Source organism: Notechis scutatus, chromosome 1 (assembly GCF_049901735.1).
Source record: "Notechis scutatus isolate UNSWTSFEM ecotype Mainland chromosome 1, rNotScu1.2, whole genome shotgun sequence".
NCBI classification, from domain to species: Eukaryota; Metazoa; Chordata; class Lepidosauria; order Squamata; family Elapidae; genus Notechis; species Notechis scutatus.
In genome coordinates, this window is record NC_142009.1 from 266,959,648 (window position 1) to 267,012,223 (window position 52,576).

The 52,576-nt window shown below is 36.6% G+C and overlaps 1 protein-coding gene across 1 annotated transcript; it reads right to left on the reverse strand.

Annotated features, from left to right (window-relative positions):
* Positions 1-774: 774 nt before the first annotated feature.
* SYT13 (synaptotagmin 13) lies at positions 775-28,096 on the reverse strand. The gene is made up of 6 exons (XM_026671029.2): positions 27,590-28,096; positions 19,231-19,453; positions 12,653-12,787; positions 10,708-11,021; positions 4,419-4,548; positions 775-1,890 (listed from the first exon to the last, which is right to left on the reverse strand). The coding sequence occupies exons 1-6, from the start codon at positions 27,770-27,772 to the stop codon at positions 1,586-1,588; spliced, it is 1,290 nt and encodes a 429-aa protein (XP_026526814.1). The 5' UTR covers positions 27,773-28,096; the 3' UTR covers positions 775-1,585.
* Positions 28,097-52,576: the final 24,480 nt, after the last annotated feature.

Genomic DNA, 52,576 nt, shown 5'->3' on the forward strand with positions numbered 1-52,576 from the left:
AAAACAACCCCAGGGTCTTCCATATTGATTTTTAAATTCTATCACATCTTACCTGTAACTTTTGCTTTTCAAGTTTTATCACTCTCAGCTATTGTTTACTAATGCTATTCTTTCTTATTGGGACCTGCACTTTGAAACACTTCTATGAATCCATCCAGAGGTGGTATTCAGTAGGTTCTGACCAGTTCTGGAGAATCTGTAGCGGAAATTTTGAGTAATTTGGAGAATCGGTAAATACCACCTCTGACTGGAGATTTTACAGTATCCTTCCCCTGCCATGCCCACCAAGCCACGCCCACAGAACCGGTAGTAAAAAATTTTGAATCCTACCACTGAATCCATCTCTCTTCAAATTTCTCCCCAAACTCCTCTTTCCTGTGAAACACTTAGATACTTTCTGTGATACTTTCTAAATCAATTTAGCTTAATGGTAGTTCTGACCTTGGCTTCATTTGTTAAGCACAACATCGGTAGAGAACTTGAATTTAGCATTGTAAAAATGCAGCAAACCATTCATTTACTATTAAAGATCCAATAAATTTAGTGTGGCATAAATTCATTAAATTACTCAAAAGCATGACTTAAATCTGGGTCCATCCAACTGCTTTTAAATATTGGGAAAGAAGTGGGGAGGGGATCTGCTGAAGATGGGAAAATAATGGGTTTATTATTGGGAATGATACTGCACACTAATTAGGACAAGAAGACACTATTTGCTACTTACCTCAGGCAGACAGAATGCCCTGATGAGAGATTCTATTGAAATGCAAATTCAGCTTTTGAAGTATTTTTTATTGGACTTCTTCAGGAAGAGGAATAATCAAATTCTAGCCACCATTTCACTTATTTCCAAGGCTACTCTAGTTATGTCAACAGCAACCAAGGAAAGCCTGAAGCATTGTTACCCATGCTTGCATTTGCATACCAGAAATGTCCCTATTCTTGATTTTTTTGGGATGTGTGTGTGTGTCTGCTGTTTATCTTGTCTCTGCCTGTAGACTGTAAATAGATTTGGAGGGGGAAAAGTCCTCTTTTTCTTTGCCACATATATAAATGACATGGTACATATCCCTGTATACATTAACAAAACATTTAAAAACAGAGGTAGCCATCTGCTGATTGTACAGGATACAAATTAATAGGTAAATAATATCATAGTTTTTCATAGCTTTCCAAGGTTATCCGATAGCCACAATTGAATGGACAATATTGGGTCCAACACAACTGAGGCTTGTATTCTTAAAGTCTTTAAAGAAATTACACATTGTATCTGATAAATTTGGTCAGATATTAAGTAGTGAAAAATAAAATTAATCCTTTGTGCATGGCCAGAAATAGAAGCTGAAAAAATGATCTGACAAGCCAATCATTATCATGGCTCAATGACTATTTGCCATTTTGACTAGCCTATTTCAACAATATTCATTTAGTAAAACAGTATCAATAAACAAGACTTGTGCTTAATCACATGAATGGATTCAATTCATGATGTGTGCGTGTTTGGGATGTTAAAACAGAATATTTTTTTTCTAGGTCTGAGACCAGGTTACTGAACATGACAGGATCACCATTTCCACCTTGTTATCTACATGTGAAGTTGGTGCCACATAGCAATCTGCCTCCTGGGGTTCCTCAGCATCTCCTCCCAGTGGTTCCTCTCAGTTCCCACAGCATGCAGACCAAGGCTACACTTGCCCAGTAAGCGGTTCTGCCCATCAGCATCCTGGCTTAGCATCTCCAGCTCCACACTTGAAGCACAGAGCAGATCATGGGGCACCTCAAACATGATCATCTCATTCCATACTGGGTTGATCTTGTGTTTTGCATGCTTTGTCTGCTTCTTTTTCAGTTTCAAGTCCTGGTGCTTCAGTGTCACTTTGACAGATATATCTGCAGGGACAGGGATAAGATTTGGTAATATGAAAGCAGTCTTCAGATGTCAGCATTTTTATCTTCCCCCTGACTACAAATACCTTGAAAATTTGTTGAAAATGTCAACCATCACCAAGGACCATGGGAAGAAGACTAAGAAGTTAATGAGAGACCTGAATTTAGCTTCTTCCCACGTCTAATCTCCTCACAGGTGGTGAACTCACAGACCACAGATAGCTACCACAGAGTCACAGGTGTTCAGCTGCATATTGTGAAAATTGATAGCATAGTTTCCTGTTAAAATTTGACAGTGCCATTATATAGCCTGAAGTGCTTTCTTTTTGAGACACTACTTATATAAAATGCCTTTTCATTGTTATTTGTTTATTATTTATCATATTTACTCACCCACCCACCCCAAAAAACAGGCCAACCTAAATTCTCCAAAACTCAAGCTGAGGCAGAAAAAAAGAAAATGCATTTTTGCTTTTTAACCACTTAGCAATCCATAAAAGGATCAGTCCCCTTATTGCACATCTATTAAATATACTCTAGAGCTTCTGATATAGAATTTAGTCAAATGCTTGTTGTAAATTTACATATATAGTATCAATAGGATCATATCTGCTGATACTCTCAAAATCCAGAATGTTGGTAAAGCAGATTTATCTTTGTTGAATGCTAGTTCATATTCCTTCCTCAAAGCTGCTCTTTTTCAATTATTGATTCTACTAATTCTACATTTGTCACCTTTAAGAATTCTTGAATGGACCCCATCAGAGACTTTACACATAATTTCTATGTAAGCTTTGAATTATTTACATAACACCATGAAAAAATACATTAAGTGTATACATGCAATCCACATATAACCACACATCCAAACATAATATTTTATTATATACTACAGTATTTATTTCTGATCCATTCAATTTTGTGGCTCATGTTAATCATGTCACCCAAATCTGTACAGACCAACAGTGATTAAGTGCACTAATCTGTTGGATACTTTTAAAGGCATTAATTATTCTTAACATTTAGCTGAAAGAAGAATAGGCAGCCATATTTGCCCTGAAGGCTGAATATGGCAATTGATAAGCGGTCTAGGATGATTATCTCATGGGCCAACAGTAAGAGTGGATTGATTCTGAGCCAGCAGCACCATGTTTCCTATAAACATACACAAATACTTAAACATAATCACTTGTGCTATTTACACATATATTCTATCCTCTTCAGTTATGTAAGCTTCAAAACACATAGGCAATAGGGGTCCTTTATCCAATCCTTCCTCATGGTAGTCTCATGTTTATTTGAATGTGAGTATATCTTTCTACCTGATGTGGGAAGTTAATATTGTAAATCAGACTGTTCAACTGAAGGTAGTTTATTTATTTATTTATTGGATTTATATTGCCTCCTATTCGCCCACGGCGACTCAAGGAGGCTTACAAGGTATAAAACCACATTTAAAACAGTAAAACAAGTAAGAAGAATAAAAAAAAATATAATAAATTAATATAATATACTATATACGATAGTATATAATTCAATTCTCCTTCAGAAAATAGTTTAAAATATGGCCCTGAGACACACTCTCACTGTCTCTCCCCCTCCCCCCATCTCCCTCCCCCCTTTCTCTCCATGCACACCCATACATACATATAGTTTTTAAAATACTAAAAGGAAAAATTATTCAATATCAGTGAACAAATCATACTGAGAATAACTTAAAAACTTTAATTTAAATCTGTATAAGTTTGCTCATAGATCAACCAGGTGAGATGGCTCTCAAATTTAGTTGAGAGACAGATAGGCCCAAAATTACACTGTGAGTATTGGGGTCAAGTGGGGGCTTCAGTCTGGGTTTCCTTGGTTTTATTCCAACATCTAAACATTGTAATTCATGGTTCTTTATTTCTCAAGTGTGACAGAAAGAAACCAACAGCTGTTTGGCTGAAGAAATGCCTGGATAGGTGACATGAAGAGATTATCCCTCTCCTCTTTCAATCACCTTCCTCATCTCATTTAGTCTTCCTCCATCTGTCATTCATCTTCCATAAGCAAGGCCAGCTTCAGAAACATCCAAGACCTGAAAAACTGGTTTCACAGAGGGAGTGCATTTTCATTCAAAACAGGCTGTGTTGCCAGCATTGGATGAGTTTGTTCACAATCATATCACCTCTACTCTGGACTGAATCACAAATTCTAGGTCCAATCCTTTACTGCAATGTCCAGGCAATGATTCAGGACAGCATCTGCACAATCTTGGGAAACTTGGCTAGTTAAAACAATATTATTGCTTCAAAGTGACAGATGGAAACTGAAGCTCAAATACAGTTCAACTATTGAATCTTAGCAGAAGTATCATTCATACACAATATATATGTGATTATACACACACACACATACACACACACACACACACACTGTAAACAGGTGCCCAGCTGCCCATCTCACATATGTGACTAAATTGGCATGAAAAAACCCTAAAAGAAATATTTCAGTTCATAGCATTTGTCAGCAGGCTTTTATTTTTCCCATACCTTTTCCAATGAGTTCTTTCAGCTGTTTGGAATGGAGGTTCTTGGCTTTTATAAGTACCACAAGCAGGCGATTTGCTGCAGGCAAATAGCTGATAGAAAGCAGAACTTCTCCATAGCCCGAGTCTGGTTCCTGCAGTTCAAGGAGGGGAAAAAAGGAATGCCCAATATATATTTTTTATCATCAAGAAGATGACTGACAGACACAGAATGAGATATGTGGAAAAGATAAAGATCTGTACAGTAGAATATAAAAGGTGAACACACCTCACAAAACACAGCTTTGTTTTGTATCAAGATATAAAGATTAATGCACATTTCATCTTTCTTCCAGTGTTGGCTTCTGTTTTTTGTTTACATTAGCCTGTGGTGAGATTTAAACAAGGTATTTGCAGAACTAAAATAAATGCAGAGATAATAGTGGTTGGAAAGCATGCTACAAAGCTACAAACTCTGGGTTATCTTTCAGTGGCATCTTCAACTTGGTATTTTAAAGATATGAAAGCCATGAATGTGCAGCTACCTAGTAACTCTGGATGCGGGTTTCCTAGCAACCAGGTGGAACAGGGAGCTTTCCTTCAGAAATTCATAGAGCATAAAAAAGGGGACATTTCTGATGTACTTATTGGCGGTATTTCTCTGGTCTGCTTTTTTATTAGGCAAAGTCATGAAGTGTCATCCTACAATTGTATTCAATCTACTGATTAAAGTTTTGATATGAAATTTTGTGAGAATATCAGAGTAGTCCAGAGAGAAATATTGTCCTTTGCTGTCTTGCTTATTATGTTACATTGGTATATTGTATAATAATTTTGATGCCAGCATGAAAGAAAAAGAGTGCCTACAGAGTCTGTTTATCCTAGCACAAACGGCGATTGAAAGGCTTTCTGACGGTGAAAAGTTCTCTATCTGACGGTGAATTCTAGTGTCCAGTCCAAACTTATTTTAATGAGAAATACCAGGAAGAGATGAAACACAAACAGCTGGTCTTGAGTAGTAGATTGAACAGGCATTGAATGATCTACTGTTCATGCTCTTCAGCACGGTAATTTTTAAATCCAAACTATGTTATTTCTAAATTTCAATCTACATGTCTTCTACTATTCATTGTTTTTAGAGATCATTGTCTTCTATTGATGATACGTTTCATCATTTTTGGAAATGTATGAGTTTCACTCCTTGGTTACAGTGATAGCAATTTGCAGCTGTAATGGAGGGTAATATTTTCCAGTACTGAGAAGAAGAAACAGCATTTCTCACATAAAGCATCTTGATTATGTCATGTTTGTGTGATAAACATCTACACTGATTTAAAGCAAGGGGAGAGAATTTCAAGCCCAGTCTGGCCAGAAGAGTCTCATATAAACCTCTTTCCCTGCCTCATCTTCCTCAGCAGCAAAAATCAAGCTTTCAATCTTTCACATAGATGACTCACAAGTACCCTCTGATTCATTTGTTCCATCTCTTATTTCTTCAGGAGAGGCAAGGTGGATGGTCAAAGTACACTCCTGTCATTCTACACTTCAGAGGAAATGTTGAGCTGACAATGCATGGGGGGAGAGGCTCCATACAGAATATAATAGGGAGTGATGACTGTCAACCTCATTTATGGTAGAGTCCTTTGGGGTGGGGATTTGGCTGCCAAGGCTTCAAAATTTGACATCATCTCAAAACCTGAAATCAAGTGAAATGAAGTACTGGATCCAGTTTCCCAGATTAGATTGAGTTCCTCCAATTCATAGTTAGTTGTACAAATAAAATCATCTAAATTAAGTTTCATTGATTGGGAATCAAATTTTGTAAGCAAATATGAATGTATATGTTTGTGTGTATGGAGGGGCTTTTTACTTGTACATCTCTTTGGCCCTCTTCAGAGAAGCCCTTGCAAAAAATGGGAACCATGGGTGAAAGCACTAAATTTACTCTCAGAATATTGCAATAGACTGTGCCACCTGCAACCATCACACATAGCTGAAGACAAACATAATCCATCCAAACAGGTGAATTAGTGTAACAAATAAGTATAATGCCAATACATGAATAATGTTATGATTATAATTTTAACACAATATATTAGGGGTAACAAATATGAATAAAATAATAACATTAGAACATACATTAACATTGCATACTTCTAACTTTTGGCTTATATATTAACGAGTGAAGCGAATCCAGATTGAAATATTGGCAAACTTAGTAAAGAATAAAGGGATATCTGGGAAAAAGTATGATGTTGGAGTGAATTATCATATTTAGTACATAATTCATCAAATCTTTTAGATTTAGCAATTCTTATAAATGTAATCTTACTCAAGTTCTTTGCTATAGGTAATTCTTGGCAATCTCTGATACGTTTTTTCTTGAACTTTCTGGATGGCTACAGAATACAAGTGATTATTCTAAATTTCTCTTTTGTTTCCTAATGATTGACATGGCAGCCTTTTTACTACCTGCATGTTATTTTGTTCATTCATTTGTTCGTTCATTCATTCATCCATTCATGCATTCATTCATCTTTCTTTTTGCACAAACCCTTGAAGGAAAATCAATCCCACTAACAATAAAAAAACATTTTCCTACAATCCATCCAAAATTTGTATTCAGCAGGTTAAAATTTATTTATTGGTTGGTCTCAAAGTCACAAATTAATTTAATAAAGACTCATGTAGTGGAAGGCAAGGGGTGGATAGAAGAATAAATCTATAAGAGAGAAAAGGAAAAGAAAAGAAAAAGGAAACTGGAAATAAATATTCACTGTATTAATTCTATATTAAAAATGGGGACAGGTTACAAAAAATACGTTCCAAGCATCATACACAATTAGCCTTGGGACTCCCACTCCCCTATGTACTAGCAGCAAAGTTATTTTCAGAGTACCAATTATGATGTAATCAAAATGCACAAGAGAAAATTTTACTTCATACTTTCAGAAATCCCCAAAATATATGTAAGTGTATAAATTATTTAAGAGTAAATCTGATGTCCTATAAGAGAAGACTGTCACAGTACATAAAATATCTTGCATAAAAAATAAAAACCGGCAAGTCAACAAGAAAAGGCTATTTAGGGAGATATAAAATTTTTTTTTTTTTTCTGGCCAGATGACCCAGATTATTATAGACATGGTTTCCCCTCTCTGAGGGTAGATGCATTTTTGAAAGTCTTTTTTGCCTGGAAGAGCTTCTATGACATTTTTTAAAACTCATTTTTTTCCGGAGAATTTAGATTGAAGGATAAAGAACAATATATTCAGCTCAAGCTATGTATACCACTGAAACATCCTTCTCTTGACTTGTATAAATCTCCTCAAAATACAGAAAATCAGACTATAAACAATGTATTCTATTGCTTTAATCCAAAAAGGATCATTTTTAAATTTTTGAAATCTATTATTTTAATTTAGTTTTATTTTGGGAATATGGTAAAATTCTTTCAAGACAGTTCTCATGCAGAAATATATTATTTTGGGGGTTTTTTCCCCTAAAAAAGGCCTGTTTGGCTGAGTTATTTTAATGCTGAAAAATGAAAAGTGGCTGCCATTGTAAAACAAAATGTTTTATTTGCCATTCACTGAAGTTTGATACTACAATGGGCAGTAATAGAATATTAACTGAAGATATACTACATCAGTAGCCTGTGGCCTGTTAGAAATTGGGTTGCACAGCTGGAGGTGAGCAGCAGGCAATGGAGTGAAATGGAAACCACCAACCCCTATCCGTGGAAAAATTGACTTCCATGAAAACGGTTCCTGCTGCACTACATAGAATGGCTCGATTATTGTTCCAACAACTCATTTTATTTATAGATAATAGTGAAAATAACCTGTAGTCCAATTAATGGAAATATGAGAAATGGTACACTTAAATCCTATTAAAACATACAAAACATAAAGTGCATGCAGAAAGGATTCACATAGTAATGGTGAATTCATGTCATGATATTGTCAATGATAGGACCTTGATAGAGTGACTGAATAACTCATATGACCTAATTAGGCTTTAGGGTTATACTCAGTTGAACAAGTTGCAGCATGATCAGATAAGAATTGCTATTGTATACTAGGAAAAGCAATAAAAGTTGATTGCCCTTTGCCTACATGAAATTTCAATGCTACCTGTAGTTTAAGTTGAGTGGTTATTTATCTCACACCTCCTATTCTTTAATAGACATTTTGCTCTGCTGTTCTTGGCCTTGGGAACTTGAGACCTTGAGAAACTTTGGCTCTTGAGTTAAATCCCACATTCTAATATTCATTTGAATATTTTGTCCAATTGACAAAATATTTCCAACTGATTTGTCCAATGATCATATAATGTATGAGCAGGGGAGGGGAAAAATATACGACTCACTATAATACAGACTTTAGCTTCAATTCATCAGTGTTAACCTAAGGAATGCACTGAATGTTTGTAAAGCTAAGCTAAGCTATTTTAAGATAAATTAAGATATTAATTTAGCTAAGTTAAATGATCAGTTTGACTCAATTTGACTAGTTAAATTGATTGAATATTAAGCATTTATCTGATTGGGAAATGTATGTTTCTGAATATAGAAAAGTCAAATCAGTTCAAAGGCACCCAATTTGTATGCATCAATTTGATTCAGCAATTAGAAGGGGATTTGGCTGAATCATTTTCCGATCAAAGCTTGAAACTGACATTATCATACAACCTTAGTTTTCAACAAACCTAATAAGCTCATCTTGGAAATACAGTACCAAAAATATTGCTTTGTTTCCTCAGTGCTCCTTTTTTAAAAATCTCTTTTCTGCCTCGCATCTGATTAATGATTCAACACTCCTGTCTGGGTTCACAATGTAATAGCTGCCTCTCTGAGGTCCCCTGTGAGATCCCCTTTCTTTCCATATGTTAAATTGCAAAATGAGGACACAATTCCGAGCATGTTCGTCTGCTCTTTTCAGGTTGGGGTACAGCATTTCTACCTTATTACAACCTCAGAGGATGTTTGAAGAAGGCCAATCAATGAGAAATATGACTGTCAGTTGCTAAATATAACTGGATAGTATATCTTGCACTTATTATGAACAAACAGTTGATTGGCATTCTTGGCATTGTATGTTCCTGGAGACCATCTGTAAACTGAGGCCATCTGTTTGAGAGATATAATTAGCCACCTGCTAGGATTCTAGCAATTTTTCTAGAATAGTAAGACTAGTAGCGACATCTCAACTTTAGTATCTCCATGCCTCTGCTGAAAAGCCATAGTGCTTGCTCTCTGGAATGAAAACCAGAAGGTCCCCACCCTGTTGGTTTTCTGGATAGCTATAAAGATCTAGTTGTTCTCCTTGGGCTAAGGTGGTTGATTTTGTTTTCTTGGATATCAGTTGGTAGTGGCAAGTTTTGGAGTTTGGCGAGTTCATTATATTTGCGTGAGTAACCAGTTCAAAGGACAATGTAACTCTGTGTGTGTGTGTGTGTGTGTGTGTGTGTGTGAGAGAGAGAGAGAGAGAGAGAGAGAGAGAGAGATCCGTTAATGCATTCCAAGACTCTATTATAGTTAACCTAATTGTTTTTCTCCAAATGATGGCCTTCTAGGATTTTTAGAAACTTCTTCCACAATGCTCACACACCAAGATAGATTCCCCCAGTATTTCTACAATTTATTTTTCTTGCTTAGTTGCTGAACATTACATATCTCTTCACTGAACATTATTCTTTTGAACTTGGCTTAATCCTAGCAGCGTAACTTTAAATCTTGATGCTAATAATATGGTTCTCAACTAATGTGTCATAGGTTTTTTTTCCTTATGTTATTTTTTTTTTTGTATTAGGTATATTCTATATAATATGTATATTCAATACAGTGCAGAGATCTTAAATATTTAATAGCTTCCCCTCAAACCATGACTTACACATTTAAAAATAAGTATGTAACATTAATAATTTTTAGTGTGCTACAGAATTGCCACTATATTCAATATTGTGCATCTAATTAAAAAGGTTGAGAGCTACCACTTTGATTATTAGCTGATTTACTTAGTATCAGGAATTAGTATCACAATATCAGCCTTTCTATCCCTTCCATTTCATCTATATATCATTCATAAAGATATTGAGTATTGGGCCCAGAATGGAACCCATCGGGATCACATTCAATATTTCTCTATACGCTCATGGTGAAACATTCAAAGTATCTAACAATGTTGTCATTGTGACCATGGGATAAAGTGAATTAAGACTCAGAAGTTTAGGAACACTCACTTGCAGCATTCTGTACCCCAACAGGAGAATATAATATACCATAATACAATAAAAATGAATCGATAGAATACCTTGTCAAGGACTTTCACTTTCTCAGACTGTACTGGTCCATATTGCTCCCGTACAGAAGCCAGATTTGGTTTAATTTCACCAACAATGCTGTGTCTAGAGAACTTGTCACAGTTCCTCAAGGTGAGGGTTAATGTCCCCTCCGGCAGCATTTTCTCCTTAACCGGAAACAGTAGAGCTTCTTCCCAGACAACATGGACTTGCTTCTTCTTCATCACTGTCTGGGCTTCTATAGTTCCAGAGTTGCTCACCAAAGTGCCTAAGATGTAGCAATCACTTCCATTGTTTTGGTCTCCTGATGTGGTTCCATATAAAACTGGTAGGGGCAGAATGAAGGGGGAAATGCAATTATCACTAAAATCATTGCATCATTGTATTAAAATCCTGTGTTAAAATATTTTCAAGAGACCACTACCATTTGATTTGTTTTGATTTAGAGCAAAGTCAAGGTTTTGATGTAATGCAAAAAAGCAAACTTCTATTTCTGAAAGCTTAATGGGACATGGCTCAAACCACAGATTTCCATCACCTGTCATCCTGCTTATATATAGATTATGTATTTGCTGTTGTGATAAAAGAGTTGAATTCTGACACAAATAAATGGCAGAAGAAAACATATCTGTTTTCCTTTAATTGGATTTAATGCCATTCAGATCTTGGTTTTATGGTGATTTAGAAATATTTCAAGAGAAAGGAAATGAGAAAATAACAATGGAGTCTGGTGAACTCTGTAATGTTTGACTTTTGAATTAAAATCATATATGCCCACATTAGGTGTCTTGAACCTGTTAATTGTCACAGAGGGGAGGAGTGTTGGTATTGAGGGGGACATCCAGAGGTCTCTAAATGATAATTCTTATGCTCCTAGCCAGCATGGCCAAGAGTAAAGTATGTTAGAGTGTATAATAGTTTAGCAATACCTAGAGGCCCACAGAAATACCATTTTTTTAAAAAGATCGAGTGACAAACATTCTTCTGCATTACCCTCCATTATATCTTAATTCAACCAGCTTAGTAAAGCTTTTCAAAAGTTAGCTGTATGAAAAGAGAGAGGAAAGGCAAGGAACTAATAAATGGAGATTGGGTTATTACTAGGATAAATTAAACTATCATTTATTGGATAAAGATAATTATTCCTTTATTGGACCTTTATGTGACCTAGTCAATTACTTATTCTTTTCTGTTTTCTTTTCCATATGCAAAAATAGTTTAATTTTGTGTTTAGAATAAAGCAAACTGATGAGAAATGTGAGACATTAAAGTTTAGTAAGAATTTGATTGGCTACTCCTAGCTATGAGGATGCAAATCATTGCTTGGAAAGTAAATTATGTGATTTTTAAATAGCCTTTAATATGCTTTTTCCTTGTTTTTTTATATTTATACCTTTAAATCCATCCCTGAATCCTGATGATTGTATGGATAAGTCCCTGGCATTTTCTAAGCAACATTTTTCAGAACATTTTTGCCCCACCCTTCTTCCTGAGGATGAGAGAGAAGACTAGCCCAAGGTCACCCAACTGGATTTGTACCTGAGGCAGGACTTGAAATCACAGTCACCCAGTTTCTAGCCTGATGCCTTTATCTACTATACCAAATTGATTCTCTATATAAATGTCTTCTCTTAAAGTCTTATTTGTCTGGAATAATCCTATGTCAGCCTTTTTTTTTTCTCAATTTGGATGGCCACCATTCTGATGTTGTTAAGAAGAGCCATGAAGACCTAGCTCTTCACCCAGGATGTTGATGAGAGAAAATGATGCTTCTTGTTTTATTGCATTAGCCATCATTTATTTTTATTTTAACATTTTATTGAATGCATTGTAATTTCTTTGATTGTTTTGAGTTGTCTAGAGACATTAAGAATCAGGTGACATATAAGTTTAATAAATTATAATGATCAGTACTATCATTCTCAACCACCAACTAGCAAAACTAGAGGTCTTTACCTTCAAGAAAAGCAACGGAGAGAGCTTCTTTCTGTCGGTTGTAGCCCAGACAATAATGAAGTTCTGGGACTTGGTTGCAGCCTGCAGCATTTTCAGGACTGAGGCGCTCAGTGACACAAACATCCTTCACACCACCTAAAAGTTAAAAGAATGTTAATTAGAAATTGTGTTCTATTCCAGCTAAGATTATTATTGGTGAATGTTGTTGTATTTTCCCATCTGAAAAATACAAAAAAAAATGTAGTCTGGTCTGATATAAAATGAATGGATGCCCTTTTGGAAGGAGACTTCTGGTAATATCTAGAAGCTACAAGTCATGGAAATAGAGTCCAGACAAAGAAATAGGTATAATTAAGGTCAGATCTAAATTTAATTTGATCAAAATTAAACTTAAATTAGAATTAATATGAAAAAATATCCCTGGGTGTAGTCATTTTCCTCCTTTATCATATCAAAATAAATTTTTGGCTACTTTTGGAGCCATATCAAAGTTTTTGTTGAAGAAAGCTGCAAATGTCTGATGGACTCACTTATCCCTCTTCAATATAAAATTACCTATCCTATTTGTAGGATAGGCGCAGTGGTGGCACAGTGGTTACAATGCAGTACTGCAGGCAACTTCGGTCGACTGCCAGCTGACTGCAGGACTCAGATTGTTTGGGCCAATATGCTGACTCTGTAAACTGCTTAGAGAGGGCTGTAAAGCACTGTGAAGTGATATATAAGTCTAAGTGCTCTTGCTATTGTAATTCAAAGTTTTATAATGTTTTGAAATTTTGGGTGTTTGTTATGGCATAAATGTTGATGAACTACTTAACAATTGCTCTGTAAATGACCACTTTCAAGAAAGTAATTGTTTTTGTAAATGAGTGCTACAATTGATTTTCTTCTGACTTCATTCTTTATACCCTACAACCTCAAATTTGGATTTCTATGAATACACAGTCACACATGAATCACAGGAATTCATGATGGTGTACTAGGGAGCCAAAAATATAGGTATTGGTTGCAAGAATGCTGTGGGCTTCCTGTACATATCTTTGGCCTGATGGCAAATAGGGTAGCTGGACAGTAGACCTTGGTCTTGATACATGGCCACCAGAAATCCCATGTCACCAGCTTTAGTCCCCTACTCATGGACATTTTTTAAGCTAGGCATAATATTTACTTTTGAAATTCAATCATTTGCACTTAAAACTGGCCTCACCATTATAGATGTATGTCTTGGACATTAAACTGGGAGGTTATGGACTGGCCTATGCTTGCCCAGAATTTCTGGGGTTGGCCCTACATAAATTGGCCATTTCACTATAAGTTTTGAAAGCATGCCATCAAAGAGTCGGTGGAGAGAGCCATGGAGATGAACTTGAGGAAACTAAGCAGAAGCAGTTGCTATATATAAGAAAGCATTATTTAAGTCAAAGAATATCAAAAATAGGAGAAGAAACTCAGATTGACTCCTCCCTAATTCAGAATACGATAAGAGGGAGGGAAGAACTCATGCAGCCTTTACCAGGCTTTGTTACTATAATCTATATCAATAAAACATAGTTCCCTAAAGACTTCCATCTCTATCTTGATGTTATTTATACTTGCAGGGTGAAAGGCTCAGTAATTTTATTTACCTATCAAGTATGGTTGAGTGCTCCAAGGGTGAAAAAGGATATTTTTGATGTTGTATTTGAATCACAGTAAACATTTGGAACAAGCCAAGTTAAAATAATGCAGTTGGATTCAGAATTGCAGAGGAAGGAGTAGGATGCCAAAATTGCTTCAAATAGCTGGGGGACAGAGATACCAGAGTTTAATTACTTTTTAAGCTGGGTGTGCTCATCTGCTATGCCATTTCACCAGCTGTTGATAGTAATAAAGCTGTAAGCTATAACAGTTCCTTTTTCAGGGCATGGGCCAGTCTGCTGGGCCACTTAGCAAGCCCATCTTTTAGAAAGACACCCATATTAACTGAGCCCAGCAGTCCTAGAACCAGAAAAAGAAAGTCCTTTCAGCATCCTCCATATCAGTCAATCTCTTCCCACATGAAGGGGCCAAATCTACCTCATGAGAATGACAATATCTAGGAGGCATCATTTATTTCTCTTTCTGCCCATAATGTTAGAGTAATCTTTCTGTTATTGGCACAAAGTTTGTTTCTTGATTCCACCCAAGATTGTTTTACTCATAAAATCACTTATCTCTTATATTTATACTCATAAAATTTACTTATCACAAGACAGCCTGTCATATCTTCTTACAAAATAGCTGCAATAAGGAGATTGCCTATCTGCAACATGGTTGCCATGGTAGACCTAAGAAACCACAAAACATAGAAGGAGAGTGGGTGATACTGTTCCTCATAACCTTCCTCATTTCCCAGTTCTTTGTGGTTACCCTTGATATTAAAAGGGGAGACAGACATTCCAAGCAAACATTGGATTAAAGCCATTGGCTTTTGATATTTTTTAGGAAGATGTTTTGGGCAAGTGTTGATTTCAGAAGTATTCCTAAAAGAATATACAGTATGTCTATCTGTCTGTCTATTAAAAGGAATAGAGTTTCTGATAGGAGCCATAACATCGCCCATTGAACGGCTCATTGCTGGAGATACAATCTGAGAAGCCAGAGAAAATGACCCATTTGAAACTATAAAGTTAAAACTGTACAAACCCTTTGAAACTGAACAAATCCTAAAGTTAAAACTGGACAAACCCTCAGAATCCTCTTCCACTTTGCTCCTAGGAACATTTTCAATTTGCCACCTGACATGAATCTTCTTGCCTTTCTTTATTCACAACTATCCTAGTGCATGCATTCGCAAGCAAGCATCACTGTTCTTTAAAAGTAGTAATTGTAATAGCAAGTTAAATTGTTTAAAGAAAATAAATGCATCAGTTTAGAACTGGATTTGTATTGTCATTAAAACCTGCTTAATAATATATATTCACAATGCCATACTGATCTGTCAAAGAGCTCCTAAAATATTTCCAGCATGTTAAATTGTCCCACCAGAGGCAAAAATACTTTAGACCACTGCTACATAACAGTAAAAGGTGCTTATAGATCTTTACCACGAGCAGCTGTGGGACACTCTGACCACTGCATGATTCACCTTGTACAGACAAAGACTTAAAACCATTAAACCAACAATTAAATCAGTGAAGACTTGGTTGGATGAGGCAAAGCTGAAACTCCAGGCCTGCCTTGATTGCACTGATTGGAATGTTTTTGAAGATGCCTCTGCAGACCTAGATGAGCTCACAGATACTGTAACATCATATGTTAGCTTCTACGAAGACTTATGTGTACCAACAAGGAACCTGCAAATATATAGTAACAATACACCTTGGTTCACAGATAAACTTAAGCAGCTACGTAATTCCAAAGAGGAAGCCTACAGAAAAGATGACAGAATGCTATACAACCAGGCCAGAAACATTAACAAGAGAGATCAGAGCAGCAAAAAGAAGCTACTCTGAAAAGTTAAAGAATCAGTTCTCAATAAATGAAGCAGCAAACATGTGGAAAACTCTTAAAAACATCACTGGTTTCAGCAAACCTCCTTCCCAGGCAGAAGGAAATCAGCAACTAGCAGATGACCTGAATGTGTTTTACTGCAGGTTTGAAAAGAAACTGCAGCCACCTATCTCCACAACAACAACAGCCAAGCCTTCAACAACTGGCCCCAAGCCATTGGGCTCACAACCTCTGGAGATCACAGAAAAAGAAGTGCAAGATCTATTACACAGACAAAAGCCAGGAAAAGTACCAGGGCCAGACAAAATAACTCCTTCTTGCTTAAAAGTCTGTGCTGACCAATTGGCCCCCATCTTCACCCGAATCTTCCTTCCTGCTTCAAACGTTCTACCATCATCCCAGTGCCAAAGAAGCCCTCCATCAAGGAACTGAATGACTACAGACCAGATGCTCTAATGTCTGTAGTTATGAAAATCTTTGAAAGGCTAGTGCTGTTGCACCTGAAAACCATCATGGATCCGCTGTTAGATCCCATGCAGTTTGCATACCAAGCAAATAGATCGACAGATGATGCTGTTAATATGGCTCTGCATTACACTCTACAACACCTTGAATCTCCAAATACCTACACAAGGGTCCTCTTTGTAGACTTCAGTTAAGCATTCAATACCATCATTCCGGACACTCTTCTAAGTAAATTAAACCAACTAGAGGTACCTGAACACACATGTAAGTGGATCATAAGCTCCCTAACAGACAGGAAGCAGCAGGTGAAGCTAGGCAGAATCACATCTGATACCTGTACAATCAGCACAGGGGCCCCCAAGGCTGTGTGCTTTCTCCACTTCTCTTCTCCCTATATACCAATGACTGCATCTCAAATGATCCATCTGTTAAAATACTGAAGTTTGCTGATGACACAATAGTGATTGGTCTCATTCGAGACAACGAGGAATCTGCATACAGACAGGAGGTTATACAACTTGCCTCGTAGTGTAACTGGAACAATCTGGAACTGAACACACTCAAAACCATAGAAATGGTGGTAGACTTTAGAAGAAACCCTCCCATACTACCACCTCTTACAATACTAGACAACACAGTATCAACAGTAGAGACCTTCAAATTTCTAGGTTCTACTATATCACATGACCTAAAATGGACACCTAACATCAAAAACGTCATCAAAAAAGCACAACAAAGAATGTTCTTTCTGCGCCAACTCAGAAAGCTCAAACTGCCCAAGGAGCTGCTGATACAGTTCTACAGAGGAATTATTGAGTCTATCATCTGCACCTCTATAACTGTCTGGTTTGGTTCTACAACCCAACAAGACAGACACAGACTTCAGAGGATAATTAGGACTGCAGAAAAAACAATTACTACCCACCTGCCTTCAACCGAGGACCTGTATACTGCATGAGTCAAAAAGAGGGCTGTGAAAATATTTACAGACCTCTCACATCCCGGACATAAACTTTCAACTCCTTCCCTCAAAACGACGCTATGGAGCACTGCACACCAGAACAACTAGACACAAGAACAGTTTTTTCCTGAAAGCCATCACTCTGCTAAACAAATAATTCCCTCAACATTGTTCAACTATTTACAAAGTGTACACTACTATTACTGTTAATCTTCTCATCACTCCTTATCACCCATCCCCTCCCACTAGTGATTGTAGGACTGTAACTTTGTTGCTTGTATCCTTATGATTTATATTGACTGTTCCCTAGTATGATTTGATTGTTGATTTTACCCTATGACTATCATTAAGTGTTGTACATTATGATTCTTGACTCTTAACAAATGTATATTTTCTTTATGTATACTGAGAGTATTTACATCAAGACAAATTCCTTGTGTGTCCAATCACACTTGGCCAATAAAGTATTCTATTCTATTCTAACATCTGTTGTGTATTCAAGGGTTTTTTCTACATGAGCTTTTCCCATGGTGCTCTCTGATTGGATTAAATGATAAGTTAAGTGCATCTGCTCTCTGGAATAACCTGCATCCTAATATCTGTAAGGTGTCCATAATGCTAGAGCATTCAGGTGCTTGTTGAATCTCTTCACTCAAGGCTACCTTTTGGCCAAATGGTTCAGTTTCATTGTTCTTCTCCTACAACATTTGGAATTATTTTTAAAAAGACTTTATTATAACAATTCTTTTAATGTGTGGTTGTTAGTACAATTTAATTTAAATCACTTTGAAATGCAGTTGCATAGAAAATCATTTAAAAATAATATAAGCAAATTAAATTATCTTCAGCCACTATCCGGGGCCCCCCCCCCCCCCCGCCCCCCCCCCCGCCCCCGGGCCCCCCCCCCCCCCCCCCCCCCCCGCCCCCCCCCCCCCCCCCCCCCCCCCCCCCCCCCCCCCCCGGCCTTGATCGTGCCATCCAGCTGCTGAGGTAGTGGGGGACGAGCGCCACCCAGGCCCTGGAGGCAAAGCGACCGAACGAGAGCAGACCCCCCACGACAGGCCCAGCACAGGCCGGTGGGCTCAAATGCATAACAGGAACCCTAGAACACACTACAAAATGGGAATCTGATCTATTAATATCCAAATTAAATCTCCCAGCTTACCCAAAATAATTACTATTTTTTAATTCTTTCATTAGTATAATAGGCAGAGCTCTCTGTCTTCAAAAATTGAAAATAATTAAGTACAAATTATTTTTCTATTCAAAATACAATTCTTCATATGCTTCTAGAAATTTTGTCATGCCTGCTAGCAAATCCCCTAGAAAATTGAATAGCCGCTACCATCCTAAGAATAAAATGAGTTTTTAAAAAATGATGCTATGAAAAGGAGAAAATCATAAGGGTGTTGAACAATAGGATGGAATTTGCCAGATGTGAACAATTACACAGATAATTTGCTCAAAGTAGAGATAATATAGATTAACATTGTTAAAAGCCTTGGTGCATTTCACCTTTTATATGGTATATTTTTGCGCAGTATAAGTCTGACTTTTAATTGTATATTTTTAGAATGTTGATTGTGTGCTCTGGGATAATAGTCTATAATTAGAAAGAACATCCATTATGATTCCTCATTTAAAGAAGAAGCAATCATAAGCAATTTAACAAAGGACCCACCATTTTGAGGGAGAAGAAATAGCTCTTCATTGACTTGTATGGTCATCCTTTTCTTATCCAGAGCTTCAGGTTTTCCGTTGCTTGGTTCTTCTACTGTCTTCAAGTTGTAATCTACATAGTTAACTATTTCTGAGGTGGTCACGACAGGCTTTGGGCCATAGATGTGAAGAAAGCCAAGGATTGTCCGGGGTTGTACTGGCTCTGCTGTCTTCTCAACATTAAACTGAAACAAAAAAAGACCTCAGATTTTATTTTTATCACATTCATTTAGAATTTATTATGGCAAAATGTGCTCCTTCGACTGTGAACATACATGAGAGGAATGGCACATTGCTGCTACTATTCGTCATATTTTGGAAATCAAGGAATTTTCCTCTTAAAGAAACACACTAGGGTCTATTTTTAATTAGTCATTCCAGTCCCTACTCCTAATTCTCTTGTAATTCTTTCCTTCTCCTTTTCTCTATACCATGTGGATTAAAAATCATTTAAGCAGAAAATGCAATTGCTTCTATATTTTGTGGTACATACATGCAGGTCCCTAGAGTAAACAACAGGAAAGAGTCACAATCAACTCCCCCACCCCGCACAGCCCTAACAATCATGCTTTATATATAAACCTTGAATTTCTGATATGTAAAGCTTTCCTGAAATGAATGCAGATTCATTCACATTGCATATATTTATGTTCTGAAAATATTTTTGTATGTGTGTGTGTACATAACTAGGAATGGACGAATGGGAAAAATAGGAAGTCTAGATAAATTTAAGTGGTATTTTCTTCCCTCACAAATGTTTCTAGATAAATTCCAAAATGCTGACAATTGCTCTTCTCTTGTGAAAAAGCTAAGCCTACTGACTTCACTACAGCAGCTCTCTTTCAAGCCAATGTAGAGAGAATGAAAGCTTATGCTGAAGTGTAATTAATGTTTTTCATTCTTTTTTTAATTCTTGTCCTGTTAATAATGCATGTAGACCGCATCCCAGAGGAAGCATTCAGTGCAGCCAAGTCCTTTCCTTGCCAATCAGCTTGTCTGAAGGGAACCTCTCTAAATCATAATGCACTGTATTGTAGCATCTTTCGTAGCCACAATCCGCTCCAGATCCTACAGTTCTAAACATAGCCAAGCACAGCCAAGAATAAAGATGATGGAAGATGTAGCCAAATAGCTGTGAAAGGCTGGATAACATTGTGTTCAAAGCAGTATTTTAGTTTATTCCTTGTATGCCATCTGCAAGATCCACAAATTAAGCTCTTGCCCAAATTTAAGTTAAATAATTAAATAATTATTTAAGGAATAATAATTGGCTATTTAGTCCACTAGAAAACTAAGATTATATGGATCCTTCTGTTCTATTTTTCTTTTCATTCTATGCTTCCATCCTATAAGGCCCTACACTGAACTTAAAACACATATAATTTGCTTAAACTGGCTCTTTTAATTGAACTTTATAGTATGTTTATATTTTTTATTGTTAAGACACCCATTGATAGATGTTGAATAAATAAATGGTAATAGTCCTAGTATTATTGCCCATGTTTTAAAACATAGCACAAGGTTGACAGATATTTTAAAAGTAGCATGTTCTTCAAGTCTTAGGATAAAAAAGCCAAAGAGAAGAACATCTTATAATAAATATGAGAGGTCATAATACAGTTAATCACATGAACAAACTGTCTGTCTGTCTGTCTGTCTGTCTGTCTGTCTGTCTGTCTGTCTGTCTATGAAATTATTTAATTTCTCCTTTCTCTATCCTCTCTGGAGGATAGAGTTTGGACTTCATCCTTGGAGGGAGAAATCAGAAATTTTGATTCCTCACCGGTCTGTCTTCCAGCCTCTGCAAGCCAGGATTTTTTTTTCAGAATCTTCCAGAATGTCCAAAGAGGATGAGAGACTATTATTAGGAGGTGGGTAGAGAAGAAGCAGTGAATACTGTATGGATCGAAAAGATTGTAATCATTGTCATTTTTACTGCCCATAATGGCCCTGATTTGATATTAAGGAATCAAGTCTCCCATTATAGGTAATAAAATGAGAAACCCTTTTTTTCGGGGGGGTTTGGCCTGCTTTCTTTCCTTCTACTACAAGTAGCATGAAATTTATTTATTTATTTATTTATTTATTTATTTGCCAATTGTTTACAAGATAATAAGTATAAGTGTATACAAGAAGCAGTGAATACTGTATGGATCGAAAAGATTGTAATCATTGTCACTTCTTACTGCCCATAATGGGCCCTGATTTGATATTAAGCAATCAAGTCTCCCATTATAGGTAATAAAATAAATGAGAAACCCTTTTCTTTCGGGGTTGGCCGTTTCTTTCCTTCTACTACAAGTAGCATGAAATTGATTGGACCAGAGCATGTTACCTCAGAAAACAGTATTCTGACAACTGCTCAGAATTTCTCCATCTATAAAACACCATTCGAACAAGATTTTGTACATGAACAAAACTTCACTGCTATGTGTTTCTACTCTAACTTGACTAATGCCCAAATGGATATTTTAGGACATCACAAAGCTTATGTATCTATGTATATTATGGAATATTTTGTCTTACTTAAGTAACAGTGGATTTATAAACATGAGGCACTTTATGGAAGCCATCATGCCAAAGCCAGACACTCTAGTAGCACTCTGTCATCCTGTAACAAGAGTCCATCCCTTTGCGAGCCATATACAACTACAGTGGAGAATGATTGACTGCATTGCATCTGTTCCTGTTTATTGTGCATATGACCTACTCTGTCAGTCATAAAAAAAGTGATCCCCACTCCCTTTGACAGATAGGTTTTGTGTTAAATAAAATTATCTGAAACAAAAATTTGAATAAAAACAATCTGTAAAATACCAAGGCTTTAAATAACACTTTGGACTTTTCTTTCTCCTCTGGCATGAGTAAAATTGGCAATAAATCACTGCTAGGCTGAACAAGCACCAGCTGCTGGCTTAGAGTACAAGATGAAATCCTGCTGTAAGGCAGACCCATCACAAATTAAAAATATGCAGATAAAATATACTTAGGTTTTAGATCTAGTCAGACTGCACTTATTAACTATATGTTAATTAACTGCTAGTTTGTTAACTGCATCCCAAACTTGATTGCTTCCACTTGGGTTTAGGATAATACAAGTTTAAGACCAATACATTTGGAAACCATCAGTTTAAGAAAAATTTGTCTCAATTTGTGGCATTTCAAATGCAGGCAGGCAATAATAATGCATGGAAATATTTGTGCCTCCTACTAAACCATGATTACAATTGGCCAAACACACTTAACTGTGGTTTACAAAATACAAACATGCAAGCCCAATTCAAGCAAACCAAACCAAACCATGGAATGGTATTTTCCTCAAAAATATCAGTTATTAATTTAAACATGAGCCTATGTGCTCAACATAATTATAATTTTATAATGGATTAAAACCTATTGCAATCATTATATTGTATGTGCAAAGCAACTGTTATAAATGGATACAAGAGACATGAAAATGCACCTCCCACACAAACAAACTAAATTAAGCTCAGAATTGAAAGGAAGAGGCTTTTCTTCTAAAACATACATTTGGGAAGGAATCATTTTCTTGGCATTTTTTAAAAGTAGAAACAATAATCAGGATTAGGTAGGCAGGCAGGCTGCTCCTTTAATCCTGTAATTATGACACCAATTCACACTAGATATGATCCTTGCTCATTGACTGCATTGGCAGATAGTGAATATGTCTAGAGAAACAGACACTACAGATTAGCATCCAGGGGATAGATTTCCTATCATTTCAATAGAAATCTAACAGTTAGTAGATCGATTCTGGATAGACAGAGTAGTTGTGACTATAACACAGTTTTTAACTTCTCTTGTCCCACGTTTCAATAATGTAATCAGTCCTTTCTCCTGATTTATTGGGCATTAAGCATCTCAAAAGCTATATCATTTAAAGCTAAAATCACAAGGCTTTTATGGAATCTCTGGAGCACAGGAAAAACAGAAAAGAAGGCCTAAAAGAGCTTGTACATAACATGTTCTCTATATTACAGGTAAAATCTGGCATCAGGCTAAATTGCTGAAACCTCATTATATGGAAGGGATAGTTTTTTCCAGTGCTCCTTTTAATAGAAAATCCCCTCCCCCCCCAATACTCCCTGCAAAAAAAGCAGTCTAATGTGTGCTATATATCTTTGGGGGGATTATTGTTTTTCTGCTTGTGCTCTTGTTTTACAATAATGCAAGTCCCATAGAGTAACTTTGGCGATTGAGGTGGCTTATAAATGGAGAAACTAAGCTGTGAATAAATAAATAACCTACCAACCCTAGGCTTAACTTTTCCAAGCAGAGAAGATCTCTTATCTTACAGCAGATGAGATCAAAGCTGTATTATGTCTAGAATGCAATAGGTCTTTTTTTTTAAACATGCAAGAAGTATAGTACAAATTTATTTGGATCCCTTAGTTGCTAGGCAACATGAATCAGATCTACTAATTAGGGCTGCACCCCAAATGATCCCACTTAGTACTTTTTATAGTATTAAACAAATAATTATTTCATGTAAACCACCCCCATCTCCTGCCTCATTACCATTCCAACCCATCAATCCAGTACTATCTATTGTGAGTGATAGTAACTATCCAATTATCCAGACAGTTTTGCTGTTGGAGATCCCTTTTCAATTTATGTTATTGGGAACTAAGCTTGAGTCTCCTATGTCATCAAACTATGCACTTTCCTTTTCAAGACCTCTTTTCCACTTCTTCCCCCAATTTCTCTGTCCATCCTGTCCCCCACTTGAAGCTATTTCAGAAGGGCGAACTAACACATACAGAAACAATAGACTATGGGATCTAATGCAATAGCTAGACTCTTTAAATCTGTGGGATTCTTGTTGGTCTCTGAACTTGGTGGTTTTGTTGCAGACATTTCATTAGCAAACTAGATAACATCATCACTGCACTGATGTTACCTAGTTTGCTAATGAAATATCTGCAAGAAAACCACCAAGCTCACGCAGCACAAGGACCCTATGGTTCAACCTTGAGTTACAAATATTCTCTTTTATCTGTATCTTTCAATCTAGATGTTCTATTGGTACATTATATTTCTTAATATATTGTTATTATATGCATAGATATACATATTGAACCACGAGGATCACAAAATGGCCCTGGTCCCATCACTTTCTTGCAGGCTAACCTAAGCTGCAGAGATGTTTAGGGCTAAAATATTATTGCAAATTTGATTTAGTCAAGTGAGAAATCAGGGGATATAATCTATGGGCCCTTGGTATAGCTCCTTTGAAGTGTGAAGGATGGAAACAAATTGCATTTGGATTAATGTTCTACAGTTGTATAACTTAAATATTATTGGTATGTACCATAATCTTATCCTATGGGGTAAAGATATATGATGAAAAGGACCATTAGATAAGGAAAAGACATGTGAAATGCAGTATGGTTAAGGAGGAATATTACTCCCTTCTAAGAAATGCAATTGATTACTTCAACTACATGCTATACATACAGTATATAGCAAAAAGAGATCATAGCTAAACTACAGATGAGTTCAGAGATGCTGCTGTTCATTAACCTTTTTTTACCTTTGGTAGAAAAGTAAACATTTCCAATTCAGTTTGGAACCAGAGTGACTTAGAGAAGGGATTGATAATCTCCCAGCGCTCTGTATGTATGTGTGGTATGGTATGTGTTGTGTGGTATGTGTATGTGCATGCATGTATTTCATTATGGGTTTCATTTTTGCCTCCAAGAACTCTCTCTGTTTGATATTCTTTTTTCTTCATTCTTTCATGATTTGGATAGGTAAGCATAGTCTTGGAGGAAGGAGTTCTTATGGCCCTTGAAAAAGATTGAATCCTGGACTATGAGCTTCCCATATAGGCTATAAAGCCAGGGGTGATGAAAAATGGCCCCTTTCCCAAAAGACTTCGAAAGCAGAAACACATGGTTGGCTTTTCTGTATCTTTTGTTTTTGCCTTTGAAAATGAATTCACAATGACTAGGAAACAGTCTTAGTCCCTTTTGTCATTTCATGGTTTTTAATATATGACTTACATTTTTAAAAAGCAGAAGAAGCAGAATATTTGTCACATTAATATCAAACATCTATTTCAAGCAAATGGATATATGTATCTATCTATCTGTTATTTCTATTATCTATAGCTATAATTCTAATGTGAATGAGCATGGTGGCTCACATGGTTAGAATATTGGGCTGACAATATTCCTTGTTCCAATATTCCAAGCAAGCCCTTGTTTGAGACCTGAGTGCTGCTGTGTGATGGGATGAGCTCTTGGCATTTGCTCCAGCTCCTGCCCACTTACCAGTTTGTAAGTATGCAAATGCAAGTAGACAAATAGGTACCACTTTGGTGGGCACATTAATAGGGATATGAAAAGAATCTCCAACCAGGTGTTTCCAGGTGTTTCCAGGATATCACTGGCTAATCCTTTCTACCGGAAGTGTCTTGGTGCTTCCAACATAAATGGGATGGGATTCTAATATGTATGCTCTATGTGTGTGGGGTGTGTGTGTGTGTGTGTGTTAAAGCTCCACATACAACAAATACACATGTAGGTTGCTCATTGATTTAGGTTCAGTTTGGGAAAAATGATAAGGAACAGGAGTGTGAATGCAGCATTTGACTGCAAATCATTAAAGCAGCTGCACCATGCAAATCCTAACATAATTGTACGTGTGCAATTTTTTAAAGAGAAAAAACAGGAACAAATTGTTACATTTGTAAGCAATATTTTAAATTTAGATACTTGAGTTGAGTAGAGTGATCAATTAGTAAATTACTTTTTCTCTCTGCTGCAATAAGATCTGATTTTATTAGTTAAATTATTGATTCTTGATAGCAAGGATCAACATATTCCATTGGTTGAAAAAGAGAAGAAGTGTAGCAGGAGGCTTTCTGGAGTTTTATGGAGTGAAATGGATATCTTAAGCATCTAAAAGGATTAAAATCTGTTCTCAATTTCTCTCCAATGTGAAAAAAATGGTTCAAATTCAGGAGTCCATCAATCTAAGAAGCACTGGGATCCACAAAATAAAAACAAATTAGCCTTCACACACTTTTTGCACATGCAGTAAAGCAGGCACACCCAGCACAATCCCAGAATCAATACTTTTATTTATTTATTCATGTCTTTTAATATAACAAAGAATGGTTTTGAACTTTACTCTTTTTAATATCTAATTTGAATTTTGCATACATTCTATTTATCTCTTAAAAAAAAAAACACCAATGAATAGAGTGATTCACCATTTTCGAGATAAATAGCTAAACTCAGAAATGAATGGATGCATTCATACATAATCCTAACCGAGAATATTTTTAACCATAGTTTATTGAACTAGCTATAATGGGCGGATTTGCAGATCATGTAAAAGCAAAAACAAATAATACACATTATGCTTTATCAGAATATATGGGCTCAGAAAACTATTTGACCATATCCATGAATTTGAACCCTCATCCTATACAATTAAAATCTTTGTCTAATTAGTCTTTATCATTCTCACCTATTATTGATATGGTAACATAAATATTCACATCAAGCCAGCATCAAAATGATGATGCTACATGGTGATGTCACAGTGCAAACTCCACTTTTACTTGTGTAAACTGCGGGATTGTATCATGACACACATCGTCATTTTCCCTCTCCCTCCCTTGTGGACCCTATGTATGATAATTTTCTATATACGCTCTATTGTTCAAATCCTGAAATGATTCAAGAAGATTAACATACTGCATTTCAATATATATTTTGCCATAACATTATATTCTTCACAGCTGTCTTAATATCTATCATTAGTCCCTCTTTATTGCAAACTAGATGTTATTGTCTGTCTTAAATTTTAACCAACATATATTATTATGCTTGACACTTGCCCAGAATTTAGCACACTAGTTACACACAAGACTTTCTTGCGTTGCAAAAACATATAGACATAGGTGTTTATAGATAAAATCAATGAGAATTATGCAATATTCAGACATTATTACCATTTACCATCCAAGCTTCAGTTTTCTACCAATTATACCCTGTCCAGCTATCAAACCGACAGTGAAGTCACTGTATTTTTGTTATGCCATCTTTCTCTTTCATAAAACAAAAGCTGTCTGGCTGTTGCTTTTGTAATCCCATATGCCACCTGAGCCCCCTTCCCCCCTCCTTTGTATAGAAGTCACGCTACACCCTGAAATTCTGCAAACACAGACAATTGCTATAAATCTTAAATTATCCCATACATTAGGTGTGACCTTGCTCAAAATCTACACTTGTTACGTGACAGCATCTCTAAAAGAAGAGGAGAACAAAATCAATACACTGCTTTACCTGATGGAGTGCCTGAAGCACGCTAGGTTTGGCATTTTCCGTCTCCAGATCCTGTTCCTTATCTGAGGATCCTTTCCCAGGTCGCTTATATTTGCAGAAGCAGGTAAGACCACATAAGGCAAGGAGGCTAGTAGCAGTCCCCAATGTAGCTCCCAGAGCAATTACTGGGACAGACAAAACCATTATATCAGACTAGGAAGCCACAACTTTTATTCAGCCAGGATGATCTTCATTCCTTGCTTTGCAGAACTGAGCTGATCATAGCTTCTTTCAAAGTGTGCAGTAGATCCTCTCAAGCTGTTGATAGAAAAGAAACTAATGGATCACTCCTGCTCTGTGAGATGATCCCATGCACTCACCATCCCTCCTGATAGTGTTGCTGGCTTCAAGCTTCAAGGGAGCCAAGCAGAAGCAGAGGAAATAGTAATTTAAATGCCTGCAGCCCTTTAAGACTGCAAGCAGACAGCTTTCATTGAACTCATTCTCCAGCTCCACTGGGAAAAGTCTGATGTGCAATAGAATCAGACGTCAGCAAGAAAGGGGATGGGCCATGCTGGCCAACTCACAAAAAAAGTGTTTCCAAATCTATGAATGACCCCTTAAAAGAACAAGCAACAAGCCTGCTTTTAAAAACTGTCAAGGCTACTGTTGCTATCTTCATGTAAAATTACACCACAATGTAAAACCAAAATAACAAAGTTGTTGGATTGACACCTCTATACAGATGGCATTTTTTTTTTTTAGGCTTGACAAACGAGGCCAATATGCATATAAAAATTAGCAATAATGGGATCTCTGCACATTAGGGGCATTAAAATGACATATGTCATTCAACATGACAAATGTAAAATGACACATATTATGTCAAAATTTCTAACTACTCACACAACTTAAGGGGGTCAGTGACTAATGAGGAAAGGCATTTTGGAATAATGATAAACAGTCAATGAAGATGTTCGCACAGTACACATCCACTGTAAAAAAAAACGGCCAGCAACATGTTAGGGATAATAAAAAAAACAGTACTGGAAATAGAGATGCCAACATTATAATGATTAATATAAATCAATGGTGCAACCACTTTTAATTCAATTTCAATGTACTTATTTTTATTCCACCTTTATTATTTGTATTAATAATCCAAGGTGGCAAACATATCTAATACTCCCTCCTCTTATTTTCCCCACAATAACAACTCTGCAAGATGAATTGACCTGGCCCCAAATCATCCAGCTGGCTTTCATTGTTAAGGCAGGACTACAACTTCAGTGTCGAACAGCAGCTCCTCGTCGCGTGCACGTGTGAAGGCCGGAAACTGAAAGAGCAGCTCTCCAGCACACATGTGCATGCTGGGAAGCTGAGCTTCTGGTTTCCGGCAGGGGCATGTGAGCTGGCCAGCTGGTCTTTGCGTGTGCATGCGCACCAGAAACCGGAAGACCAGCTGGCCAGCACACATGCATGTACTGGAAACTGGAAGCTCAGCTTCCCAGAGTGTGCATGCACATCAGGGAGCTGCTCTTCCAATTTCCAGCATTCCCACACACCCAAAGACCAGCTGGCCAGTGCACATCTGCAAACCAGAAATGGAAGAGCAACGAGTGGCATGCCCAGAGAGATGGCTCTGTGTGCCACTTCTGGCATGCGTGCCATAGGTTTGCCATCATGGATGTAGAGGAACTAGAGAAGATTCTAAAGAGGGAAATTAAGAAAATCAAGGAAAGTTTGTGATGTTTGGAACTTTTTAGTCTAGGAAAGAGATGAATGAAAGGGGTGCGATTGACATGTACAAAATTATGGGTGATGTGGATAAAATGACAAGGAGAAGCTATATTCCCATTTCCCCAAATACTAAATCTAAAGGTTGCCCCCTGGAATTGAATTATGGAAGACACAATGCATTATCAAATTTTGGAATATTCTACCACGAGTTGTGTGCTGGCTACCAGCTGGGTTGATTTCAAAAAGAGATGGTCCAATTCATCGAAATCATGGGGATTAGTGGCTATTAGCCTTAAAAACAATATGGTTGCTTATAAAGTCCACCCATTGGGAGTGGGTTTCCTTGTGCAATTGGCTACTGTGACTGCTGGACTGGATAGGGTAGTCATTCAATCCAGCAGGACACTGCTTTTTTCTTAACAGAGGGGAGGGAAAGGGTATGGAATCACAGTTCTTAAACATAAGAGCAAAATACTGATTTAGTGAATGAGATCAGTCTGAACTGAAGCTGTTGTGAACTGTTGTCAAACTGCAACTAGTTTTCCTTCAGGATTCTGCATGTGGGATTGTGGTAGAATTGTCAATAGTAAAGGAGCTGTACTTTTTCCTGGGCTTATTGAGTAATCATGAAGAAGAAATGATGAGTTAAACTTTATCTGTTACTTCACCATTTCTCCAGGATTTCTCAAAGATAATATATGAATATTTTTTTTCTTATATCATCAGCAAACTCTGTCCTTGCTTTAAAGCAGGGGTGTCAAACTCAAGGCCCAGGATACAGTTCCGGCCTGCAGGGTGCTTAGATCTGGCCCGTGGAACTGCCCTGGAAACAGTGAAGGACTGTGGTGCTTCTGCCAGCAAAAATGGAGCCTGGGAGGACCACATGTGGTCCCCCCAAGCCCCGTTTTTGCTGGCAGAGGGTTGCAGGAGGCCATTGCAGCTGAAAATCGAGCTCAGGAGCCATTTTTGCTGGCAGAGTGCTCGGGCCACCATAGGCAGCCCTGACATAAGTGACGTCAAGCTGGCCATGCCCACCCTTACCACACCATCTCGGCCCCCTGAGGTCAAACACTTGATGTGGCCCTCAATGAAATTGAGTTTGACACCCCTGCTTTAAAGGATGAGGTTCAAATTCCTATTTGTCAGCAGCCGCTCAACACTGTTTAAACTGTCCTAGCTTAACCCCATCTCGTGTCAGAAATCCATCAGCCTGATAATGCAGACCAACATTCCAGAAACCAAATATCTCTGTTGATACCATATCTAAAGTCAATCATTCTCCTACTCACATATATTTTTTTCTTATGGTTGTGAATCATCAACTACCATTTCAGTTAATATTCTCTTCTTGCAAATCTCAGCTATATTCTCTCTAACCTTCAGATACCCGGCCTCTGTTCCTGTTCCATAGGACCATTCAACTTCTTCCCAAAGATTTGTAACTTCTTCCAAGGTCTCTCCACAGCTCCTGAATTTTACATTCACTTCTTTTATTCACTAGACTTGGTCCTTTGTTCTGTCAGCTTCTGTTGTAATTCATCCTTTGCTTGCTCTGATGAGTTGTTGGAAGAAATGTCCCTCTGGATTCAGTTCCAAGTGGGGAGAAAGACACTGGAAACCTGGAGGGTGTTTGGAAACATGGTTTAATGTTGGACAGGACCATATGGTTTGAGGTCCTGGGCGATTGAGCACATGGATGATAGAGAGAGAGAGATTTATACCCTCTCTTGGGCTTTGAACTTGCTTCCTGTTCCTGTAGAAAGGGCATGTATTCTGATTGGTTGTCAGACTCCCATGGGGCCATGCAGGGGTAACTTTGTAGGGTGTCTTGAGCCCCAGACTTGGTTGAACCTTGCTGGGTGATGTCATCTTCCCAGGTGCCATGTGGTGAAATGGGTAGAGGGCTAATCCTATTATGTGCTAAGAGTGAAGGTCTTTTGTGTTGTAGATAAGCTGACCCAGCCTTTTGTCTTGTAGATAGGATGGCCCAGTCTTTCTGGGGCTATTAACAAATGTGGGGGCTCTCTCCCAAGAGCATGTTTCTCCTTTTCCCATCCAGGGAGGTATAATATTCTGCCTTTTTAATATTTCTTAGACTATTTCATTCCTCTGGGAGACGGATGGGTGCTAACTTTCTACAGTGTTTAAGTGTGGCTCCTGTTTCAGTTTCTCATTCTTTTCTTCAGGTACTGTTGCAAGGTAATATACTGGAACTGTATTTCAAATACATTTCAAGGAGAAATATAAACTTACCAAACTGAAGTACTTGTCTTCATTTCTGATTCTTAAGGCTTACTACATAGGTTTTTTATTTCTTCTGTCATCCTTTCTTAGGTTAGTCGGTCTCCACTTAGAGAGACAATTTGATAGAAACCTATACTTAAACTTTTCTGCCAAATTCCTCTTCTTTCTATTTAATCAATAGTGTCCTCATTAAAAAATAATTAGAAATAAAGATGAACCAGCTACTTGTACTTTCACTATGTCTCTACAAATAATTTTATCAAGAGTGTCATGGCCTACTTCTCAAACAGAAGAGGAGTTGGTAAGTCTTTTGCCTGGATTTATCATTTCATACTGAAGGTAGAGCATATGTGGTGTCATGCTCCCTCTAATACACGTGTGTCATTCATACAACTAGCAAATAAGCTTGTCACATTTTCCTCTGACAATAGTTTTCATTTGTAAAGAGATGGATGGATGGATGGATGGATAGATGGATTGGGAAACCATTGGTTTTATATGAAACCCCACTTGCATTCTGAAGTGGGATTTCATCATTATCATCTTCTTTATAATCATCATCTTTATAATGTACTATTCAATAAGATGCCCAATGAGCAATAATTCAAAATACAGTTATGATATTGGAATAGTAAAGACAACAGGCATTTATAAATATTCACATAATGTAATAACATTACAAAACCAGGACAATGTAGTAAAAAAAACCTAATTTATAGCAATTAAAATAGGAAAACCATTTAAGACAGATGCAGCAGCAAATTGCCAAAAATTGTCAGTAAAACAATTCACTTTAACTTCTAAAATTTACATGTTGTCTGATAATTAATGATCAGATTTACAGTACAGCTCAAAATGCATTCAGCTTTTTCTGCACTCTCAGCTGAAATATATATCTTTTTAAACAATTCTTACATATCCCTTCCTGGATATACTGATCATCTGAAGGAGTGACAGTCCATTAAAAGAACGGTGTCAACATGGTCTGACCAGCATTTGAATTTTTCAAGCTTCACACCAATCAAGCATAAACATGCACTGGTACAGACGCTGTTCACCACAAGCACATCACACATGCACTGAGGACTGTTTAAAAGAAGAACTGGAATTTTTAAACCAAGCTCTTCATTCAAAAGGTTACCCAAGCTGCTTCATGGACAGAATAAGAGGGAAAAGGCTGAAGTGGGAAGACCTGACACAGGTTCACCACTGCAAGTACTGCTTCTGGGAAATAAAACATTTAAAGCATAATTTTCTGGCCTTTCCCCCCTCATCTTATAGACCAAATATCCAAGTATCCTCTATGAATTTGAGGGTCTTCCCAAATAGGACATTGGCATTTGCATTGCCATCGGCACTGCATTTTCATGAAATATTCATCTATGATCATTGTTAGTCATCTTTCTGAGGCTGAAGTCAGATATTAGGAGTACAAGGATGGAGTGGTACATTGAAGAACAGGGAGACAGAATAAAGATTTCAGGCAGCAACCATAAAACTGCAATTGGAATAGAGGAATAAATCTACAGGTTGACAGCCGAGGGGAGAGGGAAGTAATTAGGGTTGAAGCGGCTTGCTATGCCAGCAGAGAAGTTCTGCTTTTGTGTCTTTGGAGGATAACACAGTCAATCAGTGCCAGAGTGCTTCAGATCAAGCAGTTCTGCCTATTCAAACATTTTGCTGACTGGCGTGGAACCAAATATATAGCTTGCTGTATTTGTAGAAACATTTATCTATTATTTTCCAAATGATTTACCAAATGAATTTACAGCGACAGCAAGAGCATTTATAGGGACAAAAAGATAAAATACCAACAAAATATCATCATTCAAAGTTTGGTGACAAAGAGTTCTAATTGCTATCCCCCTAAGACCATAATAAAGGACCAGCTTAACTACTCCTGGGAATTTGCTAATAGAATCTGCCCTTTAGAAAATCTTGTCTCGCAATACTGCCAACTCTCTTTGCGGAGCGATGTTCAGGAAGGTCTTTGATGATGATGGAGAGATCCATGCAGAAGGAGATGCTCTTAAGATATACTAGTCCCAGACTATTTGAATTGGCATTGGAAATAAACTGGAACCACTGTGCTGCTGATACAAAATCAGTGTAATTTGATTAGCAAGAGCAACAGCAGCAGACTGATATACCTTCTCTAAGTGGTTTACAGAATCAGCAGATTGCTTCCAACAATCTGGGTTCCTATTTTACCAACCTTGGAAGGATGGCGGGATAAGTCAACTGTGAGCCATTCAGAATCGAACTCCTGGAGTAAGCAGTGAGTTAGTCTGCAGTACTGCATTCTAACCACCGCACCACCATGGCTCTGTAGATTAGAAAAGTAATTGGCTGAGAGCATTATCATTGCCGAATATTGTATCAGTTTTAGTTTCTGAAAAATATTGAAGGCAGATACATGAAAAAGCCAATTGCAAACCAGAGAGAGAGAGAGAGAGAGAGAGAGAGAGAAGGGGTGGACCCTCACACCACACCCATACCCAGGAACAGAAAAAGGAGAAGTAAAGAGAAAAGTAAAGGGAAAGTAAAGGGAAAGGGGAAAAAGGAAAGAGAAAGAGAAAAAAATAGTAAAAGTGAATGTGGAACAGAAAAAGAAAAAGGGAAAGGAAGATACATAAAGATTTGTAACAGTCTACCTTCGTCCTCTGTTTTCATCAGTATATCCCAGAAAGATATCCATCTATCAGTATTACCCTTTTCCACAGAGCATGCTTAAAATAATTGGAGAGCTTATCTTTTCTTTTCAATTCAATTCCATCTTATGTTCCTATTTGCCATTCATTGAGCTTTAGTGGTGCAGTGGTTAGAGTGCAGTACTGTAGGCCATTTCTGCTGACTACAGGCTGCCTGCAATTTGGCAGTTCAAATCTCACCAAGCTTAAGGTTGACTTAGCCTTCCATCCTTCCGAGGTGGGTAAAATGAGGACCCAGATTGTTGAGGGCAATATGCTGACTGTAAAAACTGTTTAGAGAGGGCTGTAAAGCAGTATATAAGTCTAAGGGCTATTGCTGCTAAGTGCTAATTGCATTTTTTTCTTAAATGTCCACATTCTACAAACAAGATACCCAGAATTCAGGATGGTGTCCAACAAGGTACTTTAGGTGCATTAGAATCTCTTGGGATCATTCCTTTCCTCACTCTTTAAGAAGAGTCATGAATCAGGAAACAATGCAAAATCTTAATGCCAAAAATGTTTTTTGCTAAAAAAAAAAAAAAAAGTAGAAAAATCTCTTCTGAGCTTCCCAAGGTCAATAGAGAGAAGTCTGACTTCATCACATTTCATTGTTTTCTGCCTGCATATACCGATTATTGCCATCTGCCTGCTATTCGTATACGTAATGCTTGAAACCATGACAGGTATCACATCCCTCCCATCACATCATGGTTCATGAAAGGCTGAATTGCAGCCTGTAATACAAAGAAAGAAATTTCAATAGGGAAGCATAGGTATCTGAAGCTATTTGGCTTTTGCCCATGAACTCAGCAGGGGGTCTCACATTGCATTAAATCCAAATGTGGTTTGAGTGGTTTGCTTCTTGCTGTGAACCTAATGTTAGTTTAGTCACTAAATTGTGAATAAGCCAGTCTGTGAAGCCAATGATAGCAGCATAGAGGAACTGGGAAGGAAACAAAGAGTATCTATGTGGATGATTTAGCTGGGTTGTGAAGCCATTGAAATTATTTATGAAACTAAGAGCCATGATGGCCCAGTGGTTACAATGCAATACTGCAGGCTACATCTGCTGACTGTTAGCTGCCAGCAGTTCAGCAGTTGGAGTCATACCAGCTCCAGGTTGACTCAGCCTTCTATCCTTCCCAGGTGGGTAAAATGAGGACCCATAGTTGGGGGCAATATGCTGACTCTGTAAACCACTTAGAGAGGGCTGTAAAGCACTGTAAAGCAGTATATAAGTCTAAGTGCTATTGCTATTTAAGCATATAGAGTGGCTGCAGCTCAATGATTCTCAAGTGGTGGTGTACAAAAATCTTCTATGAACTGTTAATCTAGACACAGTGCTAGACTAGATTTCCCACCACCACCACATACCCTCTGTTAGGGTTTGAGGATTAACCCTAGAAGAGTATTGCAGCAGTAGTCAAGCCAGGCAGCCAAAGGAGAGCGGAAGGGCCCAGAGTATACACACACTGAACACAAACACTGTTTGTAGTTTAAATAGTTTTTAATCCAGTTAGAGTTTAAGCATTGTCATTCAGTCCATTAAGTCATTCACAGTATTTCCATCCAGTAAGACTCACTAGTATAGTCCAAGTTAAGAGTCCTTGCAATATCTTTATCAGCCGATAAAGATATCTTCTCCTCTCTCGGTTTCACTCTCCAGAGAAACAAACGCTGGATATTCAGTAGAATTACGCAGTAAATCAGCAAACAGTAGCAAACAATAACAGTTCAGTCTCAGGCACTCACAGTCAGTAATCACAGTTAGTCACAGCAAGACACAGTTAGTCGCAGCAGCACACAGTAACAGTCAGAAACAGTTACAGCCAGTAAGCTTTCCAGCTTCTAATGCTTCCTTATATTGTAACTTCTAACCGCACCCTTAATCGGCTAATTGCCTGCTGCATTGTGCTTAAAGTGATAAGCACTTAAACCATGATATCTAAGTTTTATATATTTATTCACCCAAACCATATTTGGTATCAATGTTATACCTAACATACTCCCCTTTGGGTGAAATAAATATATAATACCTTTACAATCTTATCCCATATTTTTCACAACTCTCCTGGTGCTTATTGGCACCTTGGGCTTTAGTAAAATTATCAGCTAAATTGTCCTCCGACATACAGTACTCTAGCTGAATCATCTTACTTCTTACAGATTGTCTCACGTTTAGGTATCTTAGATCTGTATGCTTGCTCCTTGTTTTTACTCCAATATTTGTGGCCATTTGAATTGCTGCCTGATTATCTTCATGAATAATTATAGGATAATCTACAGTTATACCTATATCAATTAACATTTGTTTATACATTATTAACTCTGTACATAACAATGATAAACAGGAGAATTCTGCCTCCATAGTAGACAAACTTATATGCTGTTGTCTTATTGACTTCCAGCCTATTAATGTCTTACCCAGCATTATGGCTGCTCCTGAAGTCGACTTTCTAGTGTCTCTTTCTGATGCAAAGCTAGCATCTGCATATGCACACAGAATTAAATCACCCTTTGGTTCTAAATACAATGAATAATTCATTGTCTTTTTAAGATATCTTAATATCCTCTTAGCTGCATTCCAGTGTCTTTCACATGGTGCAGAATTGAATCTAGCCAACTGATTCACGAGTACGATATATCTGGTCTAGACCAATTACTAATATAACTCAAACTACCAATTAAAGATTGATAAATCACCTTATCAAACTCAGGGCTTTGTACATCAGTGTTGCTAAACTCCTGACTCATTGGAGTCTTAGCTGGCTTACAAAGCTCCATCTTGTAATCTTTTAGCAATTTGCTTATCTTATCTTCCTGAGATATCTTAAAACCTTTCCGTGTTTTCTTTATATTCAAACCGAGATACTTCTTTATCTCCCCTAATTGCTTGATCTTAATTCTCTTTCCTAATGATGTTATTATTTTATTTGCTTCATCATTAGTTTCAGTTATCAATGCAATATCATCTGTGAATAGTAATAATAATGATACTTTCCCATTTGTCTCCCTCTTAAACAGACATGGATCGGCTAAACCAGCTTTAAATCCTATATTGTCTAATTCCTTTACAATATACTGGTTCCATTCATAGCCTGATTGTTTTAGACCATAGAGGCTTTTCTTTAACAACCAACAATCATTATTATCCTTATTTTCACTTTTAATACCAACAGGTTTTTTCATATAAATAATATGTTTTAATGGGGCGTGCAAGTAAGCAGTTTCCACATCTAAATGGTTAACTATATAGTTTTTACTAGCTGCCCACACTAAAGCTGCTCTCAAGGTTGCTGCCTTAAGACTAGGTGCAAACACCTCATCGTAGTCATTAGCATTCTGCCTAAAACCTTGGGCTACTAACCTTGCCTTATGGATTAAATTACCATCCTTATCTATTTTTACCTTAAATATCCATTTGCAGCCAATGGATTTCTTTCCTACAGGTAATTTGGCATTTTCATACACCTTCATATCACTTAATGAATTCAGTTCCTTATTCATTGCTGCATACCATCTTTCTTTTTCCTTATTAGGATACTTTTTAATTTCTTCAACAGAATTAGGAACTTGATTAATCTGACACACTGTGTTAGCCTGGTACCTATCAGGCGGTCTAGATATACGTGTAGTTCTTCTGGGAATTACAGGGCTTACAGGAGGACTTTGTTGAACTACTACCTGTTCATTTTCCTCATCCTGTTCAGCTATTGAATCTGTTTCTTCCTTTATGGGCACTATTTCATCCTGTATTTGTCTCTTTACTTTATTTTTAAAGTTACAGGGATGACTAATGGGATTTCTATAGGATTCAATAATTACATCTTTATTGGCATCCTGTTCTAATTTCTCCCATCCTTCATGTTCTAGAAATTGGGCACTAGCACTACATAACACTTTAGATGTGCCTTTCTCCCAAAATCTATATGCCCTATGGTTTGCCTGATAACCAACGAAGAAAAATCTTTTAGCTCTATGTTGCCCTTTTTTCCTGAGTTGTGCAGGAATATGCACCCATGCTGGTGCACCAAATGTGTGCAGGTAACTTAGATCAGGTTTCCTGCCATGCCATCTGGTAAATGGTATTTCACCTGTTGTTGTATTAACAACGTTGTTCAATATGTTATTAGCACACATTGTAGCTCACAGACCTAACATTGGTAAATGGTATTTCAGCCTCCCCACAAAGAATCAGGTAACCCAGAATCATTTAACATTGTTCTAACCATTGCCTGTAGTGTTTGGCCTCTTCTTTCAATAAAAGCGTTATGTTCTGGCCTGTATGGAGCAGACTTCTTATGCTCTATTCCAGCTACTTTAAGTCTGTTCTGGAATTTGTTATTAATAAATTCCGTACCATTATCTGTCACCAGGTTATCAGTTGTCGTTTAGACTTTCTTTCAGCAAACCTAAGCCAATTGATAAAATGTTGATATGTTTCAGTTTTGCTTTTCATTAAATAGCAAAACCCATATCTAGAATAATGGTCCATAATGCTCAGTATATATCTAGCACCCCCATACTGGGTTTCTTTGGACCTATTATGTCTGCAAATACCACTTCTAAAGGCTCTTTTGTATTTGAAACCATTTAGCCTATTTGCAGGCAATACCTTGCTCTTATCTTCACAGCAAACATTACAACGCAAATATTTATCACAAGATTTTAACCTTATTCCTTCAGATAACTCAACTGTACGTTTTAGCATTTTAAAATTTACATGCCCCAAATGCCTATGCAATAAATGGATACATTCTTCATGAGGCTTTATATTATTAAATACAGTTTGTGCCTCCCCTTTCTTACTATTATCTAATACATATAATGTTCCATTTAAAGCTGCAGTTACCCTTTTGTTATCTTTTTCAATTATGCAATTATTATTTTAAAAGTAATTACATAACCTAATTTATCTAATACCCTTACTGAAAACAAATTAAACTTTAGTTGCGGTACATACAACATTTTTATATCCTGGTTTATGTACGGACAACGTGCAAAACCTTGACCTTTCGCTTTCAGGTTCCAGCCATTTGCAAGAGATATATGTTGAGAACTTGTAGACATTTTTATAAATTTTGTCTTATCTCTTGTGATGCAGTGGGATGCGCCACTGTCAACCACCCATAAATTATTCTTCACATCAGAGTTGTTAAACGTGGCTAGTTCAAATGCTTTCTTTGGCTTTTTTACATTCTGGCTTTTTCTCTTTTTGCAGAATCTTGCCAAATGTCCTCTGCCTCCACAATTAAAACACTTTTTAATTGTGTATGCTGTTGAAGATAAATTCTCTTCTTCCAGGTGCTTTACTTTGCTTTGCTGGTTTCTTTCAAGCTTTGAAGATAATTTCTCTTCTTTCTTATCTTCTCTCAGCTCGTCACGCTCACGCCTTCTTCTGGCTTCTTCTAGTAGCCTGCCTGTAATCTCGGTTAATGAGAGGCTTTCTTTTGGCAATACTTCCAACGAAGTCACATAGTCATCATAGCTTTGATCTAATGAAGATAATATTATGTAGACTTGTTGCAGTTCATTAAATATAAGCTCTTTTTCTTGCAAATCTTGAAAAATGCTCTTCATACAGTTTAAATGAACTAACATATCTCCATTCCTCTGAAGATGCGTTGAAAAAGCTTACGTGTAAGATTTATATGTGCTCCTACACTGTCCCGAACATAAATCTTCCTGAGGTTCTCCCAGCAGTTTGCAGCATTTTCTTCTCCACGAATATGGACAAGCTGCTGATCACAGAGAGTCAGTCCTATGATGCATAAAGCCTGCTCATTCTTCAGTTTAAAGTCTTGTAACTTTTCTTTATCATCATCATTAGCAGGATCCCAGCTACTCACATCTGGTGGGTTTGCTATAATGTCCCACAAACCTTCTCTGCGTAGAAGTAAACTACATTTCATTGACCATGAAACATAGTTTGTTCCATCCAGCCTGGATATCATGGACAGTTGTGACAAATTTACTTGTGCCATTACTCTTCAGATATTTTGACTATTTTAAACTAATTAAAACAGTTTGTTTTTACAGTAATGTGCAACTCACACCAACTCTCTCTGCTATATCCTGGTTAGTGTGTGTATACTCTGGGCCCATAACCAATGTTAGGGTTTGAGGATTAACCCCTAGAAGAGTATTGCAGCAGTAGTCAAGCCAGGCAGCCAAAGGAGAGCGGAAGGGCCCCAGAGTATACACACACTGAACACAAACACTGTTTGTAGTTTAAATAGTTTTTAATCCAGTTAGAGTTTAAGCATTGTCATTCAGTCCATTAAGTCATTCACAGTATTTCCATCCAGTAAGACTCACTAGTATAGTCCAAGTTAAGAGTCCTTGCAATATCTTTATCAGCCGATAAAGATATCTTCTCCTCCTCCGGTTTCACTCTCCAGAGAAACAAACGCTGGATATTCAGTAGAATTACGCAGTAAATCAGCAAACAGTAGCAAACAATAACAGTTCAGTCTCAGGCACTCACAGTCAGTAATCACAGTTAGTCACAGCAAGACACAGTTAGTCGCAGCAGCACACAGTAACAGTCAGAAACAGTTACAGCCAGTAAGCTTTCCAGCTTCTAATGCTTCCTTATATTGTAACTTCTAACCGCACCCTTAATCGGCTAATTGCCTGCTGCTTGTGCTTAAAGTGATAAGCACTTAAACCATGATATCTAAGTTTTATATATTTATTCACCCAAACCATATTTGGTATCAATGTTATACCTAACACCCTCTATGGGTCAGATTACAGCTTCCATCATTCACAGCCAGCATAGCTCTGGGGTGAGGGGGAATTGCAACCTGAAACATTTGGAAGATATATGGTTGAGGAAAGGCTGGACCAAGACACAGAGTGAGACATGGTAAGGGATTCAAGTCAGCTGGTGTCAACGTTATATCTTCCCTATAAACGTACAAGTAATTTTTGACTTATGATCACAATTGAGGTCAGAATTTCAGTTGCTGACCAAAGCAGTTATTAAGTGAATTGTGCCTGATTCTACAACCTTTTTTTTTGCCACAATTGTTAAGCAAATCCTTGCAGTTGTTAAGTAAACAATGTAGTCATTAAGCAAATTCAGCTTCTGCATTGACCTTGCTTATTAGAAATTGATTGGAAAGATCACAAGTGACATTCACATGATGCCAGGACACTGCAAATGTCGTAAATACATCCCAGTTACCAGGTGCCCAAATTTTGATCATGGATGCTACTACAATGGTTATAAGTCTTTTTTTTTTTTCAATGCTTCAAACAGCCCCAAAACAAATGGTTGTACATAGAGGAATATTTGTACATGCCATTCCTGTAGTTACTATTCAGTATACTATTTAGCCAAATGATTCACACTCTTTCTCAGCTGCAGCCTCTGTTTTTTCCTCAACCACACATTTCTCCCTGACAAGGTTCACAATTTACATTTAATGAATGCCTTGAGTTCAATATTTGAATTAAGTAAAATATATCCCAATTCCTCATTTTCTGTTAAATGGGCGCTGTGAAAAATTGGTGAAAAGAGAATATATCTGAAGAATATTCAGGAGAGTATGATTAAATAGTTAGTTTAAAGGCTGTTGCTGCTGTGAGAATATTAACAAGTTATTGTGATGCCTCTAAAAATGTTAGAATTGCTTTGCCCCGAAAAGGACTTATTTCAATTTCAATCACAAGTCTGAGCAAAATGGCTCATGCATATATATAAAGCCCTAGGTGGGACTGGAATTTAAAATAGATGGGATAAACACAATAGATCCTTTAGAATCACAACACTACATCAAAACCACCATGAAGTTTTCTTCCATAAACATGAAATTCTAAAGATTATGGTGAATGAACACAATAGCTATAAATTCCATGAACTGAATTCTGGCATTCAAAATAATAATTTTGAAAAGTTCTAAATATAGAGAGGGGGAGCGGAGCTGGCATTGTGGCGGTATGATGTGCATCTTGATCCTCCAAGATCGCCGTCGATATCTTCACTGCTGGACAGTCCCAAAGGAACTAAACCATCCCATAGAGACGGTGATTGACTAGGGCATGTCCTGTCAATCTCAGGGACACCAAAAAGTCCCTGGTTGATCCAGGAAAAGCCCTTTTGCTGATGGTGGAGAGGCAGCTATTCAAGCTGCTGAAGCTGGGACAGCTCCGGAATGGAAGAGATTGAAGGAAAATGTGTCAGTTTGGTGAGATGAACTTTTACTTTTTATTGCTTGAAGAAAACATCCTGAAAGATTTAAAGTGAAATTAAAAGTGAAGAGAAAAGAGTTTAACTGGCGAAATTAAACTAGTTAAAGTGAAAGTTTTTTCCTTTTCCCTTTTTATTGGAACTTTGAATTTGGTAAAGTTACTTAATTTTAAACTCGACTGGTTTCTTTTAAATTTTCCATCTTTGTTTTTATTTTTATTTTTTTAACAATTTTTTGAAAGTCTATTTTGATTAAGACTCTTCCTTTGGATTTGAGTTTTATTTTTTTATTTTTTCCCAAATAAAGGAAGGATTCCATTTTCTTTTTTTTGTTTTTGGTATTGGATACATGAGGGGGAAGTGAAAGTGAAGGGGGAAAAAGTAGCACCTTCATCTATAGGCTTGGACATATTGTTTCTTTCTTTCCTCGGTTTATGTACTTGTGCTATACTCAAGGACTCTGAGCTTTGCACTGGAAAAGATAGTGGGATGAGCAAGGCAGATTGTTTATACAGGTGCCCATCTGTGCAACTAAATAATTAGAGCTTTGAGCTGAAGTTGAAAGAAAGAAGATTGAAGTGACCTTGAAAATACTGGAGCTAGAAACATTGAGTTGATTTATTAAAGAGCCTTGGATACTCAGTGGCAGTGGCTGGCTTAACTTTAGGGTTTTTTTTCATATCCCTTTTTACTCTCCCCCCCACCCAGTTGGATTTTTTTATTTGGATTTTAACCTTCTATTCCAGAAACCAGAACGTAAATCTTTTACTTCTTTTTTTTACCTCTTCCTTTTCTCTCTTTTCTTAAGAGAAACAATTGGATTAAGGTACATAAGTGCCTGAAGATTTTTCTTTCCCCCACTTTTTTTTTTTTTTTTTGGAGTGGCAATTGTCTGCCTGTACTCCTTTTTTCCCCTTTTCCCCTTTTTTCTTTTCTCTTTTTTCTTTCTCCCTCTCTACAGGTAAGCACTACCAGATGAGCAGAAAGACAACAGCACCAGCTTCCTCAATACCAATAGCCTCTTCACCATCTGGAAGACAACAGTCAATACAGACAATTTTACAACAGGAGAAAGAGAAGAAAGTGACATTACAGATGATTATGCAAGGAATTCAGAAGATTGAAAAGAGAATGGAGAATATTGAGCAAAGAACTGAAAAGACAGATGAGAAAGTAGAAAATATTCAATAGATGATGATGAAATATGAGGGTAGATTTTAAAAAATTGAAGAAGATACACAAAGGGACAAGAAAATTGGAGATATTGATACTCAATTGAGCGATGTCATAAAGGGCAGATGCAAACCATTAGGATGGGAAATTGACAGATCAGAATTTTACTTAAGATTTCAAAATGTAGAAGAAGGAAAAGGTGAAAATCTTGCTGAAATAATGACAGAAATACTGGCAGAAGCATTAGAGATAACGAAAGAGAAGTTGATGAATGGGATGGATGAAGTGTTCCGTGTCTGTACAAGATATGCAATGAGAAATAGACTACCAAGAGAAGTTCATATCAGATTCATTAAAAAGGTTATCAAGACACAGATACTGCAGGTGGTAAGAGAGAAAACTTTAAAGTACAAAGATAAAGAAATTGTGGTGTTGAAACAGATACCAACAAGAGTAAGAGAGATTAGAAGAGAATACTTATTTTTGACCAAAGAGTTACTTAAAAGAGGAGTAAATTACAGATGGTTGATGCCAGAGGCCTCTTGTTCACCTGGCAGGAAGAAAGACGCAGAATTGACACAGTTGAAAAAGCTGAGCTATTCTACTTAGAATATTTCAGAGGAAAGGAGGAAGAAGCTAGAAAAGAAGAGTCACTAATTGAATTCCAAGAGGGGTGTATAGCAGTAATTGAAAAAGAGAAAGAAGAAGGTGCAGTAGGTGGTGTACCCAGAGAGCAATGAGAATTAAGACCCACTAGAGCAATAAAAACCCCTCACAAAGCTTAACATGGATGAAAGAAAATTGATTACGGTTAACATAAATGGACTCAATTTGGCTACTAAACGAAGGAAAGTATTTCATAAATTAGAGAAATTAAAATTTGATATAATTTGCTTACAAGAAGTACACATCAAAAACCAACATGAATATATATTAAAACAAAAAAAATAGGGAAATTTTTTACATCGCTGGCACAATAAAAAAAGAGGTGTGGTTTTATATATTAAAGATACAATTTTGGCAGAATTAATTTACACAGATAACAATAGAAGGATTTTGATGGTGGAAATAATGGACAATAATGTTAAAACACTTTTAATTGGAATTTATGCTCCGAATGATAACCAAGAAGAGTTTTACAGGAAATTACATATGAAAATAATTGAATTGGACTATGTTAATATTTGTATGATGGGAGATCTTAATGGAATAGTTAATGATCAGTTGGATTACAAAACGCAGAAATCAACAAAGAAAGCTAGAAAGATATTACCAATATCTTTCTTTCAAATAACAGAAGAATTCAACTTAAAAGATTCATGGAGAGAGAGAAATGTGGAGAGTAAGCAATAAACTTTTTATTCAAACAGACAGGCTTCATGGTCCAGAATAGACAAGATATGGATGTCAGCAGAATTGCTGGCGAACATACGAGAGACTGAAATAAAAACAAGCACCTGGGCAGACTGTAATCCAGTGACAGTTACTTGGGAAGGATATAAGAGGAGATCTAGATAGACCTTAAATAATATGATATTAAAAGAAAAAGACTTCAAACAGAAAATAGAGAAAGAACTTGCTTTCTTTTTTAAAGAAAATAGAAAAGAGGATACTACAGAACCTCTGGGATACAATGAAGGCCTACACAAGAGGCTTGATAATAGACTATACAAGGAAAAGAAATATAAAACAGAAAAAGACTTTCAAAATATTGGAGGATGATTATAAAAAATTGGAAAAAGATTTACAGAAGTCCCCACAAAAAAAAAGACATTAAAAACAAAATGGATATAATTAAACATAAAATGGGACAAATGGAAAAAGAGGAACTAGTACAAAAAATTAAAAATGCTAAACAGAATTACTTTGAAGGTGCAAATAAACCAGGCAGATGGCTAGCTTATAAATTGAGAAAGGAGAGAGAGTCAAGAAGGATTAGCCAACTAATAAATGAAGAAGGACATTTTTACTATGGAAATGAGGAAAAGAAAAAAATTATACAAGATTACTATGGAAAATTGTATTTTCAAGAGAATATTCAAGAAGAAAAAGTTAAGCAATATTTACAGAAAGCGAATTTACCTCAGATACCTAAAGATACTGAAATAATGCTAGAATATAACAATGATGGAATTAACAGAAGCCTTTAAAAAACAGAATATTGGAAAAGCACCAGGTCCAGATGGCTTACGAGCGGAATTTTACAAGACTTTCCAGGAAATATTGAATCCTCACTTATTAGAAGTTATGAATGAAGTTATGTTAAAGAATACCCCAAAATATGGACAGAAGCATATATTACACTTATACCGAAGGAGGATACAGGCCTGCAGCAAGTTAAAAATTACAGACCTATATCCCTATTAAATTCAGACTATAGTTTTTTTGCTTCAATTTTGGCAGAAAGACTAAAAAGATATTTAAATAATTTTATCCATATTGACCAAAATGGATTTCTGCCAAAGAGACAAATCAAAGACAATGTGAGAATTATTTTGGATACTCTGGAATACTAGGAGGCACATCCTGAGAAGCAAATGACTTTGATGTTTTTAGATGCACAAAAAGCCTTTGACAATGTGAGTTGGCGATTTATGTTATTGCAATTGGAACAAATGGGCTTTGGTAAAAAAATTCATTGAAGCCATTGAAATGATATACTATGAACAAACTGTAAATGGAGAACTAACAGAATCTATAGATATAAGAAAAGGGACAAGGCAAGGTTGTCCACTGTCGCCCCTGCTGTTTGTGTTAACATTGAAAGTCATTTTTTTTTAAAAACAAGTTTTATTGATTTTCAAAACACACAAGTCATCATTATCCATTACATGTTTAAACCTTTTTCCATTATAAATTTAACAAGTCAGATAAACTATAATTCTGTTTTAAACCATTTCCATATAAACATACAAAAACCTCTTATCCAATTTCCCTTTATTTCTCTTCACTCTTATTCAATTTTATTATTATTATTTCATCTACTTCTTTCTGACTTAGTTACCATTATTCTCATTCTATATTTCTACAAGGTTTTATTAATTTCCCCCCCCAAAAAAACAACATAATCACACAACACACAAAACATAAAAAGGATCTTTTTGGAAAGTAACTTGGACCCAGGTATCTCTCTTTTCATGGACTTCAATTATATTCAGGCTCATCTTACATATCATTACTTATTTTATTTACCATTCTAAGTCTTCTATATTAACTTCTCCACATATTTCACTCTTCTTGATTCTATCTTAATTAATCATCTTAATTTGAGTCATTATATTTATATCTTTTGTCCATTCTCTATTATACCTTTGTCTCATTCCTTTTAAAAAGAAAGAAATTTCTCCTGAAATCACTAATCAGAGTATGATGCCTTTCTATCTCCCCACTAAATTGATCAAATTAATCTTTAAACTACCCAATCCGATTTTGCTTGGTACATTCTAACTGAATAATACATCTAAAACAATTAAATACATAGTTAAGCAATAGATTTAAATATTAAAAACAAAATACTATAATGAAAGTTTTATAATAACATCAATACCATAATCTTAATAAACTCTTTAATTAAAGTTTAATATTCTAAATCTCCCCTCATATTATATTTTCAAACCAATCATTATTAACATTCCAACATTTTAATCTCTTATCAACTCTCAAGCCATTTAAATTTTCTATTTCTGATACAATACTACAATATCATCTTATGTACCTTGCAAAATCTCTTTGAAGAAGTTATACTTATCCTTTATCCCTAAAAAAAATTCTTTTTTCTCATTTAATTTCAAATTAAATGAGCTTTTCTCCACCTTTTCCCTTTCTTTCTTCCCCCAACAAACCTTTCTAGCCCCCCTTCTTCTAGCCTCTGCCTTACTGGCTTCTCTTCTCTGTCGTATTCCTCTTCCCTTTTGTTTACCATCCTTATATTGATTTTGCACCTTGTTTTTCCCTTTCTTAAATGTTTTTTTAAATCTTAAGTCCTTTATTTCTCTTCTTTTTCCTCTTCCTTCCCTCTTGGTCGAGTTCTGAGATTTATTAAAGATGGCTTCCTCTCTTTGTTCTTCTTCTGCTATCTTCATCTGTTGCAATGTTTGTTGATAATTAATAAGCGCCATTTCTAAAAAAAGGAAGGCTTCTTTCAAACCAGCTTTATCATTTTGTTTTGCTTGCTCATAATCTTTTCTCAGTTCCTCGATAGAAGAAGCCATTATAAATCTTTTCTTTTCTTTTCTCTTACAACAGCCAGAATATTCCAAAGGAAAAATAAGACAATCCCAAAGTTCTCAGTCAGTCCAAACCAAGACAGAGTTCCCACTCTCTCCTCCTGGGGTAGTATCAATTAAAGAAAAAGAAAGTCCAAATCTGTTTCTTAAAATCTTATTGCAATATATTTTAGTCTTTTAATCCTTAAGGCATCTCCTCCAACAAGGTCTTAACATACAAATATATATATTTTTTTAGTCCTCTCTTTTCCCATTCACCACTTAGAGCCAGTTTTCACCTAAAAAAAATAGGTTTCTTAATGTTCACTTTTTATTCCGTAAAAAAAGAGGGTAAGCTATCCTTTCAGCACCATTAAACTGCCGCTTTTTTCCTCTTCTCGAAGGTATCATTCAGAAAGTCATACTTTTCAGGAATTTTGTTAAATATGTCTTAGAGTCCTAGGAACCAAGAAAGACTTTCTCCTCTCAAGCACTTTCTCCACTTCCTCCTGCGCATTCTTACCCGGCTGCCAGCTTCTTTGTGGCGGCCATTACGGACCGCCGCTGCACCGTCCTGGGAAAAGGGGGTTCTGCCGGCCGGGGCCCCCTATCTTCAGCTGCCCCTGCAGGGCAGCCTAGCTCCGTACCCGTCTGGGTCGGAGCCCCAAAAACGGCTAGCGCGGCAGGGATCGCGCAGCTTCGCAAATCCCTGCCGCTCGCGAAGCCGACAAACCAGAAACCAACATTGAAAGTCTTGAATAGGAATATCAGAGAAGAAAAAGAAATAAAAGGAATGAAAATTAAAAAGGAGGAGTATAAATTGCAAGCTTTTGCAGATGACCTGGTATTTATATTAGAAGACCCATTGGAAACAGCACCTAAACTAATAGAAAAAATAGAATGGAAAAGTAGCAGGTTTGAAAATAAACAAAGATAAAACAAAGATATTAACAAAGAATATGTTAGTAAGATGAAAGAAAGAGTTGGAAGAAGTTTTAGAAATACAGGTCACAAACAAGGTTAAGTATTTAGGGATATATATTACACCAAGATGTAGCACGCTGAAGGAAGATAATTATCTTAAACTCAAGCAGCAGATTGTGACAGATTTGACAAAATGGGGAAACTTACAATTATCATTGATTGGGAGAATATCTACAATTAAGATGAATGTATTGCCTAGAATTCTATATTTATTCCAGACAATTCCAACCTGACTAGGGAAAAAGTTTTTTGAAGACTTAAATAGAATTGTGCTGAAATATATTTGGCAGGGCAAAAAAGCAAGAATAAAATAAAAACTGTTACAAGATGCAAGAATAAGAGGAGAGTTTGCCTTGCCTAATTGGGAATTGTACAACCAAGCAACAAATTTGATGTGGGCAAAGAAATGGATAACATTAAGGAACAATAGACTATTGACCTTAGAAGGGCATGACTTGCTGTTGGGATGGCATGCCTTTCATTGGTATAAAGGAACTAAAACACAGGGGTATTTTAGAAGACACTACATATGAGAGGCATTGTTTTTGAATTGGGAGAAGATTAAAAGACTATTTAAAAATTCCATTATGGATATCTACTATTGAAGCTTTTTCTTATCCAATAATATATAAAAAGGAACAAACAGTTAGACCTGGTGAGATATTGAATGAAAAGGGTGAACTTAAATCTATGCAAGCATTGGAAGAACAAGGTGTAAAAATGAATTGGTTTTCCTATTTGCAAATACAATCTAGATTTGACAAAGATGTTAAAGCAGCAGGTATATATGATAAGTTGACTGATTTAGATAAGATTTTGATGGGTACTGATGAAAAGGAAATTAAAAAACTTTATGGACACTTATTAGAATTTAAATTGGAGGAGGAACGAGTTAAAGAAATGATGATTGCTTGGGGGAAAAATTTTGGATATGAGATTGATTTAGAAAAATGGCAAAAATTGTGGTTTCAAAATTATAAAATGACAATGTCAACTGCATATAAAGAAAATTTGTATAAGATGTTTTACAGGTGGCATCTACCCCCGACGAGACTTGCGAGAATATTTAAGAATAAATCGGATAAATGTTGGAAATGTCATCAGATACCTGGTTCATATTACCATATGTGGTGGACATGCTCAGACGCAAAGAAATATTGGACTAAAATCCATACATGGTTGAAAAGAATGATAAAACAACACATAGACTTTAAACCAGAGATCTTTTTATTGGGAATTATACCGGAAATATACAACAAAGAGTTGAAATATTTGATTGTAAGTGTATTAACAGTGGCTAGGATTGTATTTGCTAAGAATTGGAAAAATGATAAAATACCTATGCAGGAGGAAGTTATTAAGAAAATTATGGACTGTGCTGAAATGAGTAAATTGACATTTGAAATTAGAGAACAAGAAGATAAACAATTTTATATGATATGGGATTTGTTTTATCAATGGCTGGACAAAAAGACATGGCAATGTAATAGACTAGATAATTTTGTGATAGAAATTTAATAGATTGATATAAGACATAATATAGACATATATAACCATGTGTATGTTTGTCTTTAAAAAATAAAAACTCTTTTAAAAAGTTCTAAATATACATGTGCTACTGACCATTCTGTCACAGGAGAAATCTCTATGAATCTTCTGACTGTAATAAATACAGGCATCTCAGTCAATGAAGGCCCCAATCCATTTGCGGGTGTGCAAGAGGCTTGATGTTCTTGAGGGAACTTCTTTTTTTAGAGACTCTTTCTGCTCCTTGCCTCATCCCATTTTAAATCATCCAAACGGAGCCAAAAGTTTATAATGATCTGAAGATTGGTTTCTGCAGTTTGCTTTGTACAGATAGAGCATCAAAATGCTGCTGTCAGTCTCCAGCCACTGCTCTGTAGCTTTCACTAGGTAGACGGAACAGGAATCTAATACTGAGTTGGCTAGATCAAACAGCACAGAGAATCCTATCCAATTCCTTAAGATATATAAGCTCAAAGTGATCACAGATAATCTTCTTCTGTCATCAAGCTTTGTCAAGAGCTTCTTCTGCCATCTCTGCCATCACAGTACACAGAGACAGATTTTTAACCGTGGTGATTTATATACAACAATTATATACAGAAATATATGTGGTAGGCAAATACCTTAACAATTAAGCAAAATTTCTTCTTAACTCTTACACGGAGAATTCTGCAATGAATACTAGACACAAGGAGAGAGAACCACACCCTCTAATGGCTGCCTCTTATATAAACACCTCTTAAAGGGATCTTTAATCCCCAGTCTTAAAGGGAAATATCCATGCTATGCTGAATCACCTTCATTTCATCAGCCACATCAGGCAGTTATTTCTGCTGCTGGTCAGCTCTTAAATCTTAATACCTCAACATATGATGTCCAGCACTTCAGGCAGGATTCAAGCTTTGCAGTATGATAACCAATATGCTGGCAATACTACTGGCAATACTTCCAACTGGTATTTTGGGCCAGTAACACAAATAAAGTTATCTGTGAAAAATGTATCTGCTCATCTGTAGAGTTTTTCAAGCAATAACTTACATTCCTTCTCTATTGCCATAGGATGAATGGCACCACTAATTTAGATGTGGGAGAAAGATTGAAGGCAATGTGAGAAGGGTCAGCAGAGAATGAGATGACCAGATAGTGTCATTGATACAGTGGGCATGGTTTTGGGGTGTAATCCAGATGACCTTGGAGAACAGAGAGGCCTGGTATGCTGTGGTCCATGGGGTTGCAGGGAGTCAAGCACGACTTAGCAACTGAATTACAGAGATAACAAATTATTTGAAATCTAGATGAGCCTCTGATCTCTAATCTCTCTCTGCCTAACAGTAGGTCAATCTTTTCTTTCCTGTCCTCTCTTCAAGCCTACTCACCCCTCAGGGCAATTCGTAAAGACACCTGTCTCATCCCACCTCTTTTATTATTCACACCAACCTCTCAGGCTAATATTAAGGTACAGTTTGCAACCGAAGCTTTATGCTGTTTTTTCTGTTATTAAAAACGGGAAAATTACATGCACCAGCATGTCTACAGAGAGATAAAAAAACAGATGATTTTAAGAAGAGGCTGGCTCTGATAACCAAATGTTGGGGATTTGGTGCTTCCTGACTGCATGCAAATACCTATGTACTGCTCTCTTTAAGACATGAGAATTTTTTTAAATTTATTTTTAGAGATAAATATACTTTTCATTTTCACAATTTCTTTCCGGGGTCAGGCTGAAAGGCAAGCAATTTCTGAGACTTTTAGTGATCCCTTCATTACTATATATTTGTACAGAAAATCCATCTAAAATGGCATTGCAAAGATGTGCAGAAACAGGAAAAGTTCAGATACAACAATTACTCCTGCTAAGAACATTTGCCTTTAGATATCGTTTGTCTTCTGCTGCCACCAAGAGGTGATAAATGGTTACCACCTAGCATTTACTTATTAATAAGTGGCTGAAATGACAGAAAATCTTGCGGCACTTTGAAAATTAATATATGTACCATAGCATAGTTTTGGATTGTACTTCATCAGTACACCTTGATGCCTTCTGGAGCTGGAGTCAAGAATGTTGGCAATATTTGAAGAATTGTGCTGCTTAAAATCAAAGAAATATTACACACAACACTATATAAAATTCCTGATGTAAAATTCCTCTAAAATTTATTAAGACAAGTGTGTGTGTGTGTGTAATACAAGTTTGCATATAGATTTTAGATGGCTTACACTATAAAAAGCATAATGACAAATGATT

Bases quoted from the DNA above. Each gene is read 5' to 3' on its own strand.
- SYT13 (XM_026671029.2), bottom strand. From the start codon at position 27,772: ATGGTTTTGTCTGTCCCAGTAATTGCTCTGGGAGCTACATTGGGGACT. The intron at 11,022-12,652 runs GTAAAGACCTCT...TGCCCCTACCAG, and splicing joins CTCCGTTGCTTTTCTTGAAG to TTTTATATGGAACCACATCA. The intron at 4,549-10,707 runs GTATTCTATCGA...CTTGAACTGCAG, and splicing joins AAGTGAAAGTCCTTGACAAG to GAACCAGACTCGGGCTATGG.